Raw genomic sequence first — 72,089 nt, 5'->3', positions numbered from 1 at the left:
ATCCAAGGGTGATTCAACACATGCAAATCAATAAGCGTACATATATATATATATATATATATATATATATATACACATATTGTTTGTGATAAAGTTACCTTATAAAACAAGATTTGTGAGATAAATTTTTCTTAGAATGTAGAGAATATGTACATACATATTTTATCATCTTTTATCTCCTTTTAAAAATGTATGTCTTTTGATGAAAAGAAAATAAGCTCTGTGAACCTGATTATATTGTCATTTGGGCCATGGATATCAGAAATTCTAGGAAAACGTTTAATTCTCCATTATACCTAGTATTTTTGACCTGTGTTTTTGGTCAAATATTTTCCCCTATCTTCAAATTGTTTCATTCATAAGTTCAGTCTTGGGGCTGGGCATTTAGCGCCTGCCTGGCAAGCGCAAGGTCGTGAGTTCGGTTCCCGGTACCGGAGAAAAACCAAAAAAAAAAAAAAAAAAAAAAAAAAGTTCAGTCTTGATTCACTAATCTAATGCTAATGATTGTTTCGGTGTGTATCTAGTATTTGAAAATAAAAGTTCGTGTTCTTCCTGTTTGTAGGTGCAGTATGTATAGACAGCATAGACACTTGCATCGTGAATGTATGTACATCCGTATATGTAACAAAATGGGAGAACAGCTAGCTATATTTCCCTCCATGTGGTGAAGAACAAGTTCTACTCTTCCTAGACTGAGTCTGGTCTGGAAGAAAGGACGGAGGACAGAGAGCAAAACAGCCCACAGCCAGGCAGGGTGAGAGAGCTCCCTTCTGTGTCAGATTCTTCTCCAGGCAGCACCGGAGAGGCTGGCTCCTGGCAGCCCCGGGGAGGAAAGAGTAAAGGAGAGCAGGTCCTTAGCAGTCGGGTGGTCACCCAGTGTGAGCTTCACATCCAGCCGCCAGATTGTTCTGCTCCTCAAACACTGTGTGAAGTTTAAAAATTTTGAAGCCACTAAGGACAGTAGATGGTGGGTCAGCCTCTGCGGCAGGAAGGGAAGCTGCCACACTTGGAGTTTTGCCCACTGGAGAGGGCGAAGTGCCTGACAAGTGCTTCTAAAATGGTATTTTCCATTCTTTGTTTCCTCCGAAGAGTTTTTCCGCAAATAGATGGAACATAGCCTGTTTTTTTTTTTTTTTATTTTCAAAATAAAAAACTAACAAAACAATAATAAATACAAAGTCAAAACAACACAGAAACAACAAAACAATACATGACTGCAAATCAAAATAATAGGAATTAATAGTGGTTGCTACATTACATACTGTTATCTTCATCGAAGTTGCTCAGTCCACCAGACATAGGAATGTAAGATTCATCAAACAATCAATGACAGTAACAAGTAGTAAAAAAAAATTGGAAATGATGCAGGGCTGCACCATACAAGATGGCAGGAGATCAACAATGGTTCTTATACTACATATTGTTGTTTTCTGATCAGTCATTCTGATTACCAGATTCGAGTGTGTAAAATTGGTCAAGAAAAAAAATTTTAAGCATTGACTGTTACTTTCAATAAACCACAGACATCAGCAATACACCTATCCCAGCTATCCTTGTATATACATATAAATTTTGTTTTTCATTTTAAAGAAAAAAACCGAAATAACAAAAACAAATACATAAAAAAACATAGAGAACAATAAAAATGATACAGGATTTCAAAACAAGATGATAGGATATTAACAATGGTTGTTATATTACATAATGTTATCTTCAAAATGGTTGCACAGATAGTAAGATATAGACATGTAAGACTGATCAAACAATTACACATTAATGGTTCCTTTCAATAAACAAACAGATATTAGTAGTACAATTATCCTAGCTATCCTGTGTATACATGTGCATATTTCTTCTCTACCTATAAAATAATTATATCTATTTTATCTATTCCTGGGTTGACAGACATTTGGGTTGTTTCCAAGATTTAGCTATTACAAATTGTACTGCTATAAACATGGGTGCACATATATCGCTGTGGTATGATGTTTTCAGTTCTTCTGGAAAAAAAACCCAGGAGGGGAATAGCTGAGTTGAATGGGACCTCTAATCTTAGTTCACTGAGGAATCTCCAGGCTGATTTCCACAGTGGTTGCACCAGTCTACACTGCCAACAAAAGTGGAGAAGTGTTCCTTTTTCCCACAGTCCCTCCAGCAATTGTTATGGGTTGATTTCTTGATGATAGCCATTCTTTCTGGCATGAAATGGAATCTTGGTGTTGTTTTAATTTGCATTCCTCAAATGACTAATGATGCTGAATATTTTTTCATGTATTTATTTGCCATTTGTATTTCTTCATGTGAGAAGTGTGTATTCATCTCAGATGCCCATTTTTTATTGGGTCTTTGAATTTTGGGGGCCTGATTTTTTTTAATTCTTTATATATTCTAGACAGGAGTCCTTTGTCTGAGGGACAGTTGCCTAAAATTTTTTCCCAATTAGTAGGTTTTCTTTTTACCCTGTTGGTGATTTCTTTTGATGTACAAAAACTTTTCAATAAGATGATATTCCAGTTGTTGATTCTTTGAAGTATTTCCCGTGCAGTTTAGTTTTTGTTCATGAACTCTCTGCCTACCGCTATGTCTTCAAGACTTCCACCTACTTTCTCTTCCAATAAATCTGGTGTTTCTATTTTAATATTTAGATCTTTAAACCCTTTTGACTTTATTTTGGTGCATGGTGATTGGCTTGGATCCAGTTTTAGTATCTGGCATGTGGAAAGCCCATTTTTTCAGCATGATTTATTAAAGAGGTTATCTTTCTTTCAGTGAACATGTTTGGCCCCTTTGTCAAACATAGGATGGCTGAGTGTCTTTGTGGTTCTGTCTGCATCTTTCAGTCTGTTCCACTGAACTTCAGGTCTGTTTTTTTGCCAATACCATGATGATTTTATTACAATAGCTTTGTAGTATAATTTCAAATCAGGGATTGTGATACATCCTGCCTTGACTCTATTTCCCAGGATTGCTTTTGCTATTCTGGGTCTCTTCTGGTTCCAGGTGAGCTTTAGGAATATGTTCTCTAGGTCTGTGAGGTATACCAATGGTATTTTCATCAGAATTACATTGAATCTGTATAATAATTTTGGGAGTATGGTCATTTTCATGATGTTGGTTCTTCCTATCCATGAGCAAGGCATATCTTTCTATTTTTTGAAATCCTCCTCAATCTCTTTTTTTCAGAGTAGTGTAATTTTCACTGCATTGATCTTTTATTTCTCTTGTTAGGTTGATTCCTAAGTATTTCAATTTTTTGGATGCTATTGTGAAAGGTACTGTTTCCTTTATTTCTCTCTCGGGATGTTTGATGTTTCTGTATGGGAATGCTATTGATTTTTGACTGTTGACTTGTATCCAGGATGCTACTGAATTTGTCAATTAATTCTAGGAGTCTTTTGGTGAAATTCTTGGAGTCTTCTATGTAGAATATCATGTCATCTGTGAATAAAGATAATTTCACTTCTTTCTTTCCTATCTTTATTCTTTTTATTTCTCACTCTTGTCTAATTGCTCTGGCTAGCGTTTCCAGAACTATGTTGAATAGGAGTCATGACCTGGACATTCTTGTCCTGTTCCTGATTTTAAAGTAAAAGCTTTCAGTTTTTGTCCATTTAGTAAGATGTTGGCTGTTGGTTTGTCATAGATGGCTTTTATCAAATTGAGGTAAAGTCCATCTATGCCAATTTTCTGTAGGGTTTTTATCATGAATGAGTGTTGAACTTTATCAAAAGCTTTTTCTGCATCTATTGAGATGATCATGTGATTCTTGTCTTTAGCTCTGTTGATATGGTGTATTACATTGATTGATTTGTGTATATTTTACCATCACTGAATTCCTGGGATGAATGCCACTTGGTCATGGTTTATTATTGTCTTGATGATTTACTGCACTCTATTAGCTAGTATTTTATTAAGAATTTTTGCATCTATGTTCCTCAGGGAGATTGGCCTATAGTTCTCTTTTTTTGCCTAGTTGTTTCTCTGGTTTTGGTATCAGGGTAATACTGGCCTCCAGGAATGAGTTTGTGAGAATTGCTTCCCTTTCTATTTCTTTAAAGAGTTTGAGAAGAATTGGAATTAAATCTTCTCTAAATTTCTTGTAGAATGCAGCTGTGAATCCATCAGAACCTGGGCTTTTTGTTGTTATTGTTGTTGTTAAATTTTTCATTACATTTTCAATTTCATTGGCTGATATTGGATTATTCAAGAGTTTTATATCTCCTTGATTCAGCTTTGATAATTCATATGTGTCTAGGAATCTGTCCATTTCTTTTGTGTTTTCCATCTGATGACAGTAAAGCTTTTCAAAGCAGGTATTGAAGATCATCTGAATTTGTACAGGATCTGTAGTGATTTCACCCCTTTCATTAATTATTGCATGGATTTGAGATTTTTCATTCCCTTTTTTGATAAGGTTGGCTAGGGCTTTATCAATTTTATTTATTTTTCAAAAAACCAACTCTCTGATTCATTAATTTTTTGTATTGTTTTCTTAGTTTCAATTGCATTAATTTCTGCTCTGATCTTTATAATTTCTTCCATTCTTTGGGCTTTGGGATTAACTTGCTCTTCTTTTTCTAGAAGTTTGAAGTGTAACATAAGGTGGTTTATTGTGTTCATTCTGTTTTCCTGATGTGGGAGTCTGCTGCTATAAATTTCCCTCTGAGAACTACTTTCATTGTGTCCCACAGGATCCAGTAGTTTGTTTGTTTTGTTTTGTTTTGTTTTGTTTTGTTTTGTTTTGTTTTTGGTTTTTCTCTGGTACCAGGAACCGAACTCACGACCTTGCGCTTGCCAGGCAGGGGCTTTTGCCACTGAGCTAAATCCCCAGCCCCAGGATCCAGTAGTTTGTATCTGCCTTTTCATTTGATTGAGAATCATGTTTAATTCCTACTTTAATTTCTTTTGGACCCATTGGTTGTTCAGGAGGATGTTATTTAATTTTCATGTGTTTATGGAGTTTTTTTGATTTCTTTTATCATTAATTTCCAGTTTCATTGCACTATGGTCCAATAATGTGCATGGGCTAATTTCAGTTCCTTTGAATTTACTTAAGCATGTTCTATGTGCTAGCATGTGGTCTATTTTAGAGAATGTCCCATGCACAGCTGAGAAGACTGTGTACTCTAATGTTGTTTGGTGGAATACTCTGTAAAGGTCTACTAAGTACATTTCTTCATATGTTTGGTTTAGTTTTGTTATTTCTTTGCTGATTTTTTTTGCTAGTTGATCTATCTGTTTGTGACAATGGGGTGTTAGCATCCCCTGTTACAATTGTGTTATTACTTATTTGATTTTTCATGTCTCTTAAAATTTGCCTTATATAATTGGGTGCTCAACATTTGGTGCATATATATTTATGATTATTATCTCTTTTTTTGTAGTTTCCCCTTAACAAGAATATAGTAACCTTCTTTATCTCTTTTGATCATTATTGGTTTGAAGTTCACCCTTTCTGCCAACAGAATAGCTATTCTTGTTCTTTTCTGGGTTCCTGCCCCATGGAGTATTGTTTTCCATCCTTTGACTTTCAGTCTACAGATTTCCTTTTGAGTTAAATGTTTCTCGTATACAGCATATTGTTGGATTTTGTTTCTTAAACCATTCTGTCAATCTGCTTCTTTTGATTGGTGAATTGAGGCCATTTACATTAATGGTTATTACTGATATGCATTGACTTAACCTTATCATGTTATTGTCCCACCATTGTTTCTGTAATTTCCCCTCTGTTTAATTGCTTAACTTGCTTTGTAGTTCTTTTCTATTCTTGGTCTTGAGATTGTGGTCATTTTTATTTCTTTGTAGAATATCTTTCAATACTCTTTGTAGGATTGATTTGGCACCCATGAATTTCTTCAGTTGATCTTTGTCATGGAAGTATCTTATTTCTCCACCAATTTTAAAAGATAGATTTGCAGAGTACAGCAATCTCAGTTGGAAGTTGTTTTCTTTCAGAACCTGAAATATTTCACTCCAAGCTCTTCTTGACTTGATGGTTTGTGTTGAGAAGTCTGCTGTGATGCTGATGAGCTTTCCTTCATAGGTGATCTGTTCCTTTTTTCTAACAACTTTCAATATTTTGTTCTTTTGCTAAATTTTGGGGGTCTTTATTATTATGTGTCTCGGTGTAGATTTATTTTGGTTATCACTAATTGGGGTTCTATACGCCTCACTTATGTGTATATAAGGTTCTTATCCCATGCTTGGGAAATTTTCTGCTATTATTGCTACAAATAGTCTTTTTCTATCGTTCATGTTGCCTCCTGCTCTTTCATTGACACCTATCAGCCTTATATTGTTTTTCTTTGCCTCATCTTCACCTGTTGAATTGTTATTTGCTGTTCTTTTGTCATTTTTAAGAGATCTTTTCTTTCATGATCACTAGCTGCCATGCTATCTTCAAGGTCCAAGAGTCTATCTTCCACTTCAATCAAGTGGTTCTTCCAGCTTTCAATTTAATTTTTTATTTCATGAACGTCTCTTTGAATCTGTTTCATGCATTATAATTCTTTCCTATACTATTCATTCAAGGTTTCCATGATTTTCCTGTGCTCCTCTATTTTTTTATCTATGTCTTCTTTTGATATGCCAAGCAATTTTTTCATTATGATTGTCATTTCTTTTTTTTACCTGAGCAATTATTTCTATCTGATTTCCTGTATAGCCTGATGCAGTTGGTTCTTTACTTCAGTTGCTATCATTTGAGAAATTTCAGGTGTGTGACTTCCATGTTGATGATTCCTGTACTTGTTCTGGGTGGGGCATTTAGCTGAAATTGCATTTTGCTTCTTCTTTTTGTCATTTTCAAATCTCCCTAAGTTTCTGGGGATTCAGGTTCCTTCCTGAGATCGCAGCAGGAGGTGGAGACAGGAGTCCTGGGCTCCCCAACAGCTCACCAAGTCTTCCCGAGTCCGAGGCCCTTTCCCACAGTGGCAGTGGGGTGCAAGGCCAGAGGATCTGGGCTCCCAGACAGCTCACTGAGGCTTCCTGGTCCTCCACACCATCTATATCTCATTTTTATCAGTGGAGGAGATCAACTTGATTACAATCACTCTACTCAAATCATACCCAAAGCACTTTGCTATAACACTAATTATCAGTCTCAATCAACTCCTGGGTTCCTATTGGTGTTGGTCAATCCTTGGGGATGTTCTATAGCCTGCAAGACCCCCACAGTGCAGGACTTCTGTGCTAATGAGATGAGGTCAATGTGGGAAGGAACTTATGGAAATTTCTGGGCCTGCTTCAACACAGCAAGCATCTCCTCCCAAGAGGCAAGGGACATACACAGAGGAAAGTCCAGTCTATGGAAGGTCCAGTGAAGAGAGGGGCAGAGTCAGATCAGATGTAGCAGCCAAGGTTGGAAGTAAGAGTAGGGCTCAGCCAGCTCCATGACCCAGGGTCCAGACCCAGGAGAAAATCAGAGTGGGAGATCTGCAGAACACACAGGCCATGTTAACACACGGCCTATGAGGACACTGAAGGGAAGCTGCAGACCTCTGCTCAGCAGACATGGAATCTGCACTACACAGGAGACAATGAGTGGAGAGGAACTGTTTCTACTCTGCTCTTACTGGTGGGGAAGGGATGCTGGGGCCATGGCCAGTACTGCTTCTGCTGACTCAGGACCAGGAGGGCTGGGTGGACCTGGGGTCACCAGCCTACACACCAGAACTGGGTTCCTGTCTGCATGGGACATGGTGACATTTGCACATGGGAAACTGTGACCCTGAAGACTCACAGTCTGAGCCCATGGAGGCAGCAGGTAGGGAAGAAAATGCATGAAGGAAGATGCACTGGGTCAGAAGCTCAGTCCTGAAGATAAAAAGGGCAACCTTCAGAGTTTGATGCACTACACTTAAGGCCAAATGTTGATGTTGCAAAGGATTATTTTATCATAAGTTTTATAAATAGTTCTCCAAAACTTCTATTCTTTCTTTAGAAAGTTTTTCATCTAAACATTTTATGTAAGTCCTTTTTTTCTTCAAGTGAAATCAGATTTTTATAATACATCAGCTTGATATATTTTATAATACATGCTGCTTGAGTTAATGAAAATCCTAGGATGAAACTTATTACTTAAATTATTTTAAAGTACATTATACAGCTCATGGAAAACTGCCATTTTCCCCTCAGGATAAACCACTTCCCCTGGTTTTGCATAATAAATTCTAGCAATTCACAAATTCAAGTGCTAGAAATCACTTTATCCCTATGAAAGTCTACTAGTCACTTGTCTTCCTCAGCTAAAATGTATTGAGTGGTTATTTTGCAGAGTATTATAATCCAAGATATAGACTGAACCAAATGAACTATATGTAAAATCAACTACAAAGGAGATTATGAACTTGCTATTTAAAAGTTTAAACAATAGAAAACAGAAGAAAAACAAGATTTAACATGAAAACTGTTATGAAGGATACAGTTCCATAAATAACAAATGACTTAATGACTGTAGATGTTTTACTTGTAACTAAAGCAGGACACAACTAAAAGCAGGTTTCATGCTTTCAAAACTGACAAAAGTTTTCTTGCTTGCCTCACAGTAACACTCTGAAGAGTCAATCTGAGGGTTCCCTCACACATCCTCCCCACAGGAAGAAAGCAGGCTCCTCCACTCCTCTGGAAGTGGTGGCGGAAGTAGGAAAAACAGCGCGGGAGCTGCATGTGCACAGGGCTGGGCTCTGTGCTCTTCTTCCATCTTGAAAATTCTTAGTAACTTTAGAAGGAAGGGCCCTACATCTCCATTGTACACTGGGTCCCTCAACTTGTGCAGCTAATCCTGCACACATAGAGGGGATTGCAAATCAAGAAATATCGATTCTGCAGCCCCAAGGCTATCTACAGTGCTGACGCATAGTATGCAAGCAGGAAATACTCACTGAATGAGCTCAATCAAATGTACTCCTTAATTTCTAGGACCGATTTTAGTCTGCTCTAAAGAGTTTATTTCCTTTAGTGCTTCTGTGAACAAAATAAATCAAAAAAGAAAATCTTCCCACTGGTAATCCTTTCTCATGTCAACTTTGCCATACTCTTCTTTTCTTTAAGAACATGCACCTTATCATCCATATCTGTGTGAACCAGGTTCCACTCATGTCCAGCTCTGTGTGCACACATTCAGAGCCCTGGGAGACCCAGGCAGGCCCTCTGATGCCTTTTACGTGAGGAATCATTTCCTAAAGCTTCTTTGAGGAAACTGGAACAGCAATTTTGGAATTTGGCAGTTAAATCCCTGAGGCATTTGAGCAAAGGGAAAGTTCTCAGACTCTAGACACTGGAAAAGCAGTGAGTCATCCTGTTTTCAGAGAGCTAGGAAAGTGATGGGGCTTTGGGGAGAAGATTGCTTCATGGGCGGATGTCACTCACAGGCAGCTCTGCAGGGAGCTGGGGATGCCTGCACAACGACGTCATCCTCCCTGTTCCAGTACATCCCTTATGGGAAGGATGGGCTTGGGGAACCTCTTCCCATGTGACCCTGCTTCAATGCCATGGTGGTTGGGCAATATCTAGGCTCTGTCTCCAAAGCAGACTTGGAGCTGAGATTCACAGAGGCTTTGAACTGAGACCTACAAAGTCACAGTCAGATAGTAGGAGCTTCCACCCAAAGGTCATGTATATGCAGACCAGTGTGGCCATTCCTGCCACTGTCTGCACTGCTGTTAAAGTCAGGGGGAGCTAAGTTCACAGAGAAACAGAATGGAGCAGTTGCACCAGAGAAGCAAAATCCAGAAACCCAGAGGGAGACAGACAGAGAAGCTGGCTCCACTCCTGCCAACTTTCCAGTTTCCAATTCCACTCACACAAAGCCCAACTTGTCCATTTTTTTTTTTTTTTTTTTTTTTTGTGTGTGTGTGTGGTTTTTCTCCGGTACCGGGAACCGAACTCATGACCTTGCGCTTGCCAGGCAGGCGCTTTTGCCGCTGAGCTAAATCCCCAGCCCCTTGTCCATTTTTCCTATGTTAAATAAATGTCCTTTCCCAGAGCTAAGTTTGTGCCTTGCAATTAGCAGTTTAGTACACAATCCTCAAGAATATATTCCAAGCTGCCTGATAGCTCTTTCTGTGAAACCCAAATATCAGCAGCTGAGATCGCCTAACATAAGATCATCGACCATCCAAGGATGGCCAGAAGAGCTGCCATTGGATTAAGAAAAAAGTGCCTTCTCTCAGGCTGAAGAGAAAGAGCCCATCATGCCAGCCATAATAAGCTGAGAACTCTTTGCCTCTCCATCCCCATTCCAGCTGTTTCAAATGCACCCACCCAGTGCTAACAGGATGCTCCGTTCCTCTCCAACTGCTAATGAAAGGCAGAAAGCCCAGGCCTGTTAGTGCTGCCCAGAGCCTCAGCTCTGTCACAGCTAGAGCCCAACATAAAAGCCATGGCAATGATACCAAATTACCCAGGAGTTCCCAGGAGCCCAAGAGAAATAAAAGAATCCTAAGAACAGGAACACAGCCATGAGTGGCCTAGATTTAAAAACCATCACAATGGTCACCCCAGTTCGTGACTGCACCCATGACTGGTGTAATCTGGGAAAGTGCTCCACATGCTGGTACTCCCAGTGGACTTTTGTTAAGTGTATTAAAGAGCTTGGCTGTGAGTCATCTTACTATTCTTATACTACTTCATTTGTTCTCCTCCAATAAACTTTTAAAGGCAAGATAATGCCAAGAATTCTCTTTTATCCTCCACAACATTTGGCACAACACTGGACACATGGAAGACATTTGAAAATCCTCATTTCACTGAGCTGACTGAAAGATCTGTTTCTCAAGTAGGGTTGAGAAATTTCTATTTATCATACAGGAGAATCTAGCAGCCCAGTATCTTGCTGGATACCAGAAAAATGTAGAAACCCCAAGGAAAGATGGTTTCCCCACCCTAAGCTGAATCCCTACACTGATTTTCTAGTCTTTGTTGAATTTTCTCCCAATATTATTTAGGGCTTTTCTACAACACGAATTTCTGCCAGGCCAAGTTTCAAATACATTATTTAAGCCTAGTTGAAGTCTCCCACACATGCACACAGAGGACATATTACTTCTGCTCAAAGCTGAGTTTTTTCTTTGTTGACCTCTCGTTAACACAGCACATGGCACTTTGCATAGCTGCTGTACTCCCTGGACACTTAATAAGCACTTACTGTTGTGAGCAGTCGCTGCTAATAGACTCTTTCAAGTAGCCCAGGACTGCAAGTGAAAAAGTCTCAAAAGCTCTTTTTAAAGAAAGGAGCAGAAAAGAAATGCCAGTAGTCATCACTCCTCCTCAACTGCTGTGCTGGAATTTGCCACTGGAACCAGTTTCCTTGGTTTTGTGGCTGGGTGTGGTGAGTCCCCGCTCACCACTGAGCTCTGACCCTGTGAATCTCCAGCAGCTGCCACGCCATACTGCCCCAGCTCTTCTCCCCCAGGCAGCCTTGCTGCTTTTGTTCCTCGGATGCATGAGCTCCTTCCTCACCAAGAGTGAACCCAACTGGCTGGCTTCCTTGACTGCTGGGACAGGACTGTAGGACTCTAGCCGTCCAGGCTCAACTCTCCACCATGTCCCTGTGCCCAACACTTGGCTGTCCGTGTCTGGCCCCTCAGACCATAACAAGCCTGGTGTGGCCCTTGGTCTGTCTTGCTTTCTTCTTTCCTTCTACACTTTTCCAGTTCCTTTTAAGCAGACATTAAAAAGATTTGCTTTAACTCTGAAGAAGCAAGAAGGAATCTATAATCCATAGATGGAGACCTGTCATTTAAACAAGCCATTAGAACACTGTCTGATAAATAGGAGGATTCAGGAAAGATATGTGGAAGATGACAACTGAGCTAAACATTAAGGCTGACCAATTATTTTATCCAAATGCTGTATTCTTGGTGCTGTTGTCCTCCATTACTCCTTAGTAACGTGAAGAAGAAAACTCATAAGATTAGCTTACTGTTCTAGAACATTCTTTCACTCAGTATAAGTGACTTGGCAAGGAAGGTAGAAAAATACAGGTATGTAGCTTTTAGAATCTTTTAAATGTATGTTTAAGCCTTTGTTTTTTACAGCTCATTATATTTACCATTTTCATTTAGTAAAAATATTTAATGACATCTTAAAGGTCATCATAAAGGTAATAACAAAAAGATAATCCTCGTTCCTCCTGGGGTACTTTCTACTTTTTATTGCAGAATTTTAAAAACTGAAAGTAAAAAGGCTAAACTCTTACTGAAAAATATATTTATTTTTATATTACTAATATGGTTTTTTAATGATCACATATGAATAACCAAACATGATTGGCCTTGCATTTGGGTAAAAGTTTCTATCTCTATAATTACCTGATACTGAAACTTAAAATTCTACTATCAGAGATAAGGTTTTAGAGTTAATATAAAGTCTCCTTCCAAAAACACTTTAAAGCAGGTATTGGAATGAGATAACCATTATCAGACATGAGCACCTTAAAGAGAATTAGTTTATCAAATGTGTTTCACTGATAACGCAGTTCATGTAGGTTACTCAGAAAATGGGATTCTTAACAATTAAGAAAACACTAACAAAGAGATGAGAACTGGCCTAGGGAAGATTTTAATTGGCAGGCACCAGACACCCAGGAGTAAACACAGAGTTTTGGTTCTTTTAGGGAAAGAGGAGCCAGTATAAGGTAAGGGAAGAAATCAGAAAAGCAGGACAAAGACGATCATAATTTTCTCTGTGTCCATTCCCAAACTTTCCTTTCCAGGATGAACCTTACAGAGAAAATGATGATCCTTATTAAAATAACTAAGAGTTGGGACTTATTCTGGAGCCAGCACAAAATATAAACACTCCACTGCTCATTCCTGTAGTTAATTACAGTTAAAAACTGTGTTATCAACCTTACTATGGTCTCTCGAAACAAACAAAAACTACTAGTACTGCTGAGGGATCTAAAATGCAAACAGCAGCAGGCAGATTGCAGAAAGGAGCTGAGATTGCAAAGACACTAGGGGAGGGTTCCTGTAGCCTCCTCCTCATTCTTTGTCCCCACAGGTGAATTCCAGACTGAGAGTGAAGGGATACAGCAACAGACACAAAATTTCCAAAGGAACTGTGTATTCCTTGCCACAAAAATCAGAAAAAGTAGATCCCTTGGGGAGAGGATTGTAAGGAATCCCAAAGCACTGAAAGCTAGAAAAGAGAATCCCCTTCAGCGGTGGCGAGCCTATGGCACATACGCCACAGCAGGCATACAGAGCCTTCTCGGTGGGCACAAGAGCCAAGCTGCCCCAGCAGGTGAGCATCAGATATTCAAGTGCTATTGCAGTGTTGGCGATTTACAATAAATAAGTGGGTTTGGGGTTGCAGTTTGGGCACTGGGTCTCTAGTAGGTTCACCATCACTGCAGGTCTTCACCTACACAGGCTCAGCCTCACCTCCCACCTGTGAAAGAGTGGGAGGGACCCAAGTGGATGGAGTAAAGGATTTGCAATCACTGCCTGCATAGGACCCACATTATTGATATCTGAGTCAGGTTCAAGCTACGTGAAAATGCCTGCAGAACTGAACAGAGATGTGAGATGTAAGCCATAACTAGAGAAGATAGGACGGAACACATGGTCTTAACCTAGTGGAACTGTTTGTCTTCCAAACACCAACCTTCTCCAAAAAATTATAGCCAGATCCAGAACCCGCCCAACACATTTTTATTGTCCAGGATAAAACCCAAAGCTCCTCAGCATGCCAAGAACTAGGAATTATTGACCAATTCTCAAGGAAAGAAACTATAAGCCGATGCCATTCCCAAGATAGCAGGGGTGCTGGACCATCAAGCAGACCCTAAAGCAGCTGTGATAGCTACACTCCTAGAGTTAAAGGACAGCTTGTGATATGTGAGTATGTGATATGTGAGGACTGTATACTATAAAACATAATCAACCAGAAATCTTTGAACAAAAAAATCTGAAGCTTAAAAGTTCCTCAATGAGCTCAGTATGACAGAGAAAATGAGCTACAGACAACAGAGAAAATGCTTAATGAATTTGAAGATAAATCAATAAAAATGATCCAATCTGCAGAAAAGAGAGAAAAGTATTTTTAAGAGCAGAGCTAAGAGGCCTGTGGGATATTATCAAAAGGTTTACATACATGATATTGGACCCCCAGAGGAGCAGGAAAGATGACTGAGGTATTTGAAAAAATAATGGCCAAAGTCTGTAATTCTGATAAACATATAACAATCCAAGAAGCCTGACATTTCCTTATTGGAAGACGATATTCTGTGGCATTTCCACACGTTTTAAATCAGCTTTGCTTTCAGAGTATCTTTTCAAAATATGTTTAGTATAACACATGACCTTGGGTGATGGAGATAGTATCTCCCTGAGAGGCAGAGGGCAGCCTTGTCTCAGGGCTATTACAATTTAAAAAAAAAAAAAAAAGTCTCCTATGGGTACAGCTGGGCAGTTTTGCAATCCATTCCCCTTACAATGGGAGGCTTTCCTCAGCTATATTCTTGTGCTAATTTCTTGTGGACTACTCCATATTGTACCACGGGAATTAGGAAGAGTATACCCACGTGGACGTGAAGCTCTGCCCCCACAGTACCATGAACAACCAAGTTCATTGTCTCTTCCCCAGGGAGGTGCGTCATTGATCAGCATCTCAAAACTGCATCAGGCTAACCTGTCACCCGGCAAATGGGGCACGAGCTCAGACACTTCTTCACGGTTCTTCCTCCCAAACAAGTTAATCTCAAGAAATAATAATGACAGTTCCTAAACTCATTATACTCTAAAATCTGAATGCAACATAAAGAAAAATTTTGAAAGCAGCTAGAGTAAAAACTATGACATCCAAAGATCACTGATTTGAACACGGATTTCTTTTATCTGAAATAATAAAGACCAGAAGACAGGTGCCCAGTGCCCTTAAACTGCTGAAATAGGACAACTGTCAACCCAGAATTCAATAGCTAACAAATATCAGGTAGAAATGATGACAAAAATTCACCAGCAGCAAACACATTCTCAAAGAATGATAGATTTTTCACATTGTGATGGGAATAATACCACAGGAGAACTTGACTCTATAGAGAAAAACAAAGAATAATAGGAATGATAAATATATAGATTAGTTGAAAATATTATTTTTCCTCTTAAATTCTTCTGGAAGCAAAAATTATAACACTGTGGTGAGATTTTTAGTGTATGTAAATGTTATGCATATAATATATATAACGTAAAGGAAACAGGCTAAAAATAGCTATATGTTGTAAATTTTCTACATTTGACATGAACTGCTATACTATTAACCGTAGCAGATAATGAAAGATTGCGCTGTACAGACCCTCCTCATTTGACAATTGAGTAACTAGGTCATTAAATGAATTGGTCGCTAAATGAGGAACTGTATATAGTTATGTACACTACAATATTCAGAGCAAAGAAACGTTCAGGTGCAACTCCAACTTGATGACTTTGCTTCTAGTTGTATAACTCTGACATGCAGCACTGTAACATATGACAGAACATAAATTACAGTGCCGCACTGTGCAGTACAATCAGCAAAAATCACACTGCTGTATAAAAAGGTGTACTGTATGGAAGAAAGACATTGACGCTCTATAAACAAATATACAGAACAGCACCAAAAAAAAAAAAGACTGGTCATAAGTCCGAGCAGTGGATTACAAGTCCCAACAGCACACCTTGGTCCTCAGTCCAAACAGTTGTTAAACAGGTAGGTGGTTAAATGAGGAATATCTAAAACACAGGGGACAGAGAACAAATAATAAAATGGTAGACTTAAATCCAACCATTCATTCCATGAACAGTACTGAAAACTAATGGTCTACTTCCATAACCTAGAAGAGGAAACTCATTCAAGGAAAACAGAATCACACTGATACTGAAACCAGACCGAGACCTTGATGTGAGACTTTCAGTCACAGGAAAAAAATTAAATTTCAAATTTTTACATTTGATTAGAAATGAAAATTTTATTCTTGACCAATTTTGCATGCTTGAATCTGGTAATCAGAATAAGTGATCTGAAAACAACAATATGCAGTATAAGACCCATTGTTGAACTCCTGCCATCTTGTATGGTGAAGCTCTGCATCACTTCCAATTTTTTTTTATTAGTTGTTACTGTCCTTGATTGTTTGACCAGTCTTACATTCTTACGTCTGGTGGACTGAGCAACTTCGTTGAAGATAACAGTATGTAATGTAGCAACCCTTGTTAATTCCTATCATTTTGTTTTGTGGTCATGTATCATTTTTATTGTTTTTGTGTTGTTTTGATTTTGTCTTCATTATTGTTTTGCTAGTTCTTTTTACTCTTTAAAATTAAAAAAAGAAATGAAAATTTTATGCATGACTATGTTTGTTAGAATATATATTAATAATATTACCAAATAATAATGGAAGTTTACCCTAAACAGGGGGCATTTTAACCTGAAAAGTTGGATAAAATCTAATGGAAGAGATGGAATAAATATACAAATTTTAGAAGAACTGGAAACACTAAAATTATTGTTAAAGAAGAACTCTCCCAAATGTTTTAATTGGATGACAGCAAAGTCAAATCACAATCAGATTAGCCACATTTTAAGTGTCCTGGTGGTTTCTTTAAATATATTGATACTTATCATATGCTGGAAATTATATTATTCGCCACTAAGGAGTTAGAATAATTTTAGATTTTGGACAATGACTTTAAAATGCCATTTTAAACTCCACAGAGCTTAACACCTTGCAGTTTAAGAGTTTTACGGAGTTTGGGAGTCATTTGGTTGTTCAAATAGAAGAACTTTCAGATGGCTGGGAAGGAGAGAGCTAGGACCGCTGAGCTGCGAAACGCACATATCAGTGGTAGAAGGGCAGGACAGAGAGAGGAAAACACCTGCCTTTCCAAATGTATAAACAATGTACTGCAGCCGCCGCACCCTGACCTCCCTCCCTGGCCCCGCTGCCCCTCCCCGAGGAGGTGGACACCTGCAGTGGGCTGGCAGTGGGTCCCACCGCTCTTCCCAGAAGAGGCCCTTTCATCTTCCAGGAAGTTGAGCAAACCCCCCTCCACACACAGCTTCCCCACCTTTTCTGCCTGCAATGCCATGAATGATAAAGTGCTTTTCCTCTGCCCCAGGAATACCAAATCTTCTGCCAAGACCTATAGAACTATAGGAGGCTGACCTGTGTTGCACATACACTCTACAAGCTTAATACCAAATAATTTTCCAAGAAGGAAAATGTGAAACTACATAAAATAAGAAACTCACTGCTTATTCTCGGATCAAAACACCTGTGCCTTCCTTTACTAAGACATCACAGTGTCGAGTGGCCCTGCTCCCGTGGTGAGGGTAGCACTCTCTTTGGACGATAAGGACCTAGAGGTTTAGGCAAGAGGAGCAAAGTGTTTGGGCCACAAGGGTAAACTTCCCAAGGAAACACTTTACCTACCACTGTCTGTGAACCTGCCCCAAATAATCCAATATCACACCCTTCTCTTCCAGGAAAGGGACAGGAGATATAATTTATCACGTGGCTACATACATTATAAAGCGTGAAGCCACTCTTCTTGTTGTTTGACCGTAAGTGCCTGGGAAGTTTTCTATCAAGAACAGAACAAATGAAAAGAACGACAGATGAGGACGATCGTCTCCAGCAGCTGTAGGCCCACAGCGCTCCTCCACACACTGCATGCTTCTGTGCAGGGTGTGGCAAACAAGCACAGGCCCACCCAACCCCACCCTCGCCTGAGGTCAGAGCATGCATGTCCCTGGCTCCGGATGGGTGAAGTCAGGCAACCCCGGGGCCAGAACCAAAAGTCAGAGTGGAAACGAAGCTCTCCACTGAAAGCCTCTCTCCCTGTATCTTCCAGGTTAGGGCTGCTTCCTGCATGGGATTTCACTGGCCACGGAAGGCAGGGGATGACCTAGTTCTCCTCCTACCTCTTGAGAACGTAGTTCTGAGACAAGAGCACAGGGGGGTCTCTGAAAGCTCGATTTTGCTTCCTGCATTTTCCGATTCTTTCGTCACTTCAGGAGTAGTGACCACTGTAACGACGTTCTCTTCAGCTAGTCAGAGTGGGCTCTGACTGGTACAGCTCTGTTGGCTTGTCCCCCGAAGCCAGCTGCCAGGGCGCTTCAGCCTCCATCCATGGGGTGCAGGGCACCTCACCCAGGAACGCTTCTGAACCCCACCTGCAGGGCTCAGCCAGCCCTTCATCAGCGCCCGGGAAGCCCAGCACCCCCATGAAGAGCAGCGGGGACTTCCCTCTCTAACTGGTGAACCAGAGGCTGCTTTGCTGTTCACTGACCTCACTTCTAGCCCCAAAGGTCTGAATCACCTTCCTGTGAAATCCCAACTGATCCTCTCTTTCCTTGTGGAAAATGCACAACCTGGAAGTGACCGCGTTCTGTGTTAATCCACCACACTCAGCTTCTGCTGGGCTAAGGCAGCAGCACTTCCCATCTACAGAGGAGAAAAAATACAAAACAAGTTTTCACACAGCTCATTTCCTTTCTAAACTTCCACCAGGATTCTACACCACGCTACAACCACCGAATCCACCCCTAACCCCTTTCTCTTCTCGAAAACCAAAGTTCTCTGTCTGCTTTCAACAGTCTTTGTCACCACGCATGAGCCAGTTCGATTTCTTTCATTTAGGCTATTTGATGCAGAGCACAAAGTCCCGAGAGGAAAGAAAATACATTTTGTTTTCAAACCTCAACTTCCATCCACAGGCGATCAGGTCTACATTATTTTGACCTGCATGCACTCGACACCACATCCATCAGGAGGACAGGCCAGCAGTGCGGCCCCGGCCCACACCTGTGATTCTCCCAGTCCGCCTGCTCACCTGCGGGCACCTGGGTTTCTTCCCGGCCTGGCTTCTCTGTGTCATCCACTGCCGCGCCCGCGTCCTCTCTTCCACATCCGTCATGTGCCTCACCTCTGCGCTGCAAGGCGTGACTACAAATAGATCCTGCTCCACACGCTGTCTGCTTCACTTCCTCCTCCTGGCCACACACGAACCGCTCCGAGCGAGTTCACAGCACCCTGCACACCTGCAAATCTCACACCCGGCGTCCGCCCTCCAAGGGAAGGGAAGGGACCGCAGCCGAGCACCCTGGTGCCGGTCCCCCTGTGAGCGGAGTGACACCGGGCAACTCGCCTCACGGGTTAAGTCTCCGTCCCGGTGAAACGGGAGTTCATAATCCTCACCTTAGTATGTTGCCCGGAACACACAGGAGGTAATTTACCTAAAGCACCTGGCCGGGCACCTGGTGAGGGAGAAGGGAAGGGCCAAGTCTTCTGAAATGCAATTCTCCAGATGTGGTTGTACAACTCATGACTAAAGGAGGATTTGTTTAAACCCCCTTGAGGCCCCCTCAGAGGCTGCCTGATTCATTTCTGAAAACAGCTAATCAAAGAACTTTCTCCAAAACTGTAGGTAACGTTGTGGATGCGCTGAACGCAGTGTGGTAACCACACGGGCAGCAAGTGTCCTGTCCCTGCCCACCTGTCCTCCCTGGCTTCTGTCCCTTCAGCTGGGGACAGAGCATTCCTGGAGCCACCCTCTCCCCAGTTACCCAGGCAAGAATCGCCTCTTCTAGGTCTGCGCCTGTGTGCTTGAGACTTTCTTCCCATTCCAGACTCCGAGCGCTCCGTGTTCTTCATGCGGTGCTCGCTGTACATTACTCAGTACATTACTCTGTACAGCAATCGTGTGTCTGCGCTAAATTCCCAGAAGCATGTGACCTGCCCCAAATCTCACAGTGAAGATGAAGGTGGAACCGCAATTGTCTGCTCTGCTGGTGTGGTGTGGGGCTTGTTTCCCGACCCTTTGGTTTTGGCGCTAAGCCTGGGAGTGCGGGGAGGGGCAGGGGCTGGGCTGGAAGGAGGGTCCTCCCCTTCCGCACTCGGCGAGGCGCCCTTGGCGAGGCGGATGTGCACACACAGCTGATGCACGCTAGAGCTCCCTGGATTTCTTTTTTACACACAGATTATACTTCCTATGTGGTCAGCTAGAGATCAAATGTTATCTTTTCATTTTTATTTTTACTAGCGCCTGTTTGAAGCAGGGTGATTACATCTAGTGATTACCTTTGTCGTGGGGAGTAGATCCAATGTTATTAGAGTGCAGGGTCACATACCAACTTTAATTTGCTCCTACAAGATCCCCTAGGAAGGAATGTGCTTAGCCACCAAAAATACTGGAGTGAGCAAATGTAAGTGACACTTTGCTTCAGTACCCTTGGCAGGTGTCTACTGTGGCATACCTTTTACATTTTTTAAGGAAGTAACTGCATTTTCAAGAGAAATTTGTAGTGAAGTTGATATAAAAGGGAAAATTTAATGTTGATCTTCACATTTCTGAGACAAATTTCCCATAATCCAACCATGCAAAAATTTTCATTATTCATTAACATTTTGATGTATTTTTTTCATTCATTTTTCTGCTTGTTTTAGAAAATATTTGCAGTAACTGTTGAATTTTGTATCCTGTTTTTCTTCCAATATATCATAACCTGAACACTTCCTGAATCACTAGAAAGCCCTCTACAGACATAATTACAATAATTCCATAATACTACATGTATGTAAATAATTACAATAATCCCATAATACTACATGTGTGTACCTAATTATAATAATTCCACAATATTACATGTATGTATGAAATTAGAATAATTACAAATATATTACATGTGCACATAATTATAATAATTCTATAAAATTGCATGTATGTACATAATCTGTTTAATATCATAACATTTAGTTATGATGCTTTGTGTACAAATAGTTTGCACTCTCAAATACATCAAAAATTTCTGATTTTTCCCTAGTAGGCTTAGAAATGTTAAAGTAACTTGGGCCAAATACTTGAACATTTTACCAGTCTTGATACTATGGCATTATGGTTAAGGCTGTGAATTTTCAAAGTCAGGCATACATACCACAGATAGAATTCAGAATCTACTAAAAATACAGGGTTTATGTTATTGTGCACATTGTTTAACCTCTCTGGGGCCCAGTTTCTTCATCTGTAAAGCAAAGGTCATGCTTCAGAGGGTGCGCTCCTAGGAGAATTAAACTACATAATCATATTTGCAAGGCACAGTGATCAGAAGTTTGAATTGACCTGATTTGCATCCCAGTTCCTCCAATGACTGGTTGTGTGCTCTAGGCTCAGTCTCTTTATATTTCAGCTTCCTTGTTTCTAGAATGGAGAGACAATAGCACCTATTTCCTAGGGTTATTTCAAAACAAGAATGAGGTACTACATGGAAGACAAACTGGGGCCTGGCAGACGGAGAACATTCGGCAAACTGCCGCTGTCGCTGCTGTGGAAGGGATTTTGCCTGGCCTTCCCAAAGGGTAGGCGTCCACTAGTATAATAAATATTTGTTACACATTATTTTCTAACAAGAGTATATATATTCCTTTACAGCCAGCTTTAAAATGCACAAATGTTTTATCTACTCTGTACAATGACAAAACAAAAAAGCTCAGCAGTTTGAACAATCGTGCAAGTTCACTGCCAGTGATGCTTAGGGTAACAGAAACTTCCGATTTGCGGAAGGAATGCGTGACGATCATTTCCTTGTATTTGATCATCATCCTTTGAGAAAGGTGGGACAGAATGGCTTCTTAATGCAAGCACAATGAGCCTACATTTAAAAAGCCACTGGCCTCTTTCCCAAGAGTATTCTTCGCCTCCCCACGAGGCCCCGACTGCAGACAAAGCCCCCACCCTTGGGTGCTCAGGCTAGGGACCTCGACCACTGCACTCCAGCTACCTGCAGCCTCCCTGGCAAGCAGAATGAAGCATCTCCTATGGGTGCACCTCAGGGGACCCCTCTGTGACCTTGGTGGACTGCCCTTTCTCCAGAGCCTGCTTCTTCTCCCTCTCTGGGTACCCTGTCCTCCTCACAGCCATGCAAGCAGCTGGAACACAACGCATCCTTGCTCAGAGAAAGGTTTTAGAAGAATGGGAAATGACCGTCCTCTCCCGATTCCATATTTAAAAACCTGGCCCTCACAGTGACTGAGGATGACCTCTGCAGCCAGAGGCGAGGGCTGCTCCTCTGGAGCATGGGGTAGAGGCCCAGAGAAGGCCGGGACTTGCAGACATGGAGCCCCTAGGGAATGGGCTCCCCTCCTGTCCCTCGGGGTGCTCAGAAGAAGATGGCTGTGAGAGCAGAAGGAAAAGCTGTGAAGGGGGACTCACTGAGCGAGCACAAAGGGAGCAAGGGTGACGCGGGTGGTGAATGTGTTTGCTGTGTTTCTAAGAGTCCGTTTTCCACGGCTGGGACAGAATACTAGACACGGCAATTTAAAGAAGAGGTTGATTCGGGCTCGTGAGTTCAGAGGTTTCAGTGCATGGCTGGCTCGAAGACAGAGCCTGGTGGTGGAGGGCACAGCGGAAGAACCCTGCTCAACCCACGCAGCAATAAGCAGAGGGAAGGGGAGGAGCCCGAGAGGAGAGCACCGAGGACAGGTGTGATTCCTAAGGCCACACCCTCCCCTTGCCTGGAGACACACCGAGTGTGATCGACTAATCCCCTGGTTGTCTCTCAAGCCAATCAAGGTGACAGTCAAGATTCATCCTCTCCATCGAAAGTGCGGTGGTAATTTCCTGGGTACATGCATAGCAGAAAACACCAAAGTGTTCCTGTAAACACATGTAGTTTGTGCTTGTCCACGATACTTCAGTAACATTGATCAGAAACAGAGACAGAAAGGCAGAGAGGGACAAGATGAGAGAGACAGAGACAGAGTCCGGGAGGGAAGCCCTGGGCCCCCAGGGACCGAGCAGGACCCGGAGAGCAGACGGCTGCCGTGAGTACAGGCAGACAGCATCTGCAGCAGACAGCGAGCTCCAGGTCTCTCCTGGCAGCTGGGAAGACACAGAGGAGCATCGGGCACACACTGTGTTGACATGTATTTGTCACGGATAGCGTGGGTGGATCTTGCAAACTGAGGCACAGGAAGTCATTCATGATCACACAAAGGAGTACCTGTGAGGTACGATAAGACACAGTTTAGAATTATGCACAATCCAGGGAGCCTGCTAAGAGCTAGACTAACCACTGCTTACTTCACTGTGGAGAAGCAGTTCAGGCGGCCCACGAAGGCCAAGAATTGAGTCAACGAAGAGGAAGGATGGGTGGGAAAGGTGAGCAGGCGAGTCAGGACAGAGGGGACAAAGGACATTCAGACTCAAATAACCCTGGCGCCAGTCCAAGGTGCTTTCTCCACGCTCTGTGGAACACATAGCCTCTGGCACAGGATCTGCAGGCAGCACATGCTGCACGGAGGAAGTGGATGGAAAGGAAAAATAAGGACAAACATTTTTAAAAGAATTAAGGTAACAGAATCTGAAATGTTGAAACACTTTACGCTCCACCTGAAGTTTAGTTTTCACTTAAAAAAAGGTTTTCAGTTTTTATTTTAATAGCAGATTGGATATTTACGGGGTTTTTCACAGTATTTGGACTTGGGTTCAAGCATGCGTGGAGGGGCTTTTTAAAGTTCCTGCACCCATGCCGTTCGATGTCTTGCTCTGTGAATCCTCACTGCCCGCCTAGAAAGCGCTCCCCACCGCCTCGTTTTTCAGCACCTGCCCTGCAGGGACAAACTGGCCTTCTCCGTCTATTGGCCTCTCCCACATGACAGCATCTCGGGTATTCCTCAGACATGGAGGCACGGGGACCCCGGGGGTCTGCCACGGCTGTACATCCAGTACACGAGGAAATCACCGTGCGCTAGGCCTGGACAGCCTCTGCCTCACCATTGGCACCTGTCATTCTCAAAAGCCAGGCAAGGAGCCCCACATTGCAAACGGTAAGAGACGTGTGGCAAGGAGCAGGGGCTCTGCACGGCGTGACAGGGCACGGTTAGCTTCCGTGCGAGTGAAAGGGTACTTTCGCTTTTTACTGGGAGGGAAGAGGGTGTCTTTTGTTCTGCTATTTCATATTCATTACATAGATTTGAAAGGCCTTCTATATGATCTCCCACAAAGTCTCCCTCCTTTTTTAAGTTCTCTCCCTGGAGCTACAGGAGTAGACAGAATTTTTTATGGAAAAAATAATTAAGCTTCCTCACAGAGCAAATCCCCCAAAGTAATTTATCATAAAGAAAAATTCTAGCCCAACCTTTCTCCTACCCAAAAGTACTAATTTAATTTTACAGCAGAGCAGCTTCCAGGATCCCAGGAGCTGGTTCCGGAGAGAAGGCCCTCCCGTCCTCTCTCCCTGGCTCTTCAGAAGGTTGGGAGCATAGGAGCATTGGCCTGCACTTCGCCAAGTGTCAATCTAGGTGTTTCCAGTACCGAAGCTTCAGCCACTTTGAGCGGAAGTCTGTTTTGCTGGTGGGTTGCACCATCTTTCTCCAGGTTGGTGGAAGTTGGAGCAATTTATATTTCAGAAGAGGATGAGATGTTAGGTGTCGGAAGAAGTCCCGGAGGGCGAAGACTCAAGACCTTACATGAACATGAGTCTTCATAAGCTGCAAAAACCTCCCATGCTCCCCCTGAATTGCACCGCTTCCTCGTTCCCCTGCCGCACTGACTTGGGGACGTTGTTCACCCCACAGAGAGCACACGGGAATGTAAAGCTGTGGAGGAAACAGGTTCTGAAGGGGCCCACAGTGCCATGGAGCAGAGGAGCTACTCCCTGGGACTCAGGTCCGTTGGGAAGGTGTGTGCACCCCTCAGGGGCTTGCTTGTTAGGGGAGAACACGGCGGCAGCATCTCCCAGCAGCTGCTGAGGTGGAGACTCTGTCATCTCCGCAGCGCAGTCACATTAACACAGCCACGTGGACACCATCTGCCACGTGCAAAATCTCTATACCGCCAAGCAGTTCTCCCAATCCTGGGCATTCTCACCTCCTAATTTGTTCACATGTCCTTCGTCTGTGTTCTAAAACTCACATCTATTTTATCCTTACAGGAAACCATAAACAGCTTTAATTTTCATCTTTGAATTGCCAGTAAAGGAGCAAGTCCATGGGAATCTGCTCAGGAGTCTGCAAACCTCCGAGGAGTAAGTGAGTATCTCACACATGCTTCTTTTTAGCTGGCAGACGGCCCTGACAGAAGGGGGCATAGCAGGACACCCGTGTGACGTGATTTGCCGATGCTCTGTAGTAGGTTCCAATCTTAGTCACAAAACTCAGGTGAACACAGAATGTTACTTGCTTTGCATCTGTATATGCAAACTTTCCTCAGCTCACCAGCCCTAGTTTGCCTATATCTTACATCACAGTGCCTCCCTCATTTCTTGTGTTTAGTTGTGCGGTGTTACGGTGTAGATCTAGAAGCTCCCCTGAAATCCTGATGCGTGCAGAGGTGGGCTCTTCTTGCGGTGCTGGTGATTGAACTCAGGGCCTTGTGCATGCGAGGCAAGCGCTCTGCCACTGAGCCAGGTTCCCAGCCCAGGCGGGGCTCCGGGAGGTGACTGGGCACGGGCGGCCCGGCTCCCGGGGCATGGCCTGGAAGGGTTTATCCCCCAGCTCCTCTCCGCTGCCCCGCTTCTGTCCTCCGAGACACGAGCAGCCTCCTTCCCGGCCCTTCCACCCCGCGTTTCCTCCTGCGGCGGCCAGCCCTGGACAGAATCCCCGAGCCAAAATGCAGCTCCACGCCTTCCAGTGTCGGGCATCTCGGTCCAGGGAAAAGGTGGCCGAGACCCACAGGGACCACTCTGCCCTCTTCTCCCCATCCCGGCCCGGCCCGCCCGGGGCCCAAGTCCTCTCAGGCACAGGTGCGCTCAGCCGTGCTGGCGCCCTGCACACCTGCGCTCCGCACACCTGCGCTCCGCACACCTGCGAGGCCGGGTGCGCCTCAGCGCAGGGGCCGCGGGGGAAGCAGCGGGGCCAGAACGCAGCCTGGGCGCGAGCCAGGTGGGCAAGGCGAGGCGCGCGTTTGGAGAGTGCGAGTCAGCCGAGCCCAGCGCGCCTCGCTGCTCCAGGGGCGGTGGTCAGATCCCTGACGTCCGCCCCCCGCTGTCCCCTGCCCACCACGTCTCCCCGCCATCCCCCTCCCCCGCCCGCTCAACAGGAAACAGAACCAGAGGCGGGGAGCAGCACGCGGCGCTCACCTGCAGCAAGCCGCCCCCAGAGCCTTTCCTCCCACCCGCGCCCTCCGCGAGCAGCGGGCAGGAGGAGGCGCCGGGCACACAGGGCCGGAGTGGGGCGAGCTGGCAGCGCGTCTGGAGGGGCGCTCTTTGTTCACTTTATACCGCACCTTCGCGGCACGCGGCGCTCGGGAGCGCACTTCCCTCCTTTCTCACCACCCCCTCCAGTCCCATCCCCTGAGCCCCTTCCCTTTCTGGAAGGCTCTGTCTCCCCACTTCTGTTACCTGTCTTTTAGTTGCTCTTTATTTACAGTTTGGATTTCTCATATAAGAGAAACCACGGAGTCTGTAACCGTGTGTGTCTGATTTACTTCACCTAGCATTATGGACTCAAGCTCCATCCGTTTTCCTACAGTGTATCCTTCTTTATGGCAGAGTAGTACTCCGTCGTGTGTAAATAGCACATTTTCCTTATCCATTCATCTGTTGATGGATATATGGGCTGCTGCCAAGATTTCGGCCTCATGAATGTGCTGCTGAAAACATGGGTGTGCACATATCACTGTGTCGTGATGTCCTAACTCGGTCAGGAAGATACCTAGAAGTTTTTAAACCAGTTCCTCGCTATTCAGCCTCACTAAAGCCATCAAATTTTATATGAAAAGGACGAAGGATACCGCCCCTACTTGGAGGCTAAGCAGCTACACGCATCATATTTGTTGTTCTCAATTCGCCTCAAACCTTGTTTCACGGAAACACACAAATTGTAATTGTAAGATCATTCTAAAGTCAGGAAATGAATAAAACTATAAAAGCTTGAGAAGCTTAGGCATAATTCTAACATCCTTCAAAATCTAGAAAAATTATCAGGAAAACATGCCCAGACAAGACAATTCCTGATAATAAATAAAAGTGAAGATAACAAAGATTTCAATATAATATTTGCTACCTCATTAAGAATGTGGACTTCATTTTAATAGAAATACCAAAACAATATAACACTGCTTGGAGTTCAGTGTTCCCAGTAAGGTCTATGCATTTTTGAAAATGGCCTCTTATCATTATGACCGTATATATATATAGTATATATATATATATAAAATATTGTTTTTCTCCTAGTGAATTTCCAGTTAAAACATTATACTGATAACCTATGCCTTAGATGTTTCAGATTTAATATGTAACATATCAGTATTTCACTAACATCTCCATATTTCATTCACATTTTTTAAAATAACCAACATGATCTTTTTCAGATTTGTTAAATTTATATCAAATTGAGAAATAATTTGGATGTTTACTGGAGGTTACTGTAACTGGATGTTAACTCTAAGACCATATACGAAGATCATCGTTTTTGTCACCAGAATGCGGGTCTATCCCATAATTTTTGCTTATAATACTACAAAGTAACAAATTCTTTTAAGTATTTATAAATATCTCATATTATTTTGGGAAAGAATTCTAAAAGAACTAGGGGAAAAGATAAATGCATGTTAGGTGAGAAAATAATTAGAATTCCAGTATTATCCTCATTACCTGAATGTCTGACTTAAGCATCTCTGTCCCTGACATTCTAATTTCGCTGCCCTGTGGTACGGCCAGCACTGTGGTAATAGGATATCGATTGTACAGTGTTCAAGGCGAACGACTTATGTCGGCATGCTTTCCACACACGCGTGATATCACAGCACGATACCCTCATCAGTAACCTCCACAACATAAACTCCTCTACCCTGTGCTCATGGCAATTTAATTATGACTAGTCAGTCTTTTGGTGAAACACTTTATAATGCATTAACCTAAAATAAAAGTAATCGTGCTAGTCTTAGAAGACTTTAGCATCTAGGTACACTAAAAACACACATAGTTGACTGAGGTATATGGTGCCCTGCTTTTTATTGAGATTTTTATTCTCATTATGAATATCCAACAGAGCTTTCTCATGGAGATTCTAATCTCACAGAGATCCAGTATTAACTCCATGTAGTCTGCATTCCTGCACAAAAAATTAGAAGTAGCTTTATCAAGATGTCAAAATGTGATTTTCGAAAGAATTCCTCACATGAGGTCATTCTAACAGATATACACCAGTGCCCTTTTCCTGATCAGCATGGGAATTTTGACCCGCTCCTTTTCTGACCTGGGCCAGTTCACCTCTCCTGAGGCAACCTGGTGGTCCCCCGCTCCCCGGAGGTCACCATAGTGATGCCGAACTTAGTGCGGACACCCGATCAGCATAGCGCACTACAGCCCAGAACTCGTGAACTCAAATGATCCTCCCATCTCAGCCTCCCAAGTAGCTGGGACTACAAGTGCACACCACTGTGCCCGACCCAATGCCCTTTTTCTGAAGAAAAGAATGAAGAGCTGTCATTTTAGGTACTTTGAAATATAAACACAAGACCTAACAAGAATTGTAAACAGAAATCAGGTGGCGATCCTGGCATTGAGACCAACTTGTCTCTATTAAAAAGTTGTGAGAGGATTACCAGGGAGGAGTGAGGACAGGAAACAGGGTCTCCGCAATTTATAAACCAACTGCCGCCCACTGCGAGCCCCTCCAGAATCCCCACAGATGTTCGCTCCCGTCTGCTTGAATGCCTTCAAGACAGCTATATTCTGACAATGTAATTTCCTATTTTGAGACAAAACCTGCTTCTTTTTTTTAAGCCAGTGTTGTACTTCTAGTGGGCGTCCCAAAGGATAAAACTTATCCAGAGTTTATTTTGGCAAAACAGAACTTAATGTTCTTCAGTGTATCTCCTGCTTGTAGTACAGCTTTACTACAGCTCTGTGGTTGTAGGCCTTTACTCAGAAACAAAGTTACGTATTAAGGATGTCTTTGTTACCTAGGAAAATGAAAATTAACTTCACTTAAATTGCAAACTGTTTATATTTTAAAATACTGTAAATTTGAAAATTGCTATGCAAATAGATTTTAAATGCCCTTAACACAAACAACCAATCCTGTGATGTAATGCATATGTTTAAAAACTAAAATTAAAATTTAACTGGAACTAAACTAATACTGAATATTAAAGCAAATTATGACAAATCCACATGACATACAAAGAAATATCATTTAGTTATTATAAATTACATTGCAGAGAAATGTATTCATGATAGATATTTTAATGAAATAATGCTATAAAGTACTTTAAAATTTCTGACATGGAAAAGTTGTTTTAAGTTCAATCACATTTCTTTAAAAGTAAGTAGTAAGAACATATATTCCATCCACCATTTAGAAAAGATTTTTGCATTAGACACACATTCCTCTTGTAATTGAAAACTAAAAGTATTTTAAATATATCTACTTCACTAATATTTGATGAATACTGGCTCTGCACCAGACACCAACAAATAAGGCTTACATGTCAGTCAGGAAAAATTAAGTAAACAAGGAATCAAAGCAAAGTATTTCAGAACCCTACAGCAGCTGTGAGGGAGGTGAGCCCAGTGCCTTTCAAAGGACAGTGTGACCGAGGGGCAGGTTGACCATCCTTACCTGGAAGGTGCGGAGCCAGAGGGGGTCTGGATGTGGGATTTAGATTTTTTTTGACTTAGGAATATTCGCATATAGATTGTGAAATTCTGGAGACGGGATCCAAGCCTGAACACAAAGTTCATCCATGTTTACACCTGGCACGCAGGTCGTCACACAGCGTCAGGGGTGCAGCTGTGTTCTGACTGTGACCCGTCTGTCACCCGGCCCAGGTGTGGAATCTCGCTCAGCACTCTAGAAGCTCGGGTCTTGGGGCACCGTGGATTTCAGATAAGGACGCTCGTCTGCAGTTACTGAGATACGGTTAGCCAGGGCACACAGCACAGTGTCTCTTACCTGAGATACAGCAAGTATAATAAAAATACGATGAACGCTCAATTTTTTAACTTTATTGCAGTAAAACGCACATTGCCTTTAATCCCCCTCAAAATACTCCCCTCACTTTGAGCACATTATTCCACGATTCTTGCACCTTTCTGAGGCAGCTCTGGAGTCTCTTCCTGTCTCCAGGTGCACTGTCATGGACGCCTTCATGCCCTGAACTGACTCAAATCCTTTACTTTTCATGGTCATTTTGACCTTGGAGAGGAACCGGGAGTCACATGGAATCAGAAGGGTGGGTGAGGGGGCATCGCCATGCTTTTGGGAGCCTGCCTTCTCCTCAGGTGGCACCCGCCATTCACGCACGCTCTCTTGCCTATCACACTCCGTGAAGGCCGGCCCAGAAGAGGACTCCAGAGTCGCTAGGGAGTGGCGAGCATGCGGGGAGGACGGCGAGGGCACTGACGGAGACGCGTCTTCCACTGTGATGCACCGAGAATTTAAACACTCACTGTGCATTTTGATCACTCCTCCTATGAGCTCACACACATACACACACATGCAGGAGTCTTTCAAAAGAAGGAAGAGCAGGTGCAAAGGCCTGAGTTTGGAAATGAGTGTGTGCACACTAGTACAGAGACCAGCAGAGGCCGAGCACACACACACATACACACACATATACCCCCACACACAAACACACATACACATACACACATACATGCACACACATGTACCCACATGCACACATACACGTACATACATCTGCATCATACACACAAACATGCATGCACATACACACATATACACATGCACACTGTCTTAGTTACTTTTCTTTTGGTGCTGAGACAAAATACCTGACACACAAAGTTAAGGAAGGAAAGGTTTATTTAGCTCACAGTTTGTGGAGGTTTCAGTCCATACTTGGCTGGCTCCAAGGCAGGGTGGCATGGCACAGGGGCAACAGTTCAAGGCAGCAGAACACAGCAAAAGCAGCTCTGGAGTGGGGAAAGCAAAAGTGGGGAGAGCTAGCCTCTTTTCCTCCCTTATATTGTAGGCAGGCTGCCCGGTCCCCGGCTGCTCAAAAGACTCATGCACATCCCTTTATGCAAAAGGCATTTCTTTTCCAAACTTCCAGGGTCTCCACTGCACCGGAAGCTTCACACTCACAGCTTCACACACTGCCTTCTCAGGGGCACACTTCCTGACCTTCCAGGCCTTCTGATATCGGGGTGGAAGTTGCCTTAACCCCATAACTCTTGCATTCTGAATGCACCTAAAACCAGCACCATGTGGATGATGCCAAGGTATGCTGCCAGCTGGAGCAGTAAGCAGTTTCCTCTCTTGGCTGTAGGGGTTGAGTGGCCGAATCGCTGGGCACTCTGAATCCAATTGTGTGGAACAAATTTTCTATCCTGCCACCATTCTGGAACGTGGTGCTCTGACCTTGCTGTGTGAGTCAGGTCATCTGAGAGAAGCAGCGTCTCCACTAAAGGACAGGGAAGGGGCTGGGGCCCGGGCCTGTGGGACACACGCAGCAGGCCGAAGTCGGCGAGGGCGGAAGGGCTCAGTGCAGGGCTGGCAGTGGACACTCCCCTGGCCCAGCTGCCGTTTCCAACCACCTGGCTGGGAAGCCCGGACCAGAGGAGGCGCTGCAGAGCCCGCCCAGCTCAGGGTTGGGGGGAGGACACCAATCAGATCCATTTTATGGCCTGGAAAAACTGAACGCTGAGAGCAATCAAAATCTTATCATTAGGATAACGGATAAAGTACGAGCCACTCTTTAATAGAAGGCCATAGAATTCATTTTAAAATTGTACAAGATTTATATATGACTGCATAGACTCCAAAAACATAGTACTGAATGGGAGAAAAGGTTGTGGAACAGTATGGGCCCCATATTATCAGTTAGAAGAAAAACTTAGCAATTTTAGCCACATAAACACGCTGACAGCCGTACTATACACTGATTATGGTGTGCGTACATGTTCCCTAAGTAGAAAAGAACGCGAACAGGAAAGATGATGCCAAAGTCATGAGAGCAGATGCTTTGGGGAGTGCTCACTGAGTAAGCCTGCAAAATATTAGAAAGAAATTCAAATTTCCATACTGTTTCATTTCGTTTAAAAGAAAAGGAAAATATCTGACCCAAATGGTCACTATACAGGTAGGATGCTGGTGTGTTTCAGTTACGGGTAGTAAGAATAATTATCCTGGGCTCCTGTCTTTATTTTTTCAAGATTAATTATATAATTAAACTGTAAAACTTTTAGAGATCCATTAAATAAGCAGCACACTGCAATAAGAATTATAAAAAGTAATGAACTTTGAGCAAGCAATTCCACTAAAATCTAATGAGCGCATATGTTCACCAGAAGACACTTTTAAGAATGTTATTCTGCCCTTACATACAGCGGCACAAAACTGGGACCAAGCCAAGTGTCCCTCTGCTACAGAATGAGTAAACTGGGGTGTTTCTAAGGGCCTTGGTGAAGCGCCGTGTGTGAGGGTCACAATCATGCAATTTGAAATGTGCGGCTCTCTGGTTTTCAGTAGCATTGCTCGGTTGCGCAGCCATGGCAGTGTCCAGGGGTGGAGGACTCAGTGCCCCACAGGGTCCCCCACCTTCTCAGGAAGCCCCTTCCAGGTGTCAGCCCCAGGCCACTGTTGATCTGCGTCTGTCCCTGTGGATCTGCCTACCTGAGATGTATCCTCACAGCTGAAGCAAGCTGGGATGTGTTCTCACAATGCAAAAATTACAGCTACTCTCAACAACAATGATGAATCTCCCAGACAAAACAGTAGCACCAACAAGCTGAGAAGATGAAAAGGTGCACGCTGTGACTCGCCTGTGAAAGATTCACCAGGGGGAGACCGCAGGCTGGCCTTGGCACTGAGTAACACGGCAGAAGTTATCATCGGGCGCCGTGGACCTCACAGGAAACCATCCGAGTGCGGGGCTGCCCGAGGCAAACTCAGGTGTGCAAGTGGGTGAAAGTCGGTGAATCATTTCCACTCACCTTTGTGTGTTTGCCTCAAAAATATGTTGAGGAAAACGCCATGTGTGTCGCCTGATATTTTTGCTGACTGCATCATTCTCCATTCTCCCCCTTCTTGTTGCTGGGTTTAATTTGGATTTTCTGAGAAGTGTTACTGAAATCACCCCATTATTTTGTTAGAAGACTTGGGAAAAGCCAGATCAGGGGACAAACTCATTTTATATCTCTACTAGTTTATGTATTTTAAATGATGTGCTGTGACAATCAGTATATTTTAAGAAAAGAAAGTAGGTTTATGTGGATTAAAAAGGGAATGGCAACAATAAAGGAAAAACAAAATCTGGAAATAGTCATGCAGCCAGCACCACAGCAAGACTGTCCTGGCAAGCAGGGAGCCCAAGTCATTCAACCACTTTTTTCATGCTTTTTTAGACATGTTATTTATCACGTAGAAAAACAATGCCAGGCACAGTGGTGCATGCCTACAATCCCAGCTACTCCAGAGGCTGATGCAGGAGGATCTCAAGTTCAAAGCCAGTCTGGGCAACTTAGCAAGTGTCCCAAATAAAAACTTTAAAAGCAAAAACAAGGCTGGGATGGAGTCCAGTGATAAAGTGCCCTCCCCCAGTTCAACTCCCAGTAACACAAAAAGTAAATACATAAATAAATTAGAAAATTGGAAAATAACAATGTGGAAGCCTTTTTTCCTTTGGGAAGCAATGCCTAGCATCTTAAAGTGGTACCGCACATGCTACTTAAACTTTAAAATGCTAGTGTTTGAATACCACATCATACCAGCTATTCAGAAATCAGCCATGGAATGGGGAGTAACAGGCTTCCTGGGGCTGAGCCCCAGGTGATATGCAGCTGCACATTATAACCCAGCCATGCAGACACCCCAGTCACAGGCAAGGACACTGTGACATGGCCCGGGGTGCTGCTTAGTGACTCACCAGCGTCTGCTAGTGTCACCCCAATACTTCCCACCTTCAACTGCTTTCAGAACGGAGCTACATAACCAATCAGTAATGAATCTGAAAATAATTCCCAAAGCCCTTTTCCTAAAAAACATTGTCTCATTGTTTCAGTTAAATTAGATTAATATCAAGTTTAAAATCTAACAATCAATCTCTACCCTACAGTAACCTTGGATTTGTAAGTCTTGGGATTTTATTGAGATATCAATCAACAATCTTTTAGTTGAAAGTGACAAGAAATATTAATAAATCCACCTAGCTCTACAAAGAGAGAAGTGAATTCATCAGAGGCATCTGTAGGAGTGGAAGCTGAATACTGATTTTGGATTTCACTCTCTGGTCTTGATCTCTTTGTTTCTTTGCATGTTGACATCAATTTCTTTTACCTAAGAAGTGAAAAACCCAGGATTTTAGAATTCTAATTTCCAACACACTTTATCCTCCAAAGGAAAAGGTGGCCTTCCCTCCTCTCCCCTGAGGGCTGATAGGTCATATTTTGGAAAAGCACCTCAAGCCCATTTCGGGTCACATGAACCCCTGAGCTGGGACAAGGCAAGGGTGATCATGGCAGTCACTCCCACAGGAACACCCGGAGCTGAGGAGAGGCTGACCCCCAAAAAGGCAGTCGTGCGGGTCACCAGCGAGGCAGGAACTGGAATGAAGCCGCTCACCAGCGTTGCCACACTTAGGCCCGGATTCTCCCTGTGTGCACTGCAGAGGGTTCCGGGGAAACGCAATGCGGATTTCTGGGCCTCTCCATTATTGCAGTTCAAAATGTGAATGTTGTGGGCCTTTAGGAAGACTCAACATCGTTTGTGAAATTCAAATGTAGAGAGGAAGAAGATTGCTGTACTGCTTTGTAATCTGGATTTTTTAAAAATTTTTTAGACTTAGGAAAAAGTCTAGGCAGAGAGTGAAGAAGGGTGAGTGGAGAATCTGCACAGTAATGGTCGAAGGGAGGATAAAAGAACCAGAAGGGAATTCAGGTGAATACTCCCTTTACCATAAGCCTGGGCTGTCAACATATCTTTAAAGCAAACTATCAAAGCTAAAGTCACAAATGAAAGATAGGTAGATTGGACGATCACCATGAGAGAACCATAAACCAAGTTACAAGGAAATGGAGCAAAAACATTTGGAGCATCTGTAGTGGATGGAAGATTAGTATTTTTAATATAATAAAAGCTTTTACAAATCAATAAAGGAAAGGCAAACAGTAATAGAAAAATAATGAAGCAATATGTACTGATCATTCCAAAAGAAGCAAATGAAGAAATGTATTCTACTAACACAGGAAGAGACATTCAAATTCATTATTAATCAAACAAATAAACAATACTTGAGCTTGCTTGTGTGGGTAAATATTAAAACACTCAATAAAACCCACCACTGTTAGATGTTTAGATTGATACAGCCTTTCAGGAGAGTCATGTGGCATTATGTACAACTTTAAATTTTGTGTATATTCTCCTTGGCCCACAAACTCTGCTTCTGAAAGAGAAAATCATAACAATGAACCCATGTGGGAAGACTGTAAGTCTGTTCTCAGCTGAGTATATGTGTCTGAGTGTCTGCTGTGTGACAGGATTGGATGCTGTGTTCTATATGATAATGAACAATTGTGCTTCCTAATACTTCACACCAAGAAACCAACGAACTTAGAGATCTTCTCTTGAATGGGTCCCTGGGAAATTTTAAATGACGGTGTTGATCTCTATGGAAACTTAGAAAGATGCCCACCTAGGCAGTGTTGGCCTTCACCAGCTTCAGCGACATTTTGATTTTATACATGTCGTGAGATCAAGATGCAGAGTGCTTCTCTGTTTCTCTGTCTTTGAGAAATCCTTATTGAAATTCTTAATAGAGGACACACAACTCATTGTCTGCAAAATCGCATCCCACGGGCAAAGCCCATGGACAGCAAGGTCTCTGCTACTCTGTAAATGAAATGTTACAAGCAAGCAGACACAATTTTCCTGGACAGAGTAAAAGACCTTGGAAATGCATAGAATAGCTTATGCTTCTAACCCCATCTAAATTGTACCTTATGTAAATTATCTCCTAAAATGAAATAGTGAAAGCTATCCTCTAGAAACCAAAGGGTTAGCTTATCCATAAAAACTTTCTAAAGAAAGGGGAAATGTTTGCATGGTTAGTGACCCGAACTCCCTGACAGGTAATTCCGGCATCTCCAGGGGTCTTTTGACACGCAGTTCATTGTTGATGGTGGGGGAGGACCTAGATCACTGCAGTACTCAACTTTACCATTGCTGGGACACAACATCAAACACCCAAAAACTGCAGGAGAGGAGGTTTAATCTAGCTCACCGCTTCAAAGGATGCAGTCCATGGCTACCTGACTCCAAGGCAGGAGCGTGGTATAAGGGCATGGCAGAGCAGAGCTGCTAGTTCATGGCGGCCTGGAAGCGCAGCAGGGAGCAGTCCCGGAGAGGAAGATGCATCCAAGGCCAGGACTCCATGATCCCCCAGACACACCCAGAAATCTGCCCCACTGAGCTCTGAACAGTTCCCAAGCCAGCCAACTTGACATGCCAAGCTTAAACATCACAATCACTGGACAATATAAACACCGTTCCTTGATTTATTTCCTAAAGTTTACATATCTAAACTGGTGTAATAATAATTACAATGGGTAGTGACATTATAGTGTTTATTTAATCTTTAAATGATTCCTAATATTATTTGAATATATTAGGCTTAGAAAAGAAAAATACTGTTTAAGTTTTGTTTTTTCCTTAGTTTTATTTTACTTTTTAAAGTTTTGTTACATCATTGTTTAATTTGTAGAATATGATAAAAATATACCATGGGAAAATAGCTATAGAAAAGGACTCTGTCTAGGAGCTTAGCAGCTCCTCTTCTTCAGGGACAGTTCCCACCTCTTCTGTGGGGACAGTTCTTCTCTCTCCTGTGGGGATAGTTCTCCTCTCTTCCCTCCTTTCCTGTGGGGACAGTTCCCCCCTCTCCTGTGGGGACAGTTCTCCTCTCTTCCGTGGGGACAGTTCCCCTCACGCTGCAGGTGGAACATGTCTTGTCACCTCCCGGAGTTCCTGTGTTGGGAACTTAATCTCTAAAGCATTGGTGTGAGAAGGATTGGTGCATGATGGTTCCAGGCACAGGAAGGAGGAACGCTGTCATCACAGGAGTGTGCTCCAGTGAAAAGGCTGAGCCCTTTCCATCCTCCTGTTCTCTGTCCTCTTGCTCCTCCTCTCTCTTCCCCTCCTGAACCCTTTGGTTTCTTTCTTCCTGGGGAGGTTGATCAGATGCTGGCAGCTTGAGCTGGAGCTTCCTGGCCTCCAGAACCGTGAGAAGCACAGTTCTTTTCTTCCTGAATTACTCAGTCTGTGCTGTTTGTTATAGCAACCCCAAATAGGTGAACACAATACATGCATCCAAGAATCACCTACAACCTTTGGCATATGGCTCAAGAGGGAACTTTTTTATTTTTTCTTTCTCTTCCTTTTTTTCCTTCCCATCCTTTTTTCTTTCCCTCTTTTTCTCTCATTCTCTTCCCTTCAGCCCCTCTTCCCCTCCTTATTTACAGAAGCTTTGTTTCACATTTTTTCCTTCTATTCTTTTTTTTCTTTTCCATTTCTTTCTTTCCCCTCCCTTCTGCTTTGCTCCCTTTCCCATTGGAACATTTCTTCCAACTTCCCAATGTCTATCCATAAGGACCAAAGTGATGATAGGTATTGGGAACTTTTCTGTTTAGATCTTATCATACTACATATATCTTCCACTTTTGGTACACTGGCCTCTACATTTTTGAAAATGTTTTGTTTGTTTTTTCTCTATTTTACCAGACATTCTCATTCTATTTTCTTTGCAGTTGCTGTTGCACTGTTGGTGTTCTCTGCCCCTTTTGCTTCTCAAATGCAGATTTTTGCTGGCAGCCACTCTACTTAGCCCAAACTCTCCCCAGATGATCTCATTTTCACTTTTCATTTCAACAATACACAATTCTTTAGATGACAGCAGAACAAATTTCTACTCATTTTTTCTTCTGGGCTTAATTCTTTTTCAACATTCAGTATTCATCACCAGTGGCACCTCCCCTGGAAACCTGATTTGCCAAGATTGGTTAGGTATCAGTAGTACTCCATAGCCCCCATTCTCTATCCTGTTATCACGTGCATCTCTCTGAGTGACTTTCATGATAACTTAATTATAGCATCCTTAAGGGTGGGGCACAGAATCTGTACATCACAACACGCCAAGAATAACAGAGGACCTGACACATAACAAGACACCCAGATTCAAGGTCCTCATCTGGGTAAAGGGGACCTTGAGCTAACAACTTCAGAAGACTGTCCAGAAAATTTAATATAGGATGTCAAACAAAATACAGACTGGTTAAAGTTAAACTTGAAGTCCAGGCACACAGTAGATAATTTTAAGTATATCTAGTGTGACAGTTATAACACACACTAAAAAATTATTTGTTGCGTGTCTAGAATTCAAATTTAACTAGTTTTTTCTAAATTTGGCAATCACAATTAAGATCATGTATGTATCAGAGGGCTTTAACATCTATAAAAGACTATAAAAATGTAAGCAACTGTAATCTCTTTTCCTCTAAAAATCCATTTTGGTTTGAAATAAATGAGAGAAATTTCCATGATTTTCATCCATTATTGACAAATCTTGCTATGCAAATGTATCTGTGCTTCTTAAACTAAACAATATTATTGTGGAACATAAAGGTTCATTTCTGTATGGATTATGGATTAACCTGTCAATGGGGTCACCATCAGACAGCATTGTTGGGAGGTGATGGGAACAGGAGGGGGGCTCGGTGAAGGGAAGGGACCATGGGGCATGACCTTGGGGACTAACTGTGCTCCCAGCCCCCTCCTCTCTCACTGGCTCTGCTTGGCAGGTACCATGAGGTAAACATAAAGATTCTTTTCTCTTTATGGAGAAATATTTTAATTCCAAGCAACTGAACTTGTAATTGTGACTGTACAAGAGCAGAGAAGGAGCAAAGCAAGCAGAGGAGAGAGAAATTCAAACCATACAATCAAGAGAAAAAATTCTAGGGCCAACTTCTCTTAACAGTACCTTGACATTTACTGCCGTAAGTTTGGAACACACTGATCTACTCTCCTCCATGCTGACTAATCTAAATAAATCAATGAAACGTAGGTTTTCTAATGACCCATTTGATTCAAGATTTAAGAGGCATCAATATAAATCAGAAAAATCTCCAGCCTACAGGGAGTTAACATACCTACTTTTTCAACTACCTCACGTTCCTTACCAGTTTGGCCATCTATTTTTTGTAACTCTAAAAGAGAAGATATTGATTCTTAAATTTCCTCATGCCTCTAACCCTGAAACTGTTTGAAGTATCCACTGATATCATCATGTTATAGACATTAGTAGAAATAAAATGTAAGAAGCAATCTGATTTGTGTGTTAATTTGGATTAAACCATACCAAATGAAATTCATAACTCCAATTTAATCTATTTTAATTGTTCAAGTCTAGTCCACCCACAGACATTAAGCAAGGCTAACAAAATTTTAGCGGTAGCAGAACTCTACTGCTCAAAATCTTAATAAAATTACAGGGATATCCGCATTGGCAATGGTCAGAAGAAAGAACAGACCCAGACAATCCTCTCTGCTCCCTTCTCTTCGGTCTCCCTGAAGAGGACAGAAGAGACCAATTTGAAACTGAGCTTAAATGTCACAAGTGCAAGGCCAGCAGACACAAGGACAATTACCGGAGTCACTGGACTGGAAGAGATTTAAGAAATCATCCCAGATGGACACAAATCACCCTGGTAAACTGATTCCCTTGCAAGCAGCTTGAAGGACAGCCGCTCCCGCGTAGCTCTCACCGGCACCTGAGGGGCCGGCACACAGTTCCTTCCACCTGGGGGCCACAAGCACTTGCTCTCCCGTCCTTGCTTTCACCTTCACTGGCTGACACCTCTTCATCCCTCAGTGCTTGGGCTGAGGGTGGAGAGGGGCTGGGGAGCGTGTGCAGAGAGGCCTGGGAGGAGAGGGAGTGAGCCAGAAAACACAGGGCACAGTGACGGTGATGCTGCTTGTTGGGGAGCTGCTCCCTACGGTGTCCTGTGTCCCCTGCTTCCCTTGAGAACGCACTTTGTCCGGGGCCATCTTGGCCGCTCAGCCCCAGGCCATTGGGATGAGTCAGGGTAAGTGATTCAAGGCCTCCCTTCTTGAATCTGAATTATGGGAAGAGCATGGAGTCTTCAGGGCCCGGTGGTGAAACCAGGAGAGTGTCAGGCTGCAGCCCTTAGCAGCCACATCCAAAGCCTCCAGGAAGAAGCAGAGCTGCAGAGCAAAGCAAGCAGAGGACAGCAGAGATCAGGCCAACAGGGCATCCCCCGCCCTCAAGGCCTGCCCCAGCTGCAGCCCTCCTCCTCCCAGTTTGCTCAGTGTGTATCCGCCAGAAGCACCCCCTTCTCTGCTCATATCTTTTCACCTGAATCTCCGCCAGGGGCCCTGAGTCAACCCTAAAGACTGACAGAACACATGCAAAGGCAAGGACCACTGCGTCACTAATGAAACAGCTGATGAGGCCCCAGTCTGTGCCTGACCCCAAACCAGCAGGAAAATACGCCGCACCGCAGTCATGCAGAGGGGCTGGGCTTCTCCCTGACAACGCACAGCAGCACACATTTTGGAGGAAACTTTACGAGGAGATAGAAAAGCTTGAATTACCACAGGGAAACTTTGGTAAGCACAGTGGCAGACCTTGGTGTTGATTACACTCTCCCACGCTTGTATTCGCCCGTTTAACCTTTCAGTCACCTAGAGATCAGGAAGGCGGAGCTCAGTAGACAGAACTAGGAGCCCCCTGCCAGGCCACCGGTCACGCAGACTCTCTCGGCAGTTCTTAAAGACATGTGGATGGCACACAGCTGTGGAAACCCTGCCTAATGCATCCTTCCCTCCTCTTGGAAGATCACAAGGCAGATTAACACATCGGAACAGGATTAGTAAACACATCTGCTTAATTTAGCATAGCAGCTAAACAAACAAACTTCTTTGTGTGGAAACAGATTTGTTTTATTCTTTCCACACTTATTAACAAACCCCAGAGCAATTTGCTCCTAGTCCCAGTAAGAGAGGCACACAGTGACGACAGGGACAGAAGGTTCTGTGGAGCTTTGCACACTCTCAGTGGTGGAGACTGGCGTGGTGTGAACACCAGCGTCCCACGGACTGATGCAGAGGGCACCGGTGCAGCAGTGTTCGGAGAACCTGGATCATGATGACTCACTCAACCCTGGATTAACCTGTCAATGGGGTCACCATCAGACGGCGCTGTTGGGAGGTGATAGGAACAGGAGGGGGGCTCGGTGAAGGGAGGGGACCATGGGGCATGACCCTGGGGACTGGCTGTGCTCCCAGCCCCCTCCTCTCTCACTGGCTCTGCTTGGCAGATACTGTGAGGTGAAGAGTTTGGCCCCACCATGCCCTCCACCATTATCTGCTTTACTGCAGGCCACAGCCATGGAACCAGCCGACCATGGACTGAAACCTCAAACCTCTGGAACCATGAGCTGAAATCAGTCTTTCTCCCTTCAAGTTGTTTTCTTACGTATTTTGCCACAGGGGTGAGAAGCTGACTAACATAGAGACTTAGTGAGGATATGTGTTCTAGTACCGTAAAAATCATAGGCAGATTCTGAAGAAGTCCAGGCAGACTTTTTTTCCAAGTTAGGTACATTTCTGTCTGTATGCTTAAAGAGAGTGTAACTTATTCATAGAAACCAACTGGAAATTTTATCTCACCAGGCCCTTCACAAGCCAAATGGCCATATGGAATGCATACTGTGGAAAAGAACAAGGAAACAGTACAGCTCATTTGGGGCAGTGCATGGCACTTCATTTGTCAAGAGTTCAAAGCACAAATGTCAAAAGGGCAGGCTGCAGGAATGAGGGCCTAAATTCAGTACAAAGATAGGACCAAGGCACGGATACAAAAGGCCAGGTGAGTGCTGACTGGTTGTAGGTGGGGCTTGGGAGAACTGGGGTGATGGAGGAGGTGGTGGCTGGGTCCCTGGCTGGGTTCTGAGAACCAGAAGAGCAACTTCTCATCTCCAGCAGATCCAGACACTCAAAATTCTCTCCTTGATGGATTTGCTCCATTTCTGACAGCCACTATTATGGTTTATACCTAGATGTCCCCTCAAAGCCTCATGTGATCACAGGTGGGGGTTTTTGCAGGTGACTGGATCATGAGTGTGTGATTAGTTCACTCATTGGCTTGGCAGAGTTCTGGATGTGGGTGATGGACTTACTGAAGAGGGAAGATCCACCCTGCATGTGGTGACATGATCCAGCATGCTTGTGGCCTGGAGAGAATAAAAAGGGAAAGAAGAAGGAAGGGCCATTGCTTCCTGCCTACCATGCCATGAGCTTTTTCTTTCCTGCCATGCCCTTTCCTGCAGACTATGGACCGAAACCTCCACAAACTGTGAGCTAAAATAAACCTTTCCTCCTTTAACACAGTTGCGTGTTGGGTATTTTGTCCTAGCAAACAGAAAATAGCTAAGATAGCCTCTGTCTGTGAAGATTCCTGAGCACCAAGGGCACTTAATTCAGCTCAAAGTGACAAGAACTAGCACACATGAGAAACCCGCTCCTTCGCGATAAGCACACTTGTGCAGATGTGAAGAAGACACTGGAACCAGTCCAAACCAAATGGACTGTCCACAGATGCTGGACAACATAAGTGTCAACACAGAATAAGACAAGATCACATCCACAATAAGGGCTCTGACAAACAAAGTCGGTCCTGTGATAGCCAACCAGTAGAAATAATTATAAACAGCACCTAAGTAGATTCAAACAACCATATAAACAAGGTCTTTAAAAGTTTATGAGCTGCCAACCCTTATTCAATTGTAAAGAATTTGGCAGTACTTAGTAACTTGGTACTACTATAATATAATCAGTGTTTCTAGAATAAATCACTTCCACTTTTCACTACTGAAAACATTACGCAGAGCTTTGCAGTAGTCTCACTCAGCTAATGATGAATGTTCTGCTCGGCCATTTACAGCTTGTATCAGAACAATTCCAGGAAAAACTCTAGGGGAAAGATATTTTCTTTATTATTTTCAAAATCAGGTTATGAGTACAACTTGTAAATAATTCTATCTTTTCTGAAAAGAAAATTGTATTGCAGCCTTTAGCTATTTTATGCTCTCCTCAAAAGTGTTTATTTGCTACCGTCTCATCCACGCAGTATTAACTTGAATTCATAAGGACCAAAGGACTGAAGCAAAGATGTGTTTTGTTAATACTTTCTCATGAGTTAGGCACATGTGGACCTTTGGTTGAGGTTTCAGTTGCTTTTGATGAGCCACTATTTAGCACTTATAGTAATGCTAAATTCTTCTTAAGATAATTCCACTTATTTTTCTAGTGATGCTGATTTAGAAAGAATCTAGCCTTTACCAGCTCCCCATAAGATAAAACATAGAATGGCATTAAAGAGTAATTTGGATATTTTACTGGTTTTATATTTTGGCAATGTTTCATGCCTCATTTGCCTGGAAGCTCATTAGATTGGTGCAACATCATGCTTTAATGCAAGAGGTTCAAACTTATTTTTCCAAGTAGGTTGAGCCCTGCTTATTTTCTGTACTTTCATGCTTGAGTTAATAAATTGCAAAGTTTGCCTCTTCTGTTTGTTGCTTTCCTTTATATACCATTTGTCAGGATTCTTTATTTTGAGAAAGAAGGAGGAGATGAAAGATAAATTATCCCCTTGAGCTTGTGATATAAAGTTGCATCTCTACAATCTGTGATCTCAATCATGTCTTCTATTTTACTGAGCTTTCAATTTGTGACAAGCATATGTGCTAACACTAACATCGAATGGGAAGAAACAAGACAACTGTGATCGGGAGAGCACCCGGGGAGGACAGCTGCACACGTTCCTCACTCGCCAGCTGAAATCACTGCAGTCACGACGGCTCACGGCCTCCTGGGCAGATGACTTCACTGCGACCTTCACTGCACCGTGGAGGGCGTCTGTCAGATTCTTCATGGTTTCTCTTTGGCCTCCTACTTCCATCCTCCTTCTAATTAGGTTACACCTGAATATGACTAAAATATACACTTTCTTAAGGAGAGATGATTGGACCATGATACATCAAAGTGTTGACTCAGTGAGGCCAGCTGCCTGGCCAGTGACCTCTCTCTTGCCTTCTCTGAGAGTCATCTGAGAGTCCTTGAGTCAGGAAAGTTTCAGTAAACACACAGAACAGGCATTGCTTCTCCCTCAATATGCTGTAACTGTGACATATAAGTCGGCTGCAATACCACAACATGAGGGAACTTTGAAGGCTTTACGTGATGCAAAATAAGCCAATCAGAAAAAGACAAATGCTGTGTGATTCTACTTATACTGGTACCTGTGACAGTCACGTTAATACAGACAAAAAGTAGAACAGTTGTTATCAAGGACTTGGGAAGGTGAGAGTTATTATTTAATGAGTGCAGGGCTTCTCTTTTGTAACATGAGGAGCTATGGGGATGTGTGAGGTAGTGGTTGACAATATTTTGAATTTATTTAGTTCCACTAATCTGTACATTTAAAATAGTTTAGATGGCATATTTCATGTTACTCATATTCTACTACAAAAAGGACAGGGGATTGTATTAGTTATTTTTTCTGTTGCTGGGGCAAAATACCAATACCCACAATTCAAGTTTACTCTTGCACAAATATTTAAGTTATTTTTAGTGGGCTCAGTCCTTGGTTTGCTGGCTCTAAGGAAGAAATGATAACGTGGAAGGGCCTGGTAAAAAGCTGCTCCCCCCCTGGCAGCCAGAAAGCAGAGAGAGGGGGAAGGAGGGAGGAAAGGAAAGAGAGAGAGAAAGGAGGAGCAAGGAAGTAGGAAGAAGAATCCACCCTGCAGGTGACGCCCCCAGTGACCCCCTGCCAGCCAGGTCCCACTTCCCCCAGCAGGTTCAGCCATGAACTTGTGGATGGATAGGCCCACGCATGAGGCTAGCACCCCGTGATCCAATCTCCTCGCACAAGCCCCACCTCAGAACCACGCAAACCATGAGGAGCCAATGGCACACCTTCGACTCTCAGACCTTACACCACTGTCCTGCCCCCATCTGCTCCAGCTCCTGCTGCAGGGTGCACTGTGCCTCCGATGCCCAGATTTCTTCTCCCTACAGTAGAAAGTATTGCTTGACCCCTGTGGCTAGGAATCATATCCCACCTTTCATTCCTCTGACTTTTGTGTAATGCTTAGATTTCCAGTAAGCCAGCAAGCGTCTGCACTGTCACTATAATATCTGTAAACCCAACAGTGCTCTAAAAACAGTATGTGCTCAATAAATTGTATTAATTTATTAATTTCTCTCATTTTAAAGATAGTTCATGCACAAAAAATAGAGTGTGAATCTTGTATTTTTTCCTCTTCATTCTTAAACTATGTGTCTATTATCCATATCCATATTTTTTCCAAATTAAATTTTTCCCATAAATATTTCAAGAACCACAGCTTCAGTTTACCACATCTCTAAAAACTGAACTGTGACTGTAACTTGACCAGTCTTTCAAAAACCTTAGACGTGCTCAAAGGTCTCATTGACACAGAGAATTATTCTCTCCTTCATAGGATTGTCTTCACTAAACGTGGAAATCACCAACCATTTTTATGCTGTTTTGGTTCTTGGTTCTCTATGCCCTCACTGGAAAAATCCAAGAATTATCACTTATTGCTTAGTTCTTTATGGGGACTTCTAAAGAATCTTAGTACAAATGCTTGCCCACACACAGGTACTATGGTCATCAGAGTTCACTGTATTTATCTTCTGGGTTAGACTGAATTGTCCCTGTCACTGGTAAGCAGCCCTCCCTAATCACAGTGGTCTGAACACCTGTCCCAGGGCTCTTCCTGCTGTCCCAGCCCAATTCAGAAAAGTCACTTTCTTTCCTTCTGGGTCATAGGCAATACCAAAAACCAAAACCCAAAACAAAGAACCACCATGTTCATGGAAGGTACAGGGCTGCGTCTATAAACCCAGATAAGATTCTGACTGTCCTGCAGGGCTTGATGTTCCAGAGAGAGCCGTGGGCTGGGCACAGCTGCTGACGCACACAGTGTGAAGCCTCAGGGAATCCTCAGCAATGCTGGCCAGGACGGCGACCACCCGCCGCTATGGTCAAACCCTGGAGAGCAGCTGCACCCATGGTCAAAGGGACAGTATCTTGGATATATGAAGCCAGTGGAATAGATCTGTAAAATCGTCACCCCTGTGTTCGGTTTTTATGTGGCTACTAGATCTTTTTAACCCTGCAATGCTCCCTTTCTATTGGACTGGAGCGCAAAACTCAGCCCCCTCCCCCTCCATGCCCGTGGTCCTCGCCGCAGCGGTGACACTCAGATTCCCATGACTGAGCCTCGACTCCGAGGCCGATGACTCAGGCGTGCATTTGTGAGGTGCAATCGTCCTGCTGCGATCCATCAGGGCAGCAACACATGCTGGTGTCGCCTGTGCCTCAGAGAGCTCACAGTCATTGCAGCCCCAAGGAGCAGCGTTAGCTCAGTGGGAGAGGACCAGGGCGTGTCTGCTGCCAAAACCATTTCTCCCCAGTTAACAAAAGCAATGGGAGATGATGAATGTTAATTTCCTTCAAACTATCATCGTGAACAAGACTATCTGACAGAACTGAGTATTTTATGGAAAGGTCAAGTACTGTTAACAAAGTTAATTTGGCTTGGTATTTGCATGTTGCAGTCATCTTCATTCTCACTCCAGTGGTTTGCTAGGAACCCTTTGGAGTTCAATAGATAGATACAATAGAAATGGATTGTGACATTTTTACCTGCTAACTTGGCATTGAAACATTCACACTGTCAAGCTGGAAATTAATAATTACCGTACTTTTTACCACTGAAAGTCTTTCAAGGGGAACAAAATGCTGTCAAGCATAAGGCAGGCAGAGAGACGGAGCCTTTCTGCCACACTGTGCCTCATCCCTGCGTGAAGCAGCAAATCAAAGGCAAGTACAGTGTGCTCTCTCCAAAGTCAATAGGCACACAGTCCTGGTCTAATAGGACAAATTAAACCAATTTAGTATCCCTCCTGCCCCAAACTACATCTCAAGAAGTAAATCTTGTCACATTAAAATAGAGAGAGATTTCAGTCAAATGAGGGTAAAAATCTCAACTCAGAAATCAAACGTCTTTAACCAAATAATATCCACTTCACATTCATGAAAATAAGTCAAATCAAATTTCCTACTAGTTACATTAATTTGAAAAGAACTGAAAAGATTGATTTCCTTAGAGAATCTATTTGCACCTGAATGTTGTGGCCACTTGTGATTTGGCTAAAATGTAGATCAAGCCGGTTGTAATGTGTTGAAACTGTAAAAGATTATATCCTCTGGAATTTTTGTGAACATACAGATAAATATTTTTATAAACTAAGAACTCTACATGTGGTCTGATTTGTGAAACCCCGGAAAGATCTTCGGAAATTCCTCATCAGTTAGGCAGTAATTGTGGGTATCAAACTAAATTACTTATTTATTAGGCTGTTGGCTCAGGTAGCCTCTCTTCTAGTCTGCAGAAAGGGAAAGAGGGAGATGTTAAACTCTAACGGGGTGTCTGCCTCAGAGGAGACAGGAAGAGGGGGCAGGGAGCACTACAAATCAACAGTATACATCAACACTTTCCTTGGGAAAAGAATCATCCCGAAAAGACAGTGAGGGTCTCAGGTTCGCCTGATATGAATCACATTGAGGAAAAACCTACACCTTGCACTTGTCATGAGTTTAAGCTCCAATAGATCATCCCTTAAGTCTCTGATGCTAAAAATTTCTTTTAAAAATACTGAAGAGTGGCGTGTTATAAAAGACATTCACCTGGGTAACAATTTCAAGACACCAAGAGTCTGGGAGTGCAACTTCTACCACCAGCTGAGAAGCCAGTAAGTCTTAATTGTCTCCAAAAAATCTCCAGCTGTATAACCTTCTACTCATGCAGGACCCTGATAAAAGAAAGACTCATAAAATAGTTTTCCAAGCACTATATTTATGCTGGGATTTAAATTTCAATTACAAAGAGAAATTATATCTACCATTGATGCAAATACATTTGAACATGTTATGACTATAAGAGAAAAACCTGCTTAATCCTCTCAAAAGTGAAGGATTTATAAAATTTATAAAACACATATTGTTTCATAGATATAAAATGTGAATAATAATCAGCATTTGAAACAGTATCCTTCGTCAAAAACACAAGACTTCATAATACTCTCAATGTTTTCTCTTTCCATTTACTTTCTGTAACAAGCAGAGAGAAATGTACCTCCCATGTTTTAAAAGTAAAAATGGGTTTCATTATTCATAATTTCTGAAACCCATGAATCTGCCATTATACACTGAAAACATTTACAACAGTGTACAGCACTTGTTCAGGTTAACAAACCAATATTTCTATAAGTCTATCCTAATTTGCAACTGAAATCTGAACATTTTAAAAACTAAAAAAAATAAAAAATTCAACTACTTAAAAATTTCAACTTGTGGTGAAAATGTAATAACCCCTCAATTCTTCCTCTAGTCTCAAAGTAGTGACCTCCAGCACTTTGTCCTACTGCTCTTCCGTAAAGCAGGAAAAGCTTCAGTCATTTGTAGGAAAATGGATATACCTTGAAACCACAATGTTAACTGAAATAAATCAGACACATGGCTTAAATATCACATGGTTATTCTTACATGAAAAATGCAATAGATAAAGTGTGAAATAAAAGATAATAGGAAAAAAGAGAGAAAAAAAAAAAAGCCATTGTAATCCAGCATGGACAATGTATCTAAAAGTGTACCTTGAGCTAGTATAATGTGTTATGCATTTTATCTGTTTTGTGGCCTATTAGCCTGGTTGTTAATAGGTATATATGCTAATTATAGGGACTTAAAGATAAATAAATGAATCTGATGCTGGCAAAATAAAAGGGGGTGGAGAGAGGGGAAAAAAGGAACTTAGATGCGTTAGCACATATACTAACTCCCTACAGTGAGTGTAATCGTTATGTACTGCAAATGTGCTAATAACAATTAAAAATTAGAAAAAATTGCTATTGTTACCCGGCCATACTGATCAATATCTATTCTCTAAGTAGTTTAGTGCAAAGGGCACAATTCCAGGGAAGACAAGACTCTGTACTAGGATATAGGAGATCTGATCCTCCGCAGGAACTGAGATGACCAAGAAAAAGGATCTGACATTTATCTGAATTTTAAGTCACTATTATTAAATATTGATCAAGAACCCTGTTTCCCTGCTTTATAATCCAAATCCGTTCCTGCGGTAAAGACAACTTACCTCTCCTCAGCGTCCACTCCACCCGCCGCCCAGGAAGTTTTGGGAATCTCCAAAAGTAGGCTCTTCCTACCCACATCCATCCCTCCCCACCTCCAAGCTCCTCCTCCCTGGGGAACTGGGCTTAAGTGAAGTTCAGGTTGGCAGGGCCTGGAAGGGAAGATCCGGAAGACGGGGTAGGAGAGTGTTACGGTTTGTATCTAGGGTGCCCCCAACCCACACGGAATCACAGGTAGGACCTCTGGAAGGTACTGGATTACAGGGCTGAGGGCTGCGGCTCTTATGAGGTGCGGCCTGCTGGGAAGCGACCCGGATGGTGGTTTCTCCCTTCCCGGCTCCTGCTGCACGCTCTCAGCTTCCTGCTCACCGCGACGTGAACAGCTGCTCTCCAGCAGGGTCTTGCGCCGTGTCCTTCCTGCCTGTAGACGAAAACCACGATCCAAAGTCAACCTCTCCTCCTGTAAACTGTGGGTGTCCAGGTTTGCATCCCAGTGAGGAGGAAGGATCTAAGACGGAGACTAAAGAGTTTTCTCCCTAAGCTTTTATTTATTTGTTTATGACTGTACATTTTTCTAGAAATACTAGGTTGGTAGTAAAGAATTACAGTATTTATACATGTTCGTGTTTTAGGAAAGTTTTCTGAATAAAGTATTGTGGCATTAATAAAGCCAGAGATTAAAAAGCAATCTAAAAATAGTATCTGTTTTACTACCTGGTTCATTATTTCTGAGGAAAACACCAGCTTGCATGCTTAGCACCCATGGAGTTATCTTCACCTAAAAATTGGAATGTGTGAAGGAAATGTTGCCACTCACTAACCACTTAACAAAGAGAAATCTGCACACCACGCCAAGGCGTTATGCAGGAGGTGGGATGGACGCTTTCCCATGAGAAAGCAGAAACCCCACTCCCTCCGCAGCTAGCCGCGGCAACCTGTAATGTAAAGTTCTGTTTCAGCACAGCTTTTTACATTTTAAAAGAACAAGAAGGACAGTGCATCTCCCTTTCTCTGAATAGGGCCGCACAATGAGTTGCCAACGCCTCTGTTTTCGTTTTCTATTCCCTCAAAAGGAAAGGCAGCGACAGTTTTATAAGGTTGACTCCAGAGGCGTGGACTAAATTCACAAGAACGGAATTCCTCTCAGCAGGAAACGAGCTTTGCAGCCCTGTAGGTGGAGAGTAATACCTGGGCGTTAGTAGACCACAGACCGTTGGATATGTTTGGTTTCAAACATGCTCTCTTAATAATGATCTCAACAGGCAGAATGGCACCCATCCTCTGCATTTGTAGTTGCACCATGTAAATCAGGCTTTTTACAGAAGGGCACCAGCCTCCTGGCGATGGTCAAGGACAGATGACTCACGCCTGTCTGTGGAGTGCCACCGGGTGCCAGGCAGGGGCAACACAGGAAGCACGCTCACATTTGCCATGTGTCCAGGCTGGGAGAGACAGGAAGTGATCACAGGCAGCGACGTGGTGAACCTGGAGCCGTACACGTGTCTCTGGATTTGCCCGTTATCTTACTTAGGAACAAAGCAACAGAAGGCTTAATAAACAGGAACTGTTCGGCCCAGCCCAGGCAGCCCTTCACACCCACTTGCTCACTTCCTGTACCATTGAACAGGGGATTGCTGTGACATGATCGTACCTTGCTTTGCTCTAGTAAGGTGTCCGTCCTGTGGGTGAAGAGGAATTGTCACGGGCTGCATATAAAGTATATAATATGGTTAGTGTCTCTAAGAAACAAAACTTCCTTTTCAAATATTTTTATTATACAATTCTTTTTAAAAGAGGAGAAATGGTCCATGGCCATGGGTTCTCCAAGCTTGGAAGAGCACAGAATAATCTCACAGCTCTTCCTTCATGGGCCCCTGGAGGCTGACCCCAAAAGGGTGAGGTTTTAGTTACCTGGACATCAGCAGAGTCCCTAGAACAGTCTCTTGATTTAATATGGCGTTAAGGCACTCTGGTCCAAAGTTCTGGAGGAACTTTGAGGATCTATAAAAAGATCAGGATGGGCTAGAATGAATTTCACCCTTGCAATAAAATAAACATAGATGTTAATAATGGTTAACAGTACTATAACTTTATCAAGCAAAATGCAAATAGCACCTATACAAATAATATGTTGGGCTGACTGTTAGCAACCAATCATTTTTCAAGAAGCTATTGGGAAAATCCTAGCCGTGCAAGGCTAAAATAATGTTTCGGGCCCAATTGTGAACAAGATCTTCTCCCCATTTTATCATGCTTCTTTTAAAAACTTAACATTACCTTTAAGTACTCAAAAAAAGCAGTCCTAAGACATAGAGGATATAGTTTTGTAAAAAATATATATGAAAAGTGCTTTAGACTAAAGTAAAACAGGAAGATGCATCTCCCCACTCTAGCTGGTTGGAACTAAAATGTGCTGATGATATTAGAAAGGGAGGGAGGAAGAAGGGAGGGCGAGGCAGAGAAGGGCGTGCGGCGGGGAGAGCGGGAGGGAGGAGGAAGTACATGAAGGAGCGGTCCGCAGGTCTGCCTTTCCTGTCTCCTCCACCTCCTGCGGCTCTGCCTTTCCTGGCCTTTTAATTGTTCCTTCTATCCCGAGCCCCAGCCGCCCTTCTCCGTGATCCCTCTTGGATAGGCTGTGCTGTGGTCTGAATTGCCTCCAAAGTTCATGTGCAGGAAACGTAACCCCCAGGTCCGTGGTGTTGGGAGGCTGGGCTTACTAAAGAGCATCAGGTCTTTAGGGCGCGTCCCTTGTGACTGGATCTGTGTCACTGCCACAGTAGTGGGCTGGCTACTGAGGAAAGGGACTTGTCACCAGGTGAGTCAGGCCTTCCTGCTCCACTGCTGTCCTGCCTTCCCACCCTCCACCATGCGGTCACACGGCGTGAAGACGCTTGCCGGCTGCTGGCGCCTTGATTTTGAGCTTCCCAGCCTCCAGAACTATAAAATGTAAGTCTCTTCTTTTTTATAAATTAGGTATTCTGTGACAGCAGCAGAAACAGACTAAGGCAGACTCCTGGATCTGGATTCACTTCATATGTTCTGATTTCAGCACTGTCCGTGCACAGAGGTTTCCCATCACCCCCTTGCTTACCCTGTATGGTGTGTTCAGGGTTAGAAGCACCCAGGAGCCCCAATTCCAGGGAGGCCCCAAGGGAACAAATGGAAGAGGCATCTCTTCCCGATCCTCACACGGGGAAAGGACAGGGCAAGGTACTTCATCCTGAAAAGCTCTATGAGACAGAAAGTCAGGAGATGCTGTTCCTACCCTCTCCAGCCCTACCAGCAAGGTCAGACAGTACACCTACCCTGACATGGGTAAGGCACACCACAAACCACTGTTTCTCTAGCACATGAGCTATGAACTGGTCTTGTTGCACAGCCTCTGTATGCAACTGAATCACAGCCCTCCCCACATTGCCTCCAGGACTGCCCAGCTCTCTACCCAAACACCTGGCTGGGGCTGGAGACTGCCTGCATGCCAGATGCCTGCCCTTGACACTAGCAAAGCACCCGGTCCCTGGCAGCCCTCTCCCACCCACACGAGACCTAGTCGCTGTGCTATCACTTGCTGGCTGACCCTCAGCTCCCAAACACAGCTGCCCCACTGATTTCAGCATCACCACACCAAAAACGCCAGCCACACAGCCAGAACTTTAAGCGTCAACACCAGGCATAAACGCCGAGTCCCTACGCACGATGACGGTTAGTGATAGACTGGTAGATGGAGAGTCTGATGTTTAAAGGGTCATGGGCGTGGAGATATGGTCTAGAGTTGGTGTGTAAGCATTATAAACAGCTAAGTTAGGTAGAAATACTACCGGCCGTCAGACAGGCTTGTACCCTTGAAGGAGCCAGTGCAGAAGGTGGGGTACATTGCAACTGTGGGTACAGGTGCATTCTTAGAGGCCAGACCTCAAGATAAAGAGGGAATGACTGCATCTACACAGGGATAAACACCTCCCTGGGGATAAACAATAATGATTGATATTCTAAATAGCCATCAATGGGAGGGAGACAGGAAGAGTCCCTGACCCATCCTGTCCAAGAAAAGTCCTTGTGCATTGCATGCACACTTGCTACATGACTTGCTTCCCCACTGGGTCAATATTACCTAAGTGACAATACGTGTAATTTCATTGGCTGACCATAGCTTTGTCCCACCTTGTGGTTTCCCATTAGATCAATATTACCTAAGCTACTGTACTTGTAACCTTATTAGTTAATCATGATTTTAGTCTACCTACTACCCACCTTGTAATTTTACTTGAAAAGCGTCCCCTGGGAAGTGGGCTCATGGGTAACCCAGTTTCTGGGGCCCCTCTGTCTCTCCTAGATGGAAGCTTTCCTTCCCCCAATAAATATTTCCTGCTCTTAACCTCTGTTGTTGTTCCTTAGAATTCACTCTCAATTTGGGGGAACATGAACTCAGCATACCAGGCAGCTAGCAGGCTGGGAGTTACAGCATCCCCTTCATATTATTTGCATTATTTCAAGGGCCTACATCATGCCTACATCACAAGGAAGACAGAGTTCCATGGTTCTGCTCACGATCTCCACCCCAGTGCTGCTGTTGTGACTGTCACATTACACTGCACGATGCTTTTTCAGTTGTATTGAACCTTGATAGATCAGTTATCTTTAAATAGGGAGATTATCTAAGTGGGACAAAAATTAACCACAGAATTTTCTCCATCCAGCTGCAAAGACGAATTGGACTAGAAGCACCAAGGGCGTTGGGCCTAAGGAAATTCTCCACTGCTGGCTTGGAAGAGAAATGAGAGAGGCAGAAAGGACCCAAGGGCAGCCTGAGACAAGATCCACCCCTCCCTCGGCCAGCAAGGACAGATGCCTCAGGCCCACAGCTGCAAGGACCCGAATTCTTCTCACAGCACAGTAGACTGAAAGTCGATCTTTTCTCCTGAACAACAGTTTCAGGCTTGTGGGAGACCCTGTGTAGAGCCCCATCAAGTCCATGTGGATGGCAGCCAGCAGAATGATGGGCTGGTAAGTGGATGTGTCCTAAGCCACTGAGCCCGTGGTCATTTGTTATGCAGCAGTAGCACACTGAGACAGCAGGAGGGAGAGAGGTTGGCAGGAGCAGATACAGAAGGTGTGGCTGGACATGATGTGTAGAAACATAGCACACTGGTCTAATGTAACGTGGTGACGAGAATCTTTGTCCTAGAGGTATCATGCTTCACACACAAGTGCACAGACCCTCCCACACTTAGGACAGAGATCTACCTCAAAACGAAGCACTAACACTCCATTCTAACATGTAAGGTATGTTTTCCTATGTTACAACTTTCATTGTCATCCATCATTTTAAGAAATATTAATTATACCTAAAGATTGAGTTTGGGTACATTTATACTATACTAATTAATTTTATTTTAAATGTGAACTATCATCGATAAATAAATGGGTGGATAGATTCATAAATAAAGGAACTTGCAGCATTGTCTTTGGCTCCTCATCAGAGATTTTTATTCATCTCATGAACTACATATTGGTAAAACAATTCAATGGACCACTCGATGGTCTTATTTCTACAGCAAATTTGAATGTGCTTAGAGAAAATATCACCTCATACAAGAGTTGATTAATTAGATCTATTATACATTTTAAAGTAAAATTATGCTTATAAAATGTCTGCTCAGATCAGTTTTGTAATCTTTTATTGGGAACAGAGAGGTCTTCCTTATAATAGCTGCAATATGAGGGAGCATCTGCTGCAATGAATAAAATTTTATATCAATTTACTGATTTAAATGAACCAAATAAAACCGTTATCTCAATGACTTGTAATTTATAGGACTTTAAATCTCCACAATTAGGCAATGTCAAGGTGCCCTTCGAAATAGCCTGGCACCTGTGAGTAATAAATAATCACTTCTGGATTTACTTGTGATTCATTTATTCGGGTGGTTTTATACTAAATCCCTGCTTTAGAATTCCCTACCCACGTAGAATGTTGTTATTTCCTGACTGTGCGGCACAGGCCTCCCCCGAAGCTGTGTATTTTAATTTCTCCGATTAGTCATCGACAAAAGGGCATCTCTCAAGCTTCGTCAATAGGAATACATGGAAAATGCTGATTGATTATGAATGAGGATGTGACTAACCAGAAGGGAGGGGAGTGAGTGTCCTAAACATGAGGAGTTTAGGGCTAGACCAAGAACCAGGAATGAAAGGAAACAGATCCAGTGAAAGAGGGGCTGGGTAAGGGGAAGAGAACAAAGACCGAAGCAAATATAATAAAATTTTGCAATTTTATGTAACAAAGAAACAAAAGATTTAAACGGATTTTGTGAAACTTCCTTTAACCTCAGATGAAATGATTGACAGAGAAAGCGAAGGAACCTTCCAAGTTACCATTAGAACTACTGAGCGAAACCATAAGAGTCAAGGCCAACGTGAAAAATTTAGTTGTATTTCTATACAATGGCAGCAAACAATTGGATAGAGAAATTTAAATGACAATTCCATTCATAGCAGCATGAAAACATAACTTTTACACTGACAAGAACAATGAAAAAATTGAGAGGATATTTAAAACACATGAAGAGATGTACCACAGTAGAAAACTGGAAGAATCAACATTATGAAGACCTCAATTCTCTCTAATAAAAGTATAGATCTGATGCACTCGTAACCATAATCCAACTGTGCTTCTGTATAGTACTTTACAATCCAATTCTAAAATTTACCAGAGAAACAATGACTCTCAGTAGCCAAAACAACTGAGAAAAAGCAAAGCAGGAGAATTTGGACCACGTTAAAAAGTTGCAATAATCAAGGAAAAGGGGCCAGGCACTGGCGGAAGGAATAGACAAATAGATCAATGTAGCAGAGCGGGGAGCTCGGAAATGGACCACACCAATCACTTATTTACAGCAAGACACCAGAGCAGCTTGCTGATCAAGAAAATCTCACTAAACGGGTGTCTGATTACCAGTCATTGATGTGAGAGGAGACAAAAAAAAGAGCCCTGAAACTCTACATAAAGTTAATTAAAAACAAACCACAGACCTAAAAGTGAAAGCTGAAACTTCAGTGTTTCTTTTAAAAAATTAAAGAATATCTTTACAAATTGGTACAGACAAAAATAAAAATGTCGAGTCACAGACTGGGAAAAAATATTTGCAATACATATAGCTGGCAACGGACTTGTATCCAGAATATAAAGAACTCCTACAACTTTGTGATAAAAAGAAAATCAAAGCAAAAACAGCAGCTGAAGAAAACAAAAACTGGAACAGACATGCTGAAAGAGAAGATAGACAAATGTACAATAAACCCATGAAAATGTATTTAACATCTTTCTTCATGAGAAAAATGCAAATTAAAGCCACTAGCACAACCATAATTGAAAGACTGACAAAAATAATTGTTCACGAGTTCCTGGACCAACCCAAGCTCCTTCACATTACCGAGGGGACTGTAAACGCTCTGGCCCCTTGGGAAAACAGTTGACCTTGTCCTACGTTAATATCACCTACCGTCTGACCGACCAATCCCGTTTCTTAGTACTTATACCACCCACATCCAAAACAAAAACAAAATATAGTTCGTGAATCATCACAACAGACTTAACTGGAGGCAAAGCAAATGTCACACGTCAACGGGGAAAATGAACAAATACCATGAGATGCAAGTCTCCAGTAAAAACAATTACTGCAACATGGATGAATCTCAAAAACATCACACTTAGTAGAAGCTGGAAATAAAAGAACATCTACTTGAAGTTATTCAAGTCTAAACCCAGGCAAGACTCATGTGCAGTGATAAAAAAGCAAAATGTGGCTGCCCCGTTAGGGGTGCAGATAGACCAGAGAGTGGACTGTTGTGTGTCACATCTTGGATGGTTACTAAATGAACTTATGCAATGTTCACAGTCCCCATTCTCTACACCTGAGATCTTTGCACTCTCTTATGTATAAATTATACCCCAAACCTTGCCCTCCTAACAAAAAAAAAAACTAGAATAAAATATGACAAGATGTCACCTTTGTTAATGCCTACAGATGAATATACAATAAAGAATTATTGTCTGCATTTTCTTGTATTAAATAAAACTCCAAACTACTTGAAGTTTAAAATTTTAAAGTATCTCTCAAAGTCAATAAATCTTTCCTGATCTCAGGAAGCTTACAAAATGATGCAGAGGAAGACTAGTAAATAAATTTGTGCAATTCATAAATGTCAATATGACAGCCGAAGCGTTCGTTTCCAGGGTCCTGGGTCTCAGTTTGGATAGGGTGTAGGCAATTGGGTCTGGAAGGGGAGACATTCCTAAAGCTCTGTGGAGCTCATTTTGGGAGGTGAAAATGTTGAGACTTGTCTCAAGATGCCAAAATTTAGAATAGGAAAATAATAATATACTTTTACATGTATTCCTTTTAAAACATATGACATTTACTTATTTACAGTATATACTCCCTTTCAGCAAGACAGAAATGCGTGAGCTCAGCACCTCACTGCAAAAATAACTAGCAAAACCAGGCAGCGAGCAGATGGCACTGCTGAGAATAGCAGCATCTGAAACCGCACAGGTGACCAGCGTGGCTCAGGCCGCCGTCCTAGGCTCCGGAACTGCTGGGCTCGGAACCCTCACACGAGGTCCTATCTCCCACTACACTACTTAAGTTACTCGGCTCCAGCTAACGCAGAGGGACCTCTGGATGATGTACTATACCTTGGGTGTCTACACAGCCTTCTCTCAATCACAAATTGAAGTATCCAAGCCGACAGAGCACTGGCTTGACTTCTCCCGCTCCTCCCAGTGCTTCAGATGCGGTTCCTGGGGCAAGCAAGAGCCCCACAGAGCTCGGGACCTGGGCAGCGCTGGTTTGCGCCCCCTTTAAAATCACTTCTGTGAGCCACGTGTGTCGGCAGTCACCAGCTTTCAGACACGCACAGGGACTGGCACAGGCAGGAGGTAATGGGGCCGAGGGTGCCCAGCGCCCTGCTCCGAGCCCCCTCCCGGGAAGCATGCTTCAGGCAACTGTGAGCTCCTCTCTGCTTTGGCCACTGAAAAACTCAGAATTAAATGTGCAAATCAATTCTAGAAGTGGTCCATAAACTTACTACATAACCTATTTTTATCTATTTTATAATGGTATATGACTGCTCCCCCTCTGCAAGCCACCTGAAATCTCTTCTGAAGGAAACAAGATTACAAATCATTAAATTTACAAATTCATCAAGTATAGGGTTTTTTGTTATTTGTATCTACGCCTACTTTCATAAAGGATTTGAGGTGGCTCCACTGGGCGTTGTACCTAAAACTAAAGTGGATGGCAGATTGCCTTTACCTGTTTTACTTTTGTGTCGTGGAGATACAACATATGTACAGGACATTTGGATAAATGCTTAATGAGTAACTACAGGAACGAACTGTCGCAAAGCAATAAATTATTTAATGCATTGGGATATTTTAACATGTCAATTGGTTTCTTAGGATAATTTAGAGCAGGCATAAGGGACATCTCTGATATCGCTACAGATGAGCAAACAGCATCTAGAACAAAAGAAATCACCTTCCAGAGTCCTAACGGTGTGAAACCCAGGCCCTCGTCGTGACTCTGAAGGAAGTGGGAGGAACCTTGAACTGGTAAGAATACATTTATACCACCCTGAAAACAGGAGCTTCTCAGTACAGTTGTAGGAAAGTAAAGCACTCTTGCTGTACACCGCATCTGTGCGCTGGGTTCGTAGCGGGAAGCAGGATGACATCAATGTGCCCGAAGGCACTCAAGACAGGAGAGAGTGACACAGGTATTCTGCACATGTGTGTGCCTGGTCTACATGCCTCCACACAGGTACAGCCTTTCTCTGAGCAAATACTGCTGGGGAAGATACAAGCCATGTGGCAGTAAAAAGCCTACACTTTACAAAGATTTCCTCGCATATTTTCCCAGGGGGCTAAAATTGCCATTATTTTCTTTTTTCAATCAAAAAGGTAAGGTCATTTGTTGTGATAATGTGGTTATTTTAAAATAAGCTTTAGGAGTATCAGCTCCAACGGAGGGGCAAGGCCTTTCCCGTGACCTCGGATGCCTCAGAAGGGTGTGCTGATCAACCCTGGAGGCCTGCAACAAGGAGCAGCAGACAGGTCACTTCGGTGAGAAGTCACAGCCTGAAATGGCTAAATGACGAGTGAGCAGTGAAGCTGGCACCGGGGACTGCGGAGATGGAGTGATCGAAAAGCCCACACCCCATTTGACCTTGGAGATTTGCTTTTATTGATTAATATAAGCCATGATTTTGTCGGAGTGAGCCATTTTTTCTTTCCCTTTTTACTGTCATCTGCTGTGCCACAAACCTGGCTCATTTTGGGGCCCTGTCTGTGGAATAGAGAAGTTCCTTATTGTGGTGCTCATATAAAACATTGAGGCCAGGAGTGCTTTAAAGCACGCAAAATGGGGGCTGGGGATTTAGCTCAGCGGCAAAGCGCCTGCCTGGCAAGCGCAAGGTCGTGAGTTCGGTTCCCGGTACCGGAGAAAAACCAAAAAAAATAAAAATAAAAAAAAAAAATAAAGCACGCAAAATGATCAGCAGGAACTGACTGTTAGACACTTGCTTCTCCAGCCCCCAGACACGCCTGCCAGCGCCACCCTCCAGCCCTCCCCGGTGCACTGCCGGGCCGGCTCCGTGTGCTCCAGGGCTCAGCCCGGTGTCTCCCAGAGGGCCACACACATCTGGCCATAATGTGCCACCCACATGGCACCTTCCTGCTGGACTGCAGGCTCCCTGAGGGTAGCAGCAGTGTCACTAGTGTCATGTCATCTGTGCAGCCCCAGGTGCCCAGCACAGACCTTTGTACAACTGGCTTTAAAAAGTGTGCAGGGAATTAAGTCAGTCTGCTTACACGGAGACTTTCTGGCAATGCTTTGTTTACGTGCATAGTAAACAGCCCAGCCAAGAGGGGGCGTGGCAGGGGAGCTGGGAAGGCACATGGATCGCAGGGGAGCTGGGAAGGCACCTCTTTGGCCCTCATTCTGGTTTCCCTCTGCCGCCTGTCCCGGGTCTTACGCGCAGTGCCCTTGGCATTCGCCACGGCCACGTTCAGGGTGGGCTGTGAATGGCGGCAGGTTGAGGGCAGGAGGTGGGGAGCCGGAGCCAAGAAACTGGAATACTTGTGGTCACCACACCGTGGGGCACTCAGAAGTCTGAAACAAGTAAAAGGAGAAAGCCCCAGGACGCTGACGGCAAAGACAAGGCCCCAGCAGTGAGCCCCGGGAAATCTGCCAGTGGTGAAGCTCTGTCCCGGTGGATGGCTTCTGCCCAAAGAGGCTGCACGGGGTCAGAGTCGGCCGGCAGGAGGACACTTGTCGGGGACCTGGAAGGTTGGTCTCGTGACTGAACCTGCTCTCAAAGGTGCACTTGGAACCCAACTGTTTTTAATACATCTCGTATCATCCTTTGAAAAGCACAGCTGTGTTGGTGTCGGTTAAAGTGCTGTACTGAGTTTAAGCACGGTAGGCACAAGTTTTGCCGGCCTGTCTTGGATGTTCTGTCAGCAGCACTTGAGGAACTCAAAAACATGGAAAAGCTGCGAAGGGGCGCTTGAGAGAGCGCCGCCCGCGGCTGTGGTCCCGCCGACAGGAGGACACACCATCCCGCAGGTCTGAGCCGTGGCCCTCGTCCCGAAGCCACTCCCCATCTCCTGTGCTGAGCAGTAAGGACTTCAGAACCCAGCTCCAGCGGCTTTTCCGGCCTTAGCGTTCGCTGTTCCCGCTCCCCTCTGCACGGCAGGGGTGGAGGGACCGGGCACCGGGAGTCCTGAGAAGCTGAGGCTGCCCGCTGCCCGCTGCCCACAGTAACGCGGGGTTTGGCCCCATCACACGCAGCCTCGTCACCATCATCAGCCTGAAGTCCTGGGCCGGCCCCGCCTGCCCTGCCCCCGGAACACCCTGTCAGAAAGCCTCAGGGCTGAGCCACCCAGGGTCAGGACCCCGCTGGAGACCGCCTCGCCTTCCCCGAGTTTCCTTGGCTGTGCTGGATGCCGATATTGTTTTCTAAGTGTGCGCCCGCCCACTTCCTGGACGGGAATTCGGACCCGCCCGGGTTCCCCCGCGCGCCTGGTCCCTTGGACAGAGTCTGGGACCTTGTGGGCACACAGAGCGTCCATCTAATGGTGGGTGGACGGACCCCCTCAGCACGTCTGCTGCACTCCTGGACGCAGGCAGACGCCCTGCCGCCTGCGCTGCCCCGCCAGCCCCCGACGCCGTCCAGGCCCCTCACTGCCGTCCGCCCGTCCATCAGGGCCACTCCGACCCGCACCTACTCCGGGAGTCTCCCAGCCGGTGCCTGCCGCAGCCGTCTCGTCCTCCCCAACCACTATCGTGCACACCGTCTGCACATTGCGTAGAGCCTCTGCTCACCGCGGCTGTGGTTGTTCAGCTCATCACTTTTCACTTGTCTCCTAAACAAGACTGAGAAGTGATAAGAGCAAGAATCCTGACTTAATCCTCTTTTATTTTCCCTTCGAAGCCTTGCACAGAATAGGAGCTTAGCGGGTTATTGCTGCGTAAATGATCAAGATAATTTGGGGATGAGTTTGCAGGAGGAGCAAGAGCAGCTCCCGCGGCTCTGTCCTGGAGGATGAGGTTGGGGCTGCTTCCTGTTTTGCCAGCGTTTCGGTGAGAACAGAATCACAGGCTGGAGAGGGTGTCGGGAAGTGTGGTGAGCTAGGAACCCTAGAGTCCGTGTGCATGGGCACGGAGCGGATTGATTCTCCCTCCTAGGAAGCCCACTGCCCCCGGTGCCAGCCCCTCTCTGCCCGGTCAGTGCTGAGGGGCGTCCCACAAGCTCGGCCCGCAGGCCTGTGCTCCAGTGCTGCACGCTCCCACTGCCTCTGCATCCTGATCGCCAGTTGCTGGTCACCGGACACAGTTCTGGGCCTCGGATTCCATTCTAGGCCATGAGCTGTGAGACGAAATCCATCAGACTTCTGGGAAACATTCCTTGGACTTAAACAATACAAAGAGGGAGAAGCTTCTTGTCCGTTAACTTTCTTTTGCAATAACAAAATGCCCGAGATAATGGACTCTCAAGGGGTTTATTTTGGTCACAGGGAAGGGGGTTCAGTGCAAGGTCCCCATCAGCACCATTATAGCAGGGACACACGGGGGACAGAATTCCTCCCTCTCAGCAGCTGGGAAGCTGAGAGAAGAGAGCAGCTCCCCAGTGTCCTTCGAGGGCACCCCCAGAGCCCAGATTTCCATCCCCAAGGCCCCCCTCTCAGAAGGACCAAACCCGCCTTCCGGCTCCTGGCCGCAGCAAGCCCCACCTTCTCCTACCTGGCCGAGGAGCTGGCGCCTTCACAGCCACGCTTTGACCCCGCGGAGTCTGGCTTGGACACAAAGCAGCACACAGAAGAGCGAGGGCTGGGGAGCCGGCGGGGTCCGAGCTGGCCGCCTCCACCACTGGACGCCATGCCCCAGGAGCCGGCTCCTGCTGGAGCTGAGCAATGACGGAGCATACTTCTGTGAGGCGCTTTGAGCTAGGTTTTCCACACAGGCGTTCTGTGGGATGCAGTGACTTACACATGTCCTCAAAATAAACTAGGAGCAAAGATCTGTGAGTAAATGCTAATGTCGGCCTCTATAAAAACCAAACCCTGGAAATAATCCAAATTCCCGTGCATGGGAAAGGCAATTTTTTTTAGTCATTCAACAGAGTAGCAGTGATAAAAAGGAATAAACGATGGATACAGCCAACAACATGGGTGACTCTCAGGAGTGTTAGGCTAAGTGGGGGAAGCCTGCTACAGAAGGCACAGACTGTCTGATGTCACTTCCATGCTGGCCTAGAGGAGGAGAAACCATAGAGTAATGGAGAGCTTTATGTGCTTAGCCAGCCACAGCTTCGCTTCCGGTCAAACAGCTGTCTGGACGTTCCCATGGAGAAGTTTTAATTGCACACGTATGTAACAGGCATCACCACATGTTCGTCCTCACTATTGTCCCTTTGCTCATGGGGTTTCCAGTCTGCAAAGGGAGCCTCTGGCCCTCTGAGAGCTGGTTAGGTCCCTCCACACCTCCTCCGCTCCCAGCTCTGCCTCACCTCTGTTCCAGCCTGACTCTGACCCCTCCTCCTCCTCCTCCTTCAGGGCACGGACAGGGGCTGTGCTCAAGGATGGGGGCTCAAATCCTCAGCCGCAGCAGCCCGTGGCTGACTCCACGTCCACATTCCTGGGTGTTTCATGTGCGTCAGGCATAGCAGCCTAGCTAGGGTGAGGCGTCTGCAGCCTGGAGCCACATCTTCTCCCCTCAGAAATTACTCGCACTCTGAGCTGTGCAGCAAGGTCTCTGCTTGCTGGGGAAGACAAATCCACTGGACCTAGAGGTGAAAGATTCCTGCTGCTGGATGCCACCCATGCCCCTGCCTTTGCGGGACTGCCCTTCCTGAGACACCACACCCCAGGCCGCGAGCGTTCTCTCACACCTCCGGCACTCCGCTCTGTACTGTGGCCGGTGTCCGTGCGGCTCCTCACCTTGCTTCCAGAGCCACATTCCTCCCCTCTTTCATGGAGGGAGGGAAGACACGTCCCTTTGAAGAACACGAGTCCTGCTGTTCTGGCCTCTGGCCCTTCGTAGCCAGGAGCTGCACCCCACGCCCCTTCGTGGCCAGTGTCCTGGCCACCTGGTGAGCATCTTGCTCTGCACTGCAGGCCCTGCCGCCAGTGTCCCAGGCATGGCCCACGTCACAGTGGCTGGAATTAGCGGCCGTGCGGGACAGTGTGGGCAGAGCAACACAGCCGCCTCCCTGGTTGTGCACGTCACTCAAACCCCGCTCTGTGGTAGCTGCGATATGCGGAGGAGGCCACTGGCCCGAGGACTCAGAGCGGACGGAGCATGGCAGTGCTCAGAGCTCGGGGACTTCCCGGAAGCCTTCCAGGCTGCCATGGTTTTCCTAAACATGTTTATCATTCCTCTTTTTAATGTAAAGCTCGATTATACAGTTAACAGAATGTAGTATGGAAATGTTGAGCAATTACACACAAAGATAACAGAAGTCAAAATGACCCACAGTGTCAGTAGCCAGAGGAGATCTGTTAACATTTTAGCGTGTATCATTCCCCAGACTGTCCTTGTAAACATCTCATTATTTTTATTTTTATTTTTAATAAAATGGCAACTTACTGAATATATTATTGGGTGACCTGCTTTTTACCCTTGATGGTGTATGAATATCTCCCAAGTTCATAACGCATTTTACATCATCGCTTTAGTCTGATGCTATGATCTATTTCTAATCCACATTTTAATTTACCTATAGATCTTTTATTATAAACAGAATAAAATGAATATTTTTGTAGTTAGGTCTTTGTTCACACTCTTAAAATCTACCAAATAATTTCTTTAAGAAGACTTTTGGGGTTAAAAAATTTATGATGTTGCACATACATCAATATCTAAACATATAGACACAGTCACAGATAAGATATCTAAGACCTGTGACACCTTTCCCCAGGTTTTTAGAAGACTATTTGACTAAGTTCCCTTCTGAGACACAACAAGTAATTAAGCTTCCATCAGTACTGGTATGAAAGCATTTGTTTACTTATTCATTCTTAAAATGGTTAGCCTTTCTCATATTCATTCAACAAACATTTGTTCAGAACTCACTAGATGCTGGGGCTGTGTCAGACGCTAGGGACAGGAAGTGAACAATGCACAGGCCATGCTGAGGCTTTCACAGTATCGGAAGAGAGACGGACACACCTGATGATAAACACGATATCATTTGATATGTTTTTCTTGCCTGCAGGGTGTACGAAGCAAGAGGAGCTTCCGCGGCCTGAACTGCCCATAAAGGCTCTCGCCGTGTGAGCCACCTTGGCGGCTTTCTTTCAGGAAATCACAGGTGGTTCAGGGGAATCCGGTGGTCCATAAAAAAATAGTGCTTCTGGCAAAGAGAAAACAAGAGAGACGTCCTGGCCATTTTGGCCCCCGGGCAGAGCCAGAACCCTAGGCTGGGAGAGACTAAGTTGCTGTATCACCAGCAGCGTTTATTAATTATTATGATTTCTTTCTTTTCATTGAACCTTCCACCGTTCTATTAATTTTGAATAACTGATTCACTCGATTCGACTTTTCTACCTGTGCCAGGGACTTGATGCTGCTCCAGGTCAGGAGGCCCAGCTCCACCTGCACGCACGTCCCAGAGGACCCTGCACAAGGGCGTGGGCGAGGGAGGTCCAGACCCGCCACCTCAGGGACACGGCTGCCAGCAGCAGGCTCGGGCTGGACGGAGCGCTCGCCTCCTTCAGGTGCTGCGCCCTGTGCAGCAAGCAGGAGGAAGACACCCTGCTTCCGGTCTGTGTGTAATCACCACAAAGAATCCAGACTAGGTCATTGTTCCTCACTAAGCAGTGTTAAAAATGCATTTTTAGACCAAAGAACACATTTTTCCTGTACTTTAACTACAACTAAAAAGGGGAGGTTTCCCACTCCTGGGAAGATTTTGAGCGTCCAAGCACCTTTACTCAGGTCTGAGCCTCAGAACAGCCTTGAAAGTCTGGAGGTTCAGAATAACCTTGGGATGTTATCCCTGCTTTTACGGAGACAGAAGTCAAGTCGAGCCAACAGGGCTCCCCAAGCCCAGCACGGTTCCTAGGGTGAACTCGTGCTGGGCAGAAGTCAGCTCAGCGCCAGTGGCCCAGGAGACACGGAGACCCTCACGTCTGGGCTCGGCCTCCCTTTGGGCTCCCTGCAGCCCCGGGTGTCCCTACCGTAGCACCCTCGTCACCAGCTGCTGCTCAGACTTTATCATGCACACAAACACCCTCGAACCTGCTCGACGTCTGCGACGAGGACGGAGTGGAGCCTGGAGGCCTGCGTCTCTAACTCTAACGGCCCAGGAGGAGCAGGTGATGGGAAGGAGGCAACACCTAGACACCTAGCCCCATCCCAGCCTGCTCTGACCGCGGTCTCCTCCACGCCACACTAAGCTCCAAGGGCCAGGAACAGTGCACGTTCAACCACAGCACTCCCAGCATTTGGTCACCCTCTGATGTGAAAGTCTTGGGAAATACGAAATGACCACACGAGCGAATGAGTGATGAAAGAACGAGTGCAGCCCGCATCCTCTGGCAGAGCCATCGCACTGCCCCCCGCCGCTGCTCAAGCACCCAGGGCAGCTCCACCCTCCCTTCAACCATGCCAGCCACGGTGAGCCCCAGATGCTGCAGGAGAACCAGGCCTCGGCTCCCACGCAGAGGGCTTTGCTGCCCGTGGGCAGGGAAGGGAGACTGCTGGCTTCCCTGTGTCCTTCTGCTCCAAGCTGAGGCTTCCGAGCCTGCGCAGGACCCATCTCTACCTATCCCGGGAGGTCTGGGAAAGACTTCCGTCCTCTGTCAGCTCCTCCCCTGTTCTTGGGGAGTGTGGTGGTCACCTTGCTACAGCCAGAGCAGGGACACAGCCTCTGCTCCTGCGGGTGACCCACGTGACTCCAAACTGGTCCTCCACTGGCTTCACAGCCCCAGATCTACGCTCAGGTGCATGGCCCTCCCTCTCACCCCAAAGAAGCTTCATCTGCTGGAATCCTCCTCATCTCGGTGGGGATGGGGAATTAACAGTGTTCTGTCCACGCACCACCCCCAGGAGGAATGTGTGCACTGCACACGCATACTCACACAAAACCCTGCTCATCCTTCGTCCACATCTCAAAAGATATTCTAATGCATTATTGTCAGATCTCCTGAGCACAGATATGATGCAGCGTATCTCTTCTGAACCTTGCTAATGCACTGTACTTGTCTAATAGTCTCTAGCACATTCCGCCAAGTCTCCTGGCTATGGGTAAGCTCACACATTCCCAGGGAGCTCGCGGCTCTATCGGCTCCACAGCCCTCTCGGCATCTGCCAGAAACCCTTACATCGCAGTGACTCAGAACACAGTGACATTTCTTCGTTAAAATGTGTATCATAAATCTAAAGAACTTATCTGGTAACAACTTTGCTCTATGTTTTCTGAGGAGAGGACAGCTGTAACTCCAAAAGTAAAAGCAAGTAGAAGGGCTGGCAGTACTCAAAGGCTACAAATATAAACAGAGCTCTGGCACAAAATGAAATGCTTCTGGTTCATACACTTCCACCGAGCCGCACTGCATTTCATACACTTCTTTCTTAATGGCCAAGACGTAGAGTTCTTAGCATCTCACAGAGACTCATAACCTTCAGAATGCAGCATGAATCAGTGGCTGCACTGCAAAGAGAAGATAAAATGTCATCACGAGTGTCCTAACTGGAACAGTAAACTTTCAAAGCACAAACGGCTCATCTGTGAGCAGCCTGGCATTTTGGTGTCTGGGAAGCAAATACATTAGAGAGCTGTCTTCAGAAAGGTCCGTTACCTGTGTGCGGCGGCAGTCTCCAGCCACACAGTCTGTGACAGGCTGGGGCAAGAGGTGAGGCGGCCTGGCCATTTGGCCCCAGCGATAAACAGAAGTGATCCCTCGACCCCCCCCCCCCCCCCCCGCGAGGAGTTGCTCCCTGCCAGTCCCTGAACTCATATCACTTCCCTAGGTCGAGCGACCAGACAGGCTGTAGGAGAAAGAATATCAGGAAAAGCTCGTGTCTGAAAACAAATTCCTCCCCGTTGTCTGACCTTTCTGGTTTCCCAAAATCCTGCCAAAGTTAGCCTGATGTACTTAGGGGACTCCGGACACCCCAGAGCCCAAGTGAGACAGCCCACCCAGGGAACAGCCTTGCTTTGTTTTGAGGAACCCTGCTGCTTTTCATCAGAAGTCTGGACCAGGAGCTTTCTCCAGCTAAAACTGGCTGCCTTAGGTGGGAGGAGAAGAGAGAGAGGAAATAAGGAAATGTAGCTCGGCAGGTCCGATGAGAAGAGTCTCTTCACGTCTTCAACTTCCCACCGTCGCCCGTAAGCAAGTGACAAATAGGTAGATGCAGAAGAAGCGGGGGCTAAGCACAGAAAAATCGGCACAACGCATTCTGCCACAGGGCCCCGTGCATGCAAGTGTAGTCCTCCTGCGAACTGCCTTGATCTTGGTTTCTTAACAGTGAAATATACCATATGAAAGTAAGAACGTTGGATGCTATAATTTTATGGCCATGCCAAGGGCACGCTGTCCTGTTAGGCCCCTGTAGAAGCTGGGGACTTCAGGAAGTGTCCGGGACCTCTTCTGTGGTTGACCTCCCAAAATGCAGGACTCCTAGGAGTTGGAACAGATAATTCAAACTGATCAATTAGACTGAAATGGCTGATAAAAAGGAGTTAAGGGTTTTCCCATGGCCTTGCTAGAGATAACAGAATGTGGAGTAGCCAGTCCATGAGGGTTGAGAGGAGGGAGAGAAGAAATGCAGTCGAACAGAACAAGACAAGATTAAAACCGGACAGGGCTCGGTGAAGATGTCAGACTTGAAACTCCACTTGGGTTTTGTCAAAAGGAAACTGAGAGGAGGACGTCTTACCTAAAAGGACAGCGAAAACACCACTCATCGCAACTGGGATTCACTGAGAACCTACTTTCTGGTTAGCCCTGTGCTAAAGACTTCACAGGTGCTAACCCTGTGACCCTCACACACGTTCTGTGCAGTTGAGCCTATTATTGTCCCCACACAGAAGAGGGATGTGAAACTCTCCTTAAGGCCCACAGCCATACTGCTAAAAGCTGCACAGCCTAAAATGGCACCAGTTCAGCAACCGAGAAATCTAATTTGAAGAGAGTAGTTAGTGTATATCAGTAAACGAAAAGGACTCATTCTAGAAACGCGGTCAGAATTTCCCAGGGCTTCGAGGGCTGAGTTAAAAGCTTTGTGCTCAGTTGGCAGACAGCTCCAGGCCACTGAAAGGTTTGAACGGCTTTTATGTTACCCACGTTGGCAGCTCTGCGGGGACATGAGGGAGCCGAGGGTGAATAAGGGTAATGGGACCAAGGAGTGTTTGTCATCAGCTTTCTGGAGACGAAGCAGCTTACAGCAAAGCCTTTGATACTGAAAGGAAGGAAGAGACACGGTAAACACACAAGGCCAGACCTTCAGAACCGGCCCAGGAACTCGTTGAGTGCTGAAAATCTTAGAAAAATTAAGAAGTCACCATCACTACAAAAGTTTCAGTAAGGCTGAAACATTGATTTCAGAAATAGAAATTAGAAAATAAATGCCATCGAAGAGAAGAAAATGTGGAAGAGGAGGACATCCTGCAGCCCCGCTCCCCTCCTCTGCACCCTTCCGGGACTGTCGTCAGAGTCACAGCAAGACAGCCTTGAGTCTCTTACTGATTTCACTCCTCAAATCTCACAAGCTATGTACTGATAATCTTCTCATTTTATAAGGAAGAACCCAGGGGCACAAGGAAAGGTGTTTTTAAGAAACCGGCAGTGGAGCCCACATTGCAAACCTATTCCACCTGCCTCAAACATCCACCTTGAAATTTTTACCACTGGTGCAGACACAACAGTGCTGTTTTTGCTGGATACACATTTTCCTAGTGGGCCCAGGGAACACCAGGGAAATGAGGATTGACACCCAACCCCTCCTCGCAGGGCACCCCAGCTCTGCCGCAGGCTACCTCTGCTGAAGCCTTTCCTCTTCCGGCCACGTTCACATGCAGGCTTTTGTCCACTTGCGCTTGGCAATGGTCCATCAGTTTTCCAGGGCGGACTGGAAAACTGCATCTGCCTCCCCCGACTTGGACTCCTCATGCTGTCCTTTACAAGGAGCAGGCCCCCAAGTAGTGTCTCTAGCCATCCATCTGATCTAATACGTCTGGACAGTGCGTGCCTCTGCCTGCGCTTCCCCTTTGTTTGACAAGGCAATTGGAAAATATTTACACACAGAATATTTGGCATGTGTTGGAGCCCAGCGCCTGCTGTGGTGCTGGCTACAAAGAAATTGTTTTCATTTGGCTCGGTGAGATCCTCCTCCAGTGAACTGAGGTGATATATTTATTTGATTTCCTTGTTTCTCTTTTCCATGTTTCAGACCAGTGGAGTTGAACTGTTTGGTACCAGCAGTCCTGGGAGAAAAGGTGGCGTTTCCAAGGAGAGAAGAGGGGAAGGGGAGGTTCCCCAGGGAGAATCCCCCAAGGTGCATGACATCCGGTCACCCTAGTGGCTGAGTAAGTCTGCTGCTGACCTGGACCTGGCTCCTGATGCCACGGAATAAGCCCATCAATATTTGGAAGAAACACGCAAAATAACATTACACTCCATGTGTCTTGATGTGATCCTTAAACTCCAAGCATACAAGGCACATGCAGTTAAATATCAACGTCACAGGGTTTTTCCCTCTAATTCATTATAATGAGCACTATATACAAAACCTACAGAAACAAAAAAGATGGACACATTACATGCCTCCTCCTTAAATTTGACAATTGTAGTTAAAACATTACTGTTAACATTTTACTATATTTGCTTTTCTGTGTGTATCCATAGACAAAGAGTGATCAAATACTCTAGCAAACATTTACTTTTTTAAAACTTGTTACTGTAAAAGGCACAGTACCACGAATCTCCCTCAAAATCCCCCTCATTTCAAACAGACTTGTCCCCAGCGCCAGCCACTTCCTGAAGAGGCTCCGGAGTCCTCTCGTGAGGGTCTTTAGTTGCAACATACTGGCCACCTTGATGTCTTGAGTCCATTCAAAACATTGACCTTTCATGGTCATTTTGACTTTGAGGAAGCGCCAGAGGTCGCAGGTGCCACATCTGGTGAACAAGGCGGCTGAGGACACAGCATCATGCTTGTAAGAGCCCGCCTCTCTGCTGGAGGGCACTTGGCAGAGCATGCACTGTACTCTTTTTTGATTTTAAATATAATTTTAAAAAAACAATAAAAAGGATACAGAATTCCATGCACTACATTTCTGACCACACCTCCTAAAGACACTCGTATTTTGACTGGCTTCCGCCATCAGTATTGCTGCATGTAGAAGAAATTCCCTTCCTGTCTTTTTCCTGCGTCCAGTATGTCAAAGCGAGGATGTGTTGGGTCCTCCAGTGCGAAATTCCAGATCTCCTTGGGTCTTCCGGTGGGAGCCGCGATCAACCGCGCAGACAGCACAGGAGCCAAAAATCTGTAGGTCACCTCTGTGAAGGGATCAGGGGACGACGGAACAGACTTCCCGCCGCTGGCGTAGGTGGTGGTGATGGCCACAGTCGGGAAGGGCAAACCCCAGCTCAGAAAGCAGGTGCGTCCTGAGTGGTGATCCGGCAGCGGAAGTCGCACTGGAGACAAGACAGGCTGTTTCTTTATGTCGAGGACAGCGCGGGGGTCACAGTGAACAACAAAGGTGAGACGAAGGGTTCTGCCATCACAGGGCCGGCGGCAAAGGAGTGTGCAGACCTTGGCCCGGGACTGCGTCCCATGCGGGCAGCACTGCAGGATCTGCGTGTATCTGTACAAAATAAACAGCCACTTGCAGGTGAAAAAAAGAGAAAAAGAAACTCCCTTATTCTGGTGGCTGTATACAGCTGCATTTCAGAACTGCTCTCCAGGGATGTGCCTATCGCTGATTGCGGTTTGGATATCTTCTTCTCCAATGCGTGTCCCAGTCTTTGCACGTTGCTAAGTCAGTGCCAGTCATTTCCTATCAGTTGGGGGTCGGTTCTGTAGTAAGGATGAATCTTTGTGAACCGTCTGCACTCCAGACGTAGTCTCCGCCCCTCTTAGCTGAGCATTGTCCTGAGGAGTTGTTTATTTTAACGAGTTCCAATGTATCAGTCTTTCTCTTTAGATCAGTGCCCTCTGCGTCCTCCTTACGCATTCCGCCTGCTGTGAAGTCGTGCATATATTCTCCTGTGCTGTCTTCAGTGAACTGTGTTGTTTTACCTTTCACATTCAAACACATAACCCGTCTGGACCGATACTAGTGTGTGATGTCGCCCGAGGGTCAGGTTCACCTG

The 72,089-nt window shown here is 44.6% G+C and overlaps 1 long non-coding RNA gene and 1 pseudogene across 4 annotated transcripts; one reads left to right on the top strand and one right to left on the bottom strand.

Annotated features, from left to right (window-relative positions):
• Positions 1–48,979: 48,979 nt before the first annotated feature.
• Positions 48,980–53,673, bottom strand: LOC102013755. 4 transcript variants are annotated; one of them, XR_261744.2, is made up of 6 exons: positions 53,639–53,673; positions 52,296–52,434; positions 51,116–51,205; positions 50,856–50,910; positions 50,629–50,730; positions 48,980–49,625 (listed from the first exon to the last, which is right to left on the bottom strand). It is a non-coding gene; the product is annotated as an uncharacterized LOC102013755 (long non-coding RNA). The 4 variants fall into 4 exon arrangements; XR_261743.2 differs by lacking the exon at positions 53,639–53,673 and adding an exon at positions 53,456–53,628; XR_001234933.1 differs by lacking the exon at positions 52,296–52,434 and having other exon boundaries at positions 53,639–53,660.
• Positions 53,674–71,152: 17,479 nt separating this feature from the next.
• LOC102024720 lies at positions 71,153–71,594 on the top strand (annotated as a pseudogene).
• The last annotated feature ends 495 nt before the right edge of the window (positions 71,595–72,089 follow it).

The sequence above is a fragment of the Chinchilla lanigera genome, unplaced genomic scaffold (assembly GCF_000276665.1).
Source record: "Chinchilla lanigera isolate Chin_1 unplaced genomic scaffold, ChiLan1.0 scaffold00035, whole genome shotgun sequence".
In the NCBI taxonomy this organism is placed as follows: Eukaryota; Metazoa; Chordata; class Mammalia; order Rodentia; family Chinchillidae; genus Chinchilla; species Chinchilla lanigera.
The sequence above is the reverse complement of the archived record's forward strand: the minus strand, read 5'-3'. Positions and strand labels throughout refer to the sequence as shown.